Source organism: Macrobrachium nipponense, chromosome 19 (assembly GCF_015104395.2).
Source record: "Macrobrachium nipponense isolate FS-2020 chromosome 19, ASM1510439v2, whole genome shotgun sequence".
Lineage (NCBI taxonomy): Eukaryota > Metazoa > Arthropoda > Malacostraca > Decapoda > Palaemonidae > Macrobrachium > Macrobrachium nipponense.
This window is the reverse complement of record NC_061088.1, coordinates 20,386,709-20,439,833: the sequence shown is the minus strand read 5'-3', so window position 1 is coordinate 20,439,833 and position 53,125 is coordinate 20,386,709. Positions and strand designations below refer to the sequence as shown.

At 37.5% G+C, this 53,125-nt stretch overlaps 2 protein-coding genes across 3 annotated transcripts in view; one reads left to right on the top strand and one right to left on the bottom strand.

Annotated features, from left to right (window-relative positions):
- The window catches only part of LOC135214731 (MAP kinase-activated protein kinase 2-like), a 94,014-nt gene extending 90,514 nt beyond the window's left edge, over window positions 1-3,500 (bottom strand). Inside the window, exon 1 of the mRNA XM_064249072.1 lies at window positions 3,140-3,500. Within this exon, the coding sequence (XP_064105142.1) occupies window positions 3,140-3,343 (204 nt within the window). The 5' untranslated portion in view covers window positions 3,344-3,500. The remainder of the gene's footprint in view (window positions 1-3,139) is intronic.
- An 11,541-nt stretch (window positions 3,501-15,041) lies between these two features.
- Window positions 15,042-32,339, top strand: LOC135214719 (chitobiosyldiphosphodolichol beta-mannosyltransferase-like). 2 transcript variants are annotated; one of them, XM_064249052.1, is made up of 3 exons: window positions 15,042-15,211; window positions 20,770-20,877; window positions 30,785-32,339. In XM_064249052.1, the coding sequence occupies exon 3, from the start codon at window positions 30,809-30,811 to the stop codon at window positions 32,159-32,161; it is 1,353 nt and encodes a 450-aa protein (XP_064105122.1). In that variant the 5' UTR covers window positions 15,042-15,211; window positions 20,770-20,877; window positions 30,785-30,808; the 3' UTR covers window positions 32,162-32,339. The 2 variants fall into 2 exon arrangements, with proteins under 2 accessions (XP_064105122.1, XP_064105130.1); XM_064249060.1 differs by lacking the exon at window positions 15,042-15,211 and adding an exon at window positions 19,043-20,376.
- Window positions 32,340-53,125: the final 20,786 nt, after the last annotated feature.

The following is a 53,125-nucleotide window of genomic DNA, read 5'->3' as shown; positions in this document are numbered from 1 at the left end:
AAAAGATTGAAGTTTCGTCAACATAATGTGATATATGAAAACCCCATACGAACTAAGATAAGCATGTGACGCTCTTCGTAAAATATGTTCTCAAGGCAGTTTTGAAATCCAATACGGCGGCTATCGTGTGGCTGGCCGGTCTAATCACGGACTGTCCACCATCTTTCCTAGCCTTCCCAGCACTCATTTGAACAATGTTAGCGTATATATGTAACGTTTATTGATCTTACTCAAGATTGCAGTTGTAATCAGCACAATAAAACAACATTTTGTTGCCTATATTAGTGAAAGTATCGAACTTGTTATTCCCGGGGTCATGGTTTGAACTGAATTCATTTTTACCTTGTAATCGGTGGTTTTATCCTTACTGCCATCACAACTGAAACTCCACAGAGCTTATTTGATTGTAATTATACACATTTTGGTCTTAATTCACTCCACATTGCACTTGAACCACGTTGCTGTTCCTGGTTCCTAAGCGCTCACTCCACAAACACAGTTACGAGCAGCAGACGACGACACTGTTTATGATGTGCAAAGCTTTATTCCCTTAATTGTTTACTTTACTCATTATTTAGTTTAACTTTACTTTGTTATTTCAGAATGTTTATTTAATTCATGTCTATTATCCCTTTTTTGCAACCAAATTACCCCGAAAAATTACAGATATTTCTAAAGTAGATACAATCCAATGTTTCTAACCTTGTCGTACATCTGGCTGCCAAAAACCATCTCGGAGCAGACGACGATTAGTGATTATATATATGTATTTTTTTTGCTAGCACTTTTCATTGATTAAAGTCTATATTAGTATTTTGATTTTTATAATAACTGTATGCCAGAAATAAATGTAACCTATAATGTTTGCATGCTAAGAATGGCAAAATCATCGTTGCCCCATTAGTGGAGCTTCACACATACGCCGATGCATTATCATAAACTGTTTCCATGAATTCTAGTTGTCATTGTAATGCTGTAATGATAAAATTGCTGTAATGATAAAATTGCTTTAATAGTTATGTATATATACTTTCAATACATAGGCTAATTTCACCAATTTCCACGTTTTGTGTAAGTCTTATACCCAGTTTGGAGGGTGAACACATACCAATTGGCAACAGAGAGAGAGAGAAAGGAAGGTGAAGGAAGAAATACAGGGGTGGCAGTGGAGGTGGGGGGAGAGGGTAAGTGGAGCTTTTTACATGTGTTCATATCCATTTCTGGATAATGGAGTTTTTGTCTCTTGGTACAAAGACAAGTGTCGTTATTCTTTACGATTAGTGATTCACGGTACCCTTATAAATTACGGCACTGGGTGTAATACACTATAGCAAAATCGCGTTCTGATATGAGTGTTCGTTACAGGAATATTGCCAGAAAACGTGCTTGCACTGTCTCTGAAACCCATAGTAGGTATGCTGCTTAGTTGTCAATCAAGTTTTTTGTAATCAAGTATTTTCTACAAGCTAGCTATTATATAAATTTGCATTTTTCTCAATAATAACATATGCTCCTCAATGCTAATTTTCCTCTTTTCACGACTTTCTGGTCATTGCAAATTCGGCCTCATTAATTTCTTATGGTGCGAAAACAGACAGAGGCTCAGGGAGTGAAAGCGATTGCGTCACACTACGGCGGTAATCCGACAGTAAAACATCTTCATATATCCAAAAAGTAAATGATAAAGATATAGGGTAAAAAACCGCATGGTACAGGGGTGGACCATGTACGATCAATGTGTACAACCCCAAGAAAAGTACATTATAACGCGTCCTGACACCGGAGTAGAGGTCTTTAGCTCCGTTTCTCACCAACAACAAGTCGCGTCTGATGCCCATCTCTGATGTCAGGACGCGTTATAATGTATTTTTTGGGGGGTTGTACACATTGATTGTACATGGTCCACCCCTGTACCATGCGGTTTTTTACCCTATGCGCATGAAGATTAGTATAACAATTACAAGAATTGCTGATAACAATCTGCATGAATAACTGGTAAACTGTTCTGCAAGAAAGTTGAGTATATAGCAATTCATTTACAACAGGTATGAAAGTCAAGATGTCGTGATGTCATAATACAGGACTTAAAAGAAAGTTCTAATTCCGAAAAATAATTACTTAAATTTGAGTCAGAATCGAGTTAATTTTTTAATAATGAATATTTTCAAATTAATCATCATAAATATGTAAAATATTGATGTTTTACTATATATTTAAACAATTATCTAGTGCACGCTTCGTCGTTGTCTTCTACCAAAACAGTAGTTTCCTTAAAAACGTCATGGCCAGTGACCGTGTTCCGATTGTTGTGATGAAAGTGCCCCAGCGTCTATGGGTACAAGTGGTGTGCAGATTTATCACAGGAAATGGGAAGTTTGTTGACACAAGTGACTCCACAAACATCGGGATGGCGTCAATCTTCTAAAATATTTAAGCGTAAGTAAAAATTTCGATAGTGTTTTGGGGAAATTTGCACTGTGTTGGCCACCCTTTTAACTACCCTGTTTAAAGCTTTAAATTTGGCCTTAATTTCTAACTTTGGAGAAAATAGGCTACTTACTTTGAAAGGAGAGTAAAGGTCTTTAGCTCCATCTCTCACCAACAACAAGTCGTGACTGATGCCCATCTCCGGTGTGTTGGGCCAGTCCATGCGGTTGTTTACCCTAACTCTCTAACCAACATGTGAGCTACTCTTTACATTTCATGGGCTAACATCAGGTCATTCGACCATTACATAGAGCAGAACTATTCCAACTTGCTATGAAATTAATATAAATACTGATAACCCAGAAGTTATAAGCCAATACGAAACTCCTACATAGGTAGCTAGGTAACGCAACTTGTGGAAATGTTGATAGGCTACCTTAACAAAAGATTAAGCGGTGAGACTTTTGGGCTAAGTTTAGGTACCTACCTAACTACGACTCCCGTCGGTCACAATTTTAACCTGTTTGTGACCCTAAGCCTGATTGAGAAAGGTAGTCAGGGTTAAGTAGGGGCATGACCTGAGTACCTTGGCTATCGGGGGCTTCAGGGTATCTAGGTAGGTAGCCTATAAGATTGGCTGGGATACTTTGGGTTAAAGAAAAAAAATATAAGGTAAAAAAGGACAGGGTTTTACGGAGATTAGAAATCCCACCTTAAGAGCATATTTCCGTTCGTCTCTCTTGCTAAAACACTCTACGACCTTGCCGTTGATGCCCAGGCCAAGAACATTGGATGATATAACGTAGTCCTCGATGATTGGATTGGGTTTGGTGTTCAATACACAGACTGCCTCAGCTCTACCGTCGTCTACCATATCTCCCAGTCTGGTGGCTTCGTCTACCATCATGGGCTCCATTTTGAAGCGTTAATGAAGCCGTCTTAATTCACGATAAAACTAAATAGGACACGGGCATATCCTATAAGGAGGCGTAACCTTGAACGGAGAAGGGCCTTGGTCTCCTAGTCGCAACACAAATACAACAAGAACTGAGCGGTGCCGGAAGTCGGTACTCGAAGTGATTCCATTGTGTTAGAGCCGATTCGGTGGCGTTATCAGCCATTCTTTTGACTAATCCTTAAAATATTACAATTTGATCAACGTAATATCAATTATTTAATTCGATAAATATTTAAATAAAAACATTACTTTTATCATGATGTTTTTAATCGAGTTAATTATAATTCAAATGTAACATGGATATCTTTTGTGTATAGATAACAGTTCAATGATTTTATCCTTTTAACTCTGCTACTCACTGAACTAGCCAAGTCATATATTCTACGATCTGATGGAAGTCATAATCGTTAGTATTATCTCTATATATTTTTATTTTCTATGGTTAGTTTTGTTACCATGTTAATTCAAGTGTGAATGTAAATTGGCCTACTCAAAAATTGAGTATTTAATACAATAAGGAATGTGTACATTACTCCAATATGACAATAAATATGTTTGCAAACGAGATTTAGTGTACACTTTCAAATTATGTGGTAGAATATTTTAATTCTTCTATGAATGATAAATATTCATACAGAAGACTGCGCTGTCCCATTGGACATTTTAAAATTTTGCATGTGATCCTTATTTCAGTTCAAAAGAACCATTACGTAACAGTCAACAGAAAAATTAACCAACTAAAAATAACTAAGGTTCATGCAAATTGTGCGTTATAGGTTTCCAGGCTTTCTAATTAAGGTATAAAATGTGTATACCTTGCTTAAATTTTTTTTTTTTTTAACAAAAGGGCATTTTTTGGAAAGTTCGCCGTCCTCGACACGAGAATGATGTACGGTCTTCAGGTAGCGTTTCCTTATCAAGAATCTTGTGGTTAAAAGCCGGATATGAGAGGGAAGACTCAGGATATGGCACTAGATGACCAGTGACAATGATAACAGAGGAAAGCAGATCGACCGTTACGAAGATACTAACGAGATTTCTTTAGAAGCGTTAGCGTTTAGCCGTGTCCTCTACTACAACTACAGCAGTGCATAGATAAGGATTGTTGCTCCTCCTCGTACGTTGTTAATGATATTAACAGAAATCACATGGACAATGAATTTTAAATTTAACCCAGACCATGCATAGTGGTAATATGGAAATCTCTTCTCTTGTACACATATGAAGTTATATATATATATATATACGTATCATATTATATATATATATATATCATATATATATATATATATATATATATATATATAATATAGATATATATATATATATATTATATATATGTGTGTGTGTGTGTGTGTGTGTGTGTGTGTGTGTATATATATATATATATATATATATATATATATATATATATATATATATATATAAATTCTTCATGTTGTGTGTTTATTGTTACGTAATGAAAAAAAAGAATAAACAGGATGTCTACGAAAAGATTTCCCCTTTTCCTCGCTCTCTTGAGGATATGTGAAGGATATTGATAAGAGGTCCAGAACTCCTTCAACAGCTATGAAGAATGTTCTAGTTACCTTTGTCACGGTTACTTTGCTGTTGATGAGAACACATTATTTACCATGGAACTGGCTGCCTCTTAATGTTCTTTCTTAAAAAAACCTTGTTTCGATGACTTCTACCACTGTTGTCTTACAGGTCCTTAGCCTTTTTTTCGAGAGATATGGGCTATATTAAACGCACATCAACCGTGCATTTGATGTCTAGGCCCGTCCCTTACGACGCTCCTGATTGGCTGTTGGTAAGCCAGTCACAAGGCTGGAAACTCTCAGTCTCTCTCGAGAATTCACGTGGGCAGAATCTATGTTCCACCTCTCCTGAGGTATACGTTAGAAAGACGTATCCCTCAGGAGAGGAGGAACACACATCCTACCTATGTGAACTCTCTCGAGAGACTGAGAGTAGCCAGCCCTGTGACTGGCTTATCAACAGCCAATCAGGAGCGTCGTAGAGGACGGGCCCAGACATCAAATGCACGGGTAGTGTGAATTCTACTTTAGCTTATTGTGGTCCCGAATGTCTAAGCTCAAAGGACAGAGATAGGTAAAGCAACAGCAATTGCATTCGTCTCTCTCTCCTCACTTAATTTTTTTTATTTTCCCGTATCCCTAACATGTGTTTTTTTTTTTTTCGAGAATTAATGTACATCAAAGTTATCAAATCAAAGTTAAGGGTTACCAAAAAACAAAAGGTTAATTTCATTTTTCATTGGCTGTCTATTAATAAATAATACAGTTATATATATATATATATATATATATATATATATATATATAATACACACACACACACACACACACACACACATATATATATATATATATATATAATATATATATATATATATATATATATATATATTTATGTGTATATAGTTTTCTAGTTCATTCTCCTCAGGGCTTTTAAAGTCAGCTCTTGAAGACTTTCTCAGTGAAATATATATATATTCTGTTATTTCCTGCTCTTCCCTTAAAAACAATTCACATCTCATGTCTTCATTGTTCCTTTTACTTCTGCATTTAAACTCCAGCATGTTTAGTCTGGTCTTCATCTTTACTACCTTCCTTATACCCTTATTATCTGTGTTTGTTTGTATGATATTTTTACGTTGCATGGAACCAGTGGTTATTCAGCAACGGGACCAACAGCTTTACGTGACTTCCGAACCACGTCGGGAGTGAACTTCTATCACCAAAAATACACATCTCTCACACCTGAATGGAATGCCCGGGAATCGAACTCACGGCCACCGAGGTGGCACGCCAACACCATTCCAACCACGCCACTGAGGCGCTTCCTTAATATCTGTGCATTTCCTTCTTCCCTCCCTGGCCTCCTATAAAGCGAACTTTAGCATCTACTATATTATTTTATAAATTTCCTTCACAATCCTATCTTTAAATTCCTTTTCAAGCTTATGTTTTGAACAGTTTTAGTTCTACATTCAATTCTCATTTCTTACATGTAGCCATAACACTTTCTCCCCAGCTGTCTATATAGGGTTTCCTTTATTATGTCTTACACTTCCTCCTTCGCTAGCCTTTTCCTATCTGCTCTTATGTTGTGGAACAGTAATTGTTTTTAATGCTTCTAAGCAAGGCCTGTGAAAGTCTTATTCTTTTACTTGCTAGATATTTGCATACTTCCTACATCATATCAAACCCTCCCTTATATATATATAGATATATATATATATATATATATATATATATATATATATTATATATATATATAAGACGACTTCGGCGTGAATATATATATATATATATATATATATATATATATATATATATACACACACATATATATATATATATATATATATATTATATATATATATATATATATATCACGCCCGAAGTCGCTTTTTTACTTTATCTGTGCCGAATAATAAATACGACTTAGTGTTCATAAAAAGAAGTTTTTCCCTGGAGAAGTTGGTTGATAGTTTATCGTTAAGGATTCTCCAGAAAATTCTCTATTTTTCTATAAAACAATAGAACAGTAAAAGGACTGATATAAACGCCGATGAAATATCTGATATAATATAGTATCGCTAACATATTTATAACAAAGCTTTTAGGATAATCCTTTGCTATTTTCATTATAATTCCACGAGTCCTGAATTACATCTTTTCTTCCTTTTCTTATTGCTGTGTTTATAAACTTCTTTCTCGGAGTATCATTCGCTAGGCCTTTGTATTCTGTTAATTTTCTTTTTTATTTTACCATTTCTTAATCTACTGATCTCTTGTTTCTTACGACGAAACAGGCCTCTACCGAGTTGGGGGGTAGGGGTGCGGCGTCGGCACAAAATTTCTGGAAGTCCATATTTTCTGTGACTATCCTTTTCATTGAACTGTGCTTACTAATAATAAATAATAATTTTCTTTTTTGGCAAGTTTTTTAAAATAAATTTTGTTATTAAACATTAACATCATTCTATAGTAGTAGGAAATACAAGAGTGATAATAGGAATATGATATATACCTATATATACAATGACATTTATAGAAGAAGGGTACAATTTTGGGAAAAAAGACCGCCCCCCCCGGCTCGTAAAAAACTCTGGGTACGGGCCTGCGTAGGATTTGTTCTTGAAAGAGATGTGAAAATGGAATTAGACAAAGTTCAACGAGTTGGACAGCTAAGTATGAAAGGGGACGGATGAAGAGTACATAGTTAGAAGCAATGCAGATTGACACTAACGAATGCTGCATAGTACCATCTATAATACATGGGCCATGCAAGGTGTAGAAGATTTACACACTTGCATTACTCTGTTTACAACCCCAGAACACTGGAGAGTTTACCCTTTGGTGATGAGTTATATAAAAATGCCTTTTCCCTTTCCCCGTCCACCAGCCATTGCATCTGAAACTTCAACACGATTATAATCGGAACACTGGTCTCAGGTAGAATCTAAAAAAAAAACTTTTACTAGACGCATCTAGAATACATAACCTTTCGGGACTGGTCAAGGCCATCTGCTCGGTATTCTTTCGCAAGAGATATCAAACTTGGGTGTCCGATTTTTCTCAAATCTGTTTCCCATTTCGTATCACCTTACAAGCTTTGCGTTATGTGCCGTCGTTCACTTTTAAAGATAGAACATAGAATTCAGACCTCATTTGGTCACTCAGACAGGCACCTTTTTATTTATTATATTTCATAGTTTTCTTGAGTGACACTTATATTGTAGGCCGTAACTGTCTTTACAAATCTATCAGGAAGGAATATAGAAGTCAGGCCAAAGGCCAAGCGCTGGGACCTATGAGGTCATTCATCGCTGAAAGAGAAATTGACTGTAAGAGTGTTTGAAAGGTGTAACAGGAGGGTTGCGCTTTGAGACAATTGTTGGAGAGTGAAAAGTCAGATGGAAGGAAGAAAATATGCTCGGAGGTGCAGTAAAAGGAATGAAAGAGGTCGCAGATGGGGGCGAAGAGACGCTGTGAAGACCCTTAAGTAATGCATACAATGTACCAAGTGAGGTGCACTGACGGCGCTAACTCCCTATAAGATTCAGTTTCAGAACGGATTGCAAGCCATAACTTTATGCTAACGTAATTTATAAAGAAAAACTACTATATATATAATACAGATATTATAGCTTTGCCATCAGATGCTTCTCAAGACAAATATAGCTGGCTCAAAGTACTAAGTGTTCGAATATATAAAACTAAGCCCGATTCCAGTAAAATAGGAAACGCAAGCAAACTATTCTTTAAAGTAAAGCCGTTGGCAAAAGTTCAAAAACTCTTGATATAGGATTACTAGAATTAGAATTAGTCACTGCTGATATCAAGGGATTTTATTGAAAGACCTACACACATACGCACTTCTAAAGACATCTAAATGTTGCTCTTCAGGTATACAAATGTACACGTACATTTGCACGAACTACAAATGGACCATGCAGACCTCTCTCAGACCCCTCCCCTTTTATCCGGGCCTCGGTCCGTCGGGACTACAAATTTTCTTATGTAGTTAAATTTAACTGAATATAGAATTTATGCCAAACGCCAAACACTGGGACCAATGAGGTCATACAGCATTGGCACGGAAACTGGCAGTAAGTTTGAAAGGTGTAACAGGAGGAAAATATCTCAGTTGCACTGTGAATTGATTGTTAGGAGAGGGTGGAAAGTAAGGTGGAAGAAAGAGAATACAAAGGGAGGTACAGTAAAAGTTTGAAAGGTGTAACAGGAGGAAAATATCTCAGTTGCACTGTGAATTGATTGTTAGGAGAGGGTGGAAAGTAAGATGGAAGAAAGATAATACAAAACGAGGTACAGTAAAATGAACGAAACCGATGGCATACTGCAAAGAACCTCAAGTATTGCCTACAGTGCACCGCATGAGGTGCACTGACGGCACTAACCTCCCTTACACAGATATGTGGTTAAAACCTGTAAAAAAAAAATAGAGGTCGAGTAAACAGACACGCGAACCGCCACACGTGACCTGGTTATCGACTGTCAGGAGATCAATGAGACGCCAGGGTTAGAACTCAAACTCGTCTGCAGATGGATTGCCCCCAGAGTTCTGCAACACAGGGCGACCCAGATACGGCGCCGCTGGTGTCTCTCTCGATGAGTGAAACGTCCTTAGAAAAAAAAAAGGGCGAAGGAAAAAAAAAAAAACTTGCGCGTAGGAATGCAGCAGTATCCACTTCTGGGGAAGTGGCAGATCTTGGTGGTGATGTTGGATGATGGTGGTCGTGAAGGAAAATGGTGATGACTGAAGAAAATGACGGTTGACAGAGAGGAGAGAGAGAGAGAGAGAGAGAGAGCGAGAGAGAGAGAGAGAGAGAGAGAGAGAGAGAGAGTGTGTATTTGTACACACACACACACACACACACACATGTATATATATATATATATATATATATATATATATATATAAAGGTATAAGCCACGAAGAAAAGTGAAACACTGGAGTAGTGCAAGATCTTTCAAACGTCCTTTACTTAGCAGACTGACTGTCTGCTAAGTCAGTTTCGCTAAGTAAAGGACGTTGAGTCAAAAGATCTTGCAGCTACTCCAGTGTTTCACTTTCCTTCGTGGTTTATACCTTTATTTATGCATTTATCACGTTCGAAACTTTTGTGATTCAGTTACACACACACACACACACACACACACACACACACACACACATATATATATATATATATATATATATATATATATATATATATATATATATATATATAGAGAGAGAGAGAGAGAGAGAGAGAGAGAGAGAGAGAGAGAGAGAGAGAGAGAGAGCTTACAGCATGTGTTCTCTCAACGAAAACTATCCAGTTAGGAATGGCGTTCGTAAGTAGTAAAAGATATTCAAGGAAAATTATGCATTCCAAAAATAATCTTTATTGACCTTTTCAGTAACAAAAGATTTTTAGATGTTATTTCTTAGTTTCCATTTACAAAGGGATCCAAGTTCGCAGTTATGCAACAGAAAAGATTCGTTAATTTTGGGAGGAAATAATGAAACAAGAACAATAAAGCAACAAAATGATTGTTTCTCACAAAGTTTTTACTCACTCTTTGAATTTATCAACTCCTCTCAATTCTCTCTCTCTCTCTCTCTCTCTCTCTCTCTCTCTCTCTCTCTCTCTCCTATCCTGCTGGTTGGTCATAATTGTGATCTACTGCCGCTAGCACAAGGCCACTTCACATAATACGATTTTCCTCATTCAGTATCATCGAGAGAGAGAGAGAGAGAGAGAGAGAGAGAGAGAGAGAGAGAGAGAGAGAGAGAGAGAGAGAGAGAGAAACTCTGTAAAAGGATAAATAGTAAAAATAAATACAGAAGTGTAACCTTACATCCATTAGTTACAGCCATAAGACTTTATGATACTTTCTAACTCGGCCGTAGGGTTAATTACCGTACTTGGAAAAATATAAAAGTTACTGAAACATGCAACAGACCTTAAGAGTCTAGTGTCATCCTGGTCAGTAGCCGGAAGGGTGTCCATGAATGAATGGGAGGTGAGCAACAGGTCCCTGCTAAGCAGGTCTCTCGATCAGTGCAGGAAAGGAAAAAATTTCTGATTGTCAGGGTTTAAACTTACAACATGCCTTATTAGTCTGGTGTAAACGACACTGGGTCATAAGTGAGACTCAAAAGGTCAACAGTGATTATAATACTACTATGTCAAGACAGCCCAAGGCATCCAGTTCAAGATATCCACTTATTTATTTTTCGTGGCTCGCTTACTTTCGTAAACTTTCTACTTTTTACATTTTGCTGTAGTTTCATTGCCTCTGTTTTCTCTTCTTCTGTATTTGACTCATACAATCTTACTATAATAGGCGTTATGTCTGTTCGTCCGTCTGTCATTCAATCACGGCCAAACAGCTGGTCCATGAAACTTGGCAAGGTTATAGTAGGGCCCCCTAAGATGGTTTATAATGGGGTTTCATCCTACCTCCCCCGTTCTTCCGAGGGGTGGGGGTGAGAAGGATCGATCCCCTGAAACGGAGCTGGTTTTGCCCGTAGACTTAGTTACTGTACGAATTTATCATACATAATTTCGGTATACATATGACTTTGCTAGTAATAACAATAATATTAATGATAGGCTCGTTTATTTTGTAATTTGTTCTTTCACATTTTCTTGTATTTTACTGTATTTTGATTGCCTCTGACATGCATCATTATGGATAATAATAATAATAATGATGATGATGATAATAATTATAATAATCATCATCATCATCTGTAGTGTTCTATGATCCACTACGTCCGTGCAAGCATGAGAAGTTACCATCTCAATCGTATGTTGCATGTCTAATCAATAATTGCATGTGTTAAGCCATGCTGAAGGACGGACACGAATTGGGAGAGCGTCTTACATTTTGTAAAGAAGAGAGAGAGAGAGAGAGAGAGAGAGAGAGAGAGAGAGAGAGAGATTGTCATCTGACCACTGAATCAAGACTGGGGCGTCGCAGATATAACAATAACAAGTGCTATGGAAACTTCCAACAGAATTGGCCTTCCTATGTGAGTGTATAGTTAACCAACGTTGCACTCCTCAGTAACTCCTGAATGGAGAGTATCAATGAACAGAAGTAACTATATACTGTTTGTTCTCTCCAATAGCGCACTTAAGCAAAGCTGACTTTGGTGATTTTCATTAGCATTATTATTATTATTATTTTGGACTGAAGATGAACCCAGGGAAGGGTTCGAAAGCTTTGTAAAAGGTTTTTAAATTATACACGAACTAGCAACATTTTTTATTATCGTGGACCTCTTAGAACATTATTATTATTATTATTATTATTATTATTATTATTATTATTATTATTATTATTATTATTATTATTATTATTATTATTCAGTAGATGAAACCTATTCATATGAAACAAGCCCACAGAGGCCACTAACATGTAATTCAAGCTTGCAAAGAATATGCTGTTCATTAGGAAGAAGTAAGAGGAATAAGGTGAAATACAGAAAGAAGAGATCCCACTTATCAAAAAAAGAAAAACGTAAATTAATAAGTAAATAAAAATGTATAAAGATGCATGAAGAGTAGTATAAGGGTAGTAGGCCTAATGCATTGCATTTTCCCCTGAGCTTCTGAAGTTCCAACTGCAGGACATCCTCTGGGAAGCTGTTCCACAGTCCAGTGGTGTGAGGAATAAAGAACCTCTGGAACTGAGAAGTCCATTACTTGTATTTCTTGAACGTTGTTTATATCTCCATGTTCGAAGGGAAAGCGATCAAAAGGTGCGCTTAAAAAGTGTTTGAGTCAACGGACCAAATCGATTCAAGTTACAAACAAACAAACCTTCACACGAGTTAACTTACAAGTAAACAAACCAAATGTGTAGTACATCACTGAAAAAAAAAAACATTTAAAAACAGATAGATTTAGTGGCTTTGGAATTATTTATAAATGCTAATTTCGTTTTTATTTATATAAAAAAATTATAAATTCAAGTCTTGTACTCATATTTACAGGAACCACACGATTTCTACAAAGAAATATATAAGAATATATTATGAATCGGCTTTACCACCGAGCTGATAAAAACAGCAAAGCATACTGTACTTAATGTCCGACTCAATCTGCCATAAAAATTCAACAGATACACTTTATTACTGTCAGAAGTGTTCGCAGGTCCTAATGATCTAGGTTCATATGTATCTAAAACTTAAAAATTCTTGAGCCTAATACAGCTGGGCATATACAAAACACAATGGTAATTTAATCCCATGATATTGTTAAAATAAAATTTTCTACTTTTTTCCAGCAAATTTTTACTTTGTTCTAGAGTTAATACCATATTACCTATTTCAAGTACGCAAAGAAAAATAATTGCATAAATAAAGTAAAGAAAAAAAAAACAGCGTCAATTTAGAATACTGACCTTTTAAGAGTTCAAAAGGAAATCACAATTCCTAATGTTCTCTTTGAAACCTGCAATGTGGTGTAAGCTGTGTGCTGTAATGTCATGTTGTATGCACCTGAGAAGACTAGAGTAGATGCCCCTAGCGCGGGCCTCTGGGCTCGAGCTAGGCACAATTATGAACTATTTGTCCAATTGGCTGAAGATCTACCCCACCCAGTGCAGCTAAGAGGATATTTGCGTCGATTAATCACATCGTAATAACTATTCTTGGGATGAATAAAAATCATGGGCGAATGTTCTCCTAAAGCTTAAGATGCAGGAAAGCCGCTGACATCAACACGGAAGGAGCACAATGGAAGGAAAAGGGCTTCTGAAATTCTGCAGGTCTTCACAATCCCTTTACAACGCAACCGCCGAACACCCTTTCATGTAGCCTTAGTTTAAGAGAAACTGTCCATCTACCCATTTAACCCCCAGTTAAAGCCCGCGGCATCCTAAGGAATGCATTAGGCCTAGATAAACACTTGAGTGTCCCGTGCCAGTTCCCTCAGGTCCTCCCAACGTTCATCTCCTGCTTCCCTCTGCACTGATGTCAACGATGGGCCCCCTGTGTGTACCCCTCAAACACGGTGACACACCTTTAAACATACTCCACCCACTTCCATCTGGGCAGTGTCACTCATCAATCTACTGAATTCCAATTCGGTTACCTCTCTATGTAATGTCATTTCATGGAACTAGGTAACTTTTATCAGGTTTTATTTACTCCCCTACTATACCAGTTTATTTATGTGTATGTTCATATTTTATTATTACGTCCCTCTTCACTGGCCTCAGTTTTTACTTTATATTTGAGTCTTATATTTTGTGGAGGCTTACTTGGGAAATGAATGGCCACTTCTGTTTCTTCAATATGAATATTCAAATAATAGTGATGAAGGCAAGCAAGAAATAATCAATTCCCGTCTTTTGCAATCACCAAATCAACTGCGTTTGGTTTTTAAAAATTCGTTTCATAGTCATGTTTTTGAATAACAATGGGTAACAAAGAGTGTATGTTACATTAGATTATTTTAGTTTAACTCTTCCGCTAAAAAGGGAGAAAAGTCCTGCTATCTTTAAAAGCCTGTTTCAGCTATTCAAGATCGTTAGATTAAGTCAACTTTGTAATCCAGGTCGCTTTCAGATGCTCCTTATGATACATTCGAATCCTAATCAGATTAGGTGCAATTACATAAATTTCAAAGCTCTGGCTTCCAAAAATATTTGATCTGCAACATGCACGAATTATGATTAATTGCTTCTCTCACATACTGTCAGTTCCTTCCTATTGCATGCACGGACACCAAGGCCACATGAAAGCTTCGAACAGCTTGCTAGCAGTGGTCATGTCTGTGGTCTAATCATGCACTGGGGTATGACGGTATGCAAGAGAACCGAAACCCACTGTAATTAAAGACGCAACCATTGCTATACGTGCGTCAGCAGTATCACGTTTCCGAGCGTTCTATCAGCACAAACCCAGCAACACGACAGCGTTGTTCTTTATTGAACGATTTCATCCGTTTTAAGTAATCTTTAAATCTCAATCGAAGTCATTACGAAATAATATAAAAGTAACTTTGAGACCATGTAATATATTTTAAATTACTATATTTCAAAATGAAACTGAGAACAGTATGAGATAAGTTATATTTTTCAGTAAATGTTTCATACTGAACACTAGCTGTCATGCAACTGTCAACTCGGTGTAAACATTGCCTCTGAAATACGGTCAAATACCAAACTTCAGAATTGAAGGAGCAGAAGTCAGGACCTTTCAACTTCACTTCCAGGTCACAGGACTTACTTACGTCGCTAAATTTGGTTATGCTTGACCCTTTCTTTAGTAAGTATTCTTGCCTTCATATTATACCTAGGTAGTAAAGCTTCAGGGTTTTGTGAAATCTGGAACTTCGTGCAGAAGTCAGAATGGTGAATCTACGTGACATTTACCTACCTATGAGGCCTACGACTGAATGTATTGCTGTTGTAAAATGTCGTCTGGCTAACCCCACCTTCATTTGCGCACATTGTTGCTTTAGGTTATGGAATAGTTGGCTAGGTCTAAACCATGCCTGGATCGTAGTGTAGCGTAGGCCCACTTCTCATAGGTATTGTGGCAGTAGGCTAGGTCTCACATTACTTCAGTGCTGGAATTCTTAACCAAATCCCCAAGCCTCATAGGTATAACTATTCCTGGTTGTTTATCTCGTGTTTTACGCAGTTCTGACCATTTTTACCTATGCTGGTTAAATTCTCTTTTGCATGTATATTTTTCCCCCCTCCTCGTATAGCCAACAAGTAGGATGGAAACTAGGAGTTTTGGCTGGGGAAAAGCCAAAAGCGAATTAAATATACCTGTCAGAAAGGGTTGAAATGCTTAAATTACAACACAACTTAAAAAAGTACATAGGGTAAAAAACCGCATGGTACAGGGGTGGACCATGTACGATCAATGTGTACAACCCCAAGAAAAGTACATTATAACGCGTCCTGACACCGAAAAGTAAGATGTCTTTAGCTCCGTTTTCTCACCAACAACAAGTCGCGACTGATGCCCATTTCCGATGTCAGGACGCGTTATAATGTACTTTTTTGGGGTTTGTTCACGCTGATCGTACATGGTCCACCCCTGTACCATGCGGTTTTTTACCCTAACTAGTTCAAGTACCTTTGTCAATAGTAATAATCAAAACCTTATAAAGCATGAACAAGTAAAAGTGGGAGTTACAGTGACAAATTTTATCCTAACCTCCCTCAACCTAACCTAACTTAGGGCACTGGGTTCTTACCTATGTGAGGGTGGAGGCTACATCCATTTGACCCCTCCTCACCCCCCACACATGCTGACCTAGACCACCATAAATCATTAAAATGAAGTATACAGATATTCTTCTTAACCTTAATTTGTACATCAGGTCATAACTGGCAAGGGAGCAACAACCTGTCTCCCCTTTGCCATTACACTTAGCATAGCCTACTTATTGCCTTGAGGGTAAAGTAACATAACTTTAAGGAACACATTTCCTCTCGTCTATTCCTAGTCTCGGAAACTGAATCTTTCAAACAAAGTTTGTTTTATAAAGAGGCGTTTATCAGTAGAATGATCTCCAGTCAAGATTTCCTAGAACATTTCTTACCAACATGGCAGCTATTATTAAAATGAAGGAACTGTTGTGGAAACTGATGTTAGTCCGAACTCATCCTGGTACTTTAGTATGAGAATTTATTTAGTTTTCAGTGTGTTGTTGTGTGTGATAATGGTATGCAATTATTACATACCAGAAAAACAAAACCAAAAAAATTCCCATAAGCACCTAGTTCACAAATATTGTATGCACCACAAACACCTGTCATCTCTATGAATCCATAAACTGGGAATGGAACACTTCAAAATAATAACATTGGATTAATAAAAAGGCACAATCCTTTATGTTTGTGTGGTAAATACATAATTAATTATTTATTTACTCCTTGTAATTCATAATGATACATTCCAAAATGACCACGGTTTAACATATTCTAATATTACATTTGGTGTAGGCAAGGAATTATAGTAACACTGTACAGTCTAACCATAGGCTCTCCTATCCTAACTGCTCTCTGTTTTGAAATTATGATTGAAAGCCCTTTTGCAAATTTTCTTAACACAACCTTGGCTAGTGCTACTTTTAAGAAGTTTGACCTTTGTAATCAGACCTGGTAATCTATGAGTTGGGCGATTGCTTTAACACCCATAAGCTTCTTAGGCTAGCCACTTGTGTTGTAGGTTAGTTGATGTTGATAAAACTTTGGTAAATACAAACAATTCATCAGTTAATACTAAAACTGGTGAAGTATGGTGTTTATGATTGTTTTGGATGTGATTTTGACAAATTTGATTAGTACTTTCATCCAAACTGCATGGTTAACCTACTACACTACAATTTTACTCTGAAACTCATGATAATGGAGGCCTTAGTGAGAAACAAGGGCTTTTGGAAGGAGGAAAAACAGCCCTGTGGAGTAATCTATCTAAACCTAACCAGTCAGAGGAAGTCAAGTCCTATTTTACGTAACCATACCTTAAATAAACATGTGGTTTCTCACAAGGGGTTCCCCATCTGTGGTATAGGTTATAGTAGTGGGTTAACTAAGAATTTACAACAAAAATGGCAATAAATATCAACTTTGCTAAAATCACATAAAAACTGTCAGAAACAGTAATAAGTATTCACACACACACAACAAAAAAATAAATGTGTCAAGATTGGATTGGAAGCATCTAGCTGCTGCCACCTTATGTGCATACTAGGCTTATGACACAATAGTACCTACTAAATGACAAGAATGTCTTAGAACAAGTTGTACAATGCTGCACATAAGCAACTGTGTAGTGGTATCGGTAGTTGCACCAAATTATATGGATTGCTAGGTCACTGAATGCCGTATTCTTGACAATTTAGAATGGGTGATTTAATCTTAAAGTCTCATTAAAGTTACCAGGTCAAAAACCACAGATGAAGCCAACTAACCTGTCATAGAATCTTGTTAGCTTTTGTAGGCCAAGGGTTTTGATTGAGATGGTAAATGGGAAACAAAATCCAGTGAGGTCCCAAAGGAAACTTTTTAATGTCGGTTGTGTTGCCATCAAAAGTGTAGAATTTTTTTCAAGGACATTGCTGAAGTAGGAGCAAGGCAATTCAAGATGCCTTTATGAGGCCAAGCCCCAAGAAAGTAAAAAAGAAAGGGGAAGGTATAATGCTTGGGCTTAACCTTGAAGATTGATAGATCTGTTCCTTAACAAGAAAACCAGGATTGGGAAGAAGATGAAAAAAAAATAACATGGTAGTGGAAGGAAGGACAGTCGTTGAACTATTAAATCTGAGAATTACTGATTTCCTGGGTAAATAATGAAAAGACAGCATGGTACTTGTTACGATACTGCCTGATGTTAGGAGGAACTCTTTCCTTGATCTTAAAGGAATAGTGACCTAAATGTCACATATAGATAAGAGACAGAATGTTTCCTTGCAATAGAAAAAACAATGTTTCCTTGCAATAGGAAAAAAGAGGACTTAGTGACAAGATCACTGATCATATAAAGTGCCTTATATAGAGTACTTTCAAGACTGGAGCCAGCATATGAAGCACCTCAGATATGGGAATTTCTAAACAGTCAGGTAATACCATAAAGAGCTGTTGAAATGCTAGGTTATTTTACTTTAAAACCTCTTGAATTTTTGTAGTACGTAGTTGGAACTACACTTACAGCAAAGTGGAAAGACTTGTTTGCTGAAAATTTTATTCACCATTGTTGGAAGGGAGTTTTTTATTTCTTACTTTTGCTTTTCTTTAAATCTACAGTTAATTGAGGTGTACAGTATGTTGTTCAATAAATACCTGTATTTCTAATGGAAATACATAGCAGTGTTTTTAAACTGGGTTATATGTGCATGCTGTTTCATCTTGTTCATTAATACCAGTCCAAGGCTTTTAAAATATGAGTAGTAAATGATTAACAGTGTTGTCTAATGTATGGATGTGAAACAGGAATGCCATTATTGGTAAAAGAGAGAGAGAGAAAAAAGAATATGATTACATAAATGTAATCAGTAGTACTGATAAGATTAGTACTTTTGCTTGATAACATAATCACTGGTTATTTTACAGAGAAATTGCGTTGCAGGACACTTTAGAATAGAGTGGTTATAGATTTTTTTGCAAGAACAACTTTTGTCAAGAGAAGTGAATTTTTAAGTTTAAATCTCATATATAGAAAATTTAAATTTTTATTTGAACAAACTGATTTTTTATACAGTGTTAGAAGTGCAGTAGTGTGAGTGCACAAGTTAATTTATGCTTTGCATCCAAATATGTAGTAGGCTTTCAGTATTTGTTCTTTGATGGCCATATTGCAACACTGGTCTTTAATACAACAGAAAGGTTTCAGTTGAACTGAAAGCCTTATATTTCACTTTACAAGTGAATAGTGATGTGAGTACCCCAGCGTGAACAGTATACCAAATTATTACGTACTTCCCTTGCAAAATGGATGGTGATGACAACATTAGCTGAAATTAGCCAAGTACGAGTGAAATTTTTACCACCGCAGTTAAAGCTAACTTTTTTGTTTTGGTCTTGAGTTGTTTCCAAAACCATTTCCAAAACCAGTGACTAATTCAGTGGCTCAAATGAGTTGTGTTAATTTTTTGTGCAACTGAAACAATTCTTTCAACATAGGGGGGTTTAGTGCTATTAGGACTCCTCATGCGGTGGACCGTAGGCACTACTTAGGGCTCACTGTTGTAGCGTCCCTTTGGCCCATAGCTGCAACCTCCCTCACTCCTTTTACTGTACCTCTGTTCATATTCTCTTTCTTTCATCTGACTTTCCACCCGCTCCTAACAACTGTTTCTTGGTGCAACTGCAAGATTTTCCTCCTGTTACACCTTTCAGATCTTCTTACTATCAATTTTCCTTTCAGCAGCAGGAGGTTTGGAGAGTTTTGACCGACTATCATCAACATCTTTGCTTGTGATATGGAGGAGTTCAGGTTCATCAGTTTATTTTTTCTAAATGAAAAAAACAGTGTATTGTACTTTAGTCTCATTTCAATACCATAAAAGTTTTGGTAATATAGACTAACATTTATGAAGAAAGTGATAAAAGTTTTAGAAATTGATTTTTTACTGCGTAGGTTAATCTATCAGCAGAAAAATGATCTTGGTCAAGTTGATCTATTAGCAGAAGAATTTGGGCTCCTTACTGCAATAGGACAGGTCAACCTATCAGCAAAGCGAGAAAAAGTCATGCTTTGAATCACTGTACATTAATTATTTTGTGGATGCAAGTAGTCGTAGGTTCTTTTATGAATGAGACAGGAAAGGGTTCAGTTAGCAGATGTGCTGGACAGTGTTTTAAGGCAATAATTGTGGACATTATCCATAGCCTTTTTCTGGATTTAAGTAGCAGCAGTTGATGCCCCTTTCAGTTTTGTTTTGTGGACTATCTGAACCACTATTCTGGCTGGTGAGTCATCTAGCCTCTCCCACAGTTTGGGTATTGAGGCATTTTACTTGAGGATACACTTTTCTTTGCATAATATTCACTTATAGATTTTTATTTTCTTGTCTAATGTAGTTATCATTTTTAATCATAATTACTTTGACATATTGTTTTTAATTCCTTTTATTTACAAATAGGCATTATATGGAAGCATGCTAGGCAAGTTCATGACTTTTCGACTTTTCATAATAAAAGTATGTATATTATGAAGATAATAGACCATTAGTTATTTTGATATTCATCATCCTCATTTAATTGTAATAGAACACTGTATTGCTGTGCAGCAAGTGTATTGTCTTTTAACTGTACTATGTGAAAAAAATGGCAGTGCAGTGCATCAGTATTATTATTTTGCAGGTACAAGTTGCACCGGTACAAGCCAATGACTATGCCAGTGTAGCGGATACTTTCACTAGTATTTAATATGTGACCTGGAGGTTTATAAGATTGAGCATCTGACCCCAAGTAAGTGGAGCAGATTTGTTTCAATATTTTCGTTATTTCCTAGCCTCATTGTTTCCAAGAAACATAATCCTTTGCCTCTTCCCACCATCATCATTTTACTTTAAGAAGTATATCTTTAAAATCTCATCTGTTTCTTTTTAAATCAGCAGTGGCAACAGATGTCCTCAAAAACATTCTACTTGTATTTATTCATGTTAATATTTTTCAAGATTCCAAGACATGTAACTATAGCACTTCTATAAGTAATTTAATTCCTGAGACAGTTGACTTCATTTTCTCTTGAATGTGTGATTTTAGAATTGATGGAAAGTTAATTAAAGGCAACATTATCATGTTACAAGTCATTTTTGTACATGCAACTTCCCCGGCAGATATATACTTAGCTTATGTCTCTGACGTCCGACAGAAATTCGAATTTCGCGGCACACGCTGCAGGTAGGTCAGGTGATCTACCCCCCTGCCGCTGGGTGGCAGGAATAGGAACCATTCCCGTTTCTAGAACCAGATTTTCTCTGTCGCGGTAGTGTCAAACATATGTTGTTTGCTACCTCCTGACTTGATTTTCGTTTTTCATCGCCATCGATCTTCTGGGCTGTCTTTTGCAGGAAGTACTGGGTCTTTGGTTCGGCATACGCTTTTATTAACTTTTTAATGAATTTGGCTTCGAAAAGTTTTCGAAGAATATATGACGTGTAACTACCGAAATTTTCGGTAGACACTCACATAGTTTGCAAGAAAGGGAAATATTAATATTTATTCATTAATACGTGTAATAAGTGTTTAGAATTGATTGAGGAAAATATACTGACTTCCTACTTTAGGGAGTCAGTAAAGCATGTAACTAGATACGTTTCTTTTAAAAGTTTTTTGGAAACTCGTACTAACGAGCAATTAGAGTATTAACAGTACTAGTAGTGTTGCATCCTCATCACCTTCTTACTTCGCAGAAAACTTCAAATTCATAATTGCAATTTGAAGACAAGGATTGTGGCTCAAAATGCGAGCTATTGAAAGGTAAGAAGTGATTACTAGTGTTCCCCATTGCAGTGGAGGGTGCGTCCGATCGGCTCTGTCTCGCTCCCAGGCTAGACCTCTTTCAAGCTCCCAAGCCCAGGGAGAAGGAATGTCGAAAGCCGTAAGGAGGTTTCAGAGAATCCCCACCGTCAGGCGTCCCCTCGGCAGGTTTCTGTAGAGCGTCCCAGACTGCCAAGGATAGCCATTGAAAGGGCATCCTTAAAAAAGTGCGTCTCTTCATCTTACATCCGAAAAAACGAAGAATGTATATGTTTGATGATCTAGCGCGTTCTCTGAAAACTAAGAGAACACTGAGCAAGAGCCAGCCAGGAACTTAGGAAGCCGCGTTCCAGCAAGCCAGCGTGAGCCACGTTCCAACAGCCAGCAGCGAGCCGTGTTCCAGAAAACAGACTAGCGCGAGCCGCGTTCTAGCAACTGAGCGCGAGCCGCGTTCTAGCAAATTTTTCTTGGCGGAAGGCGCCTTCAAAGAGACGAAGCAAGCGCCAGCCTGGCGCAAATTGCGCCAGAAAAACAGACGGCTAGAGCAAGGAGCCTTATAGTACAGTGGCAATCAGAACGATCCTTCCATTGAACGTTTCCGGGCAAGAGGCTCTTTCTAAAAGGGGTCTAGTAGGCGCTCGGAAACTATCAGGGCACACGGGACCTCACCTTCCACGCAAGCGAACTGTTCCAGGGGCGAGTCTCCTTTCTAGCGTGCGGAACATTCCAGGCGCGCGGAAACTATCCAGGGCGCTAGGCGCAAGGAGCCAGGCGCCAGAATATTCCAAATCTTCTTATGAGAGAGGAGGTCAGTCCGCGAGGCTCCTGCTTTGAGTTTTTAACTTGAGCAACGCCGTTGCGTTTGTCAGAAGGATTCTGATACTAAGAGAAGCCTTTTTTTTTTTTTTTTTTTTTTTTTTTTTTTTTGTTTTTTTTTTTTTTTTTTTTTTTTTTTTTTTTTTTTTTTTTTTTCAGAAGACTCCTGTGTTTGGCAGTTCCTCTCAATGCGGACTCTCTCCTTCATTCATGCTCTTCCCTCGTTATGAAGAGGCAAGAGCTTTGGGAGTTTTTCTTATAAGAATCTCATCGACGTTTGGGTATGATGGCGGATAGGAAATATCTACTTCCTTCCGTAAACCCTACAGATGAACAGGAATTCTGTCTCTTCCGCGATTTATGAGGAAATCACGAAGATTTAAAAAAGAGTTCCTGGATTAACTTCCTTCCTTAAGGAGATATATACTACTCTTTCTATCATTCTATTAACGAAAAGAACGAAGACAGTAAAAATTTTTTCTTTTCTCTATCTGCCTCGGCAGGGAAAGAAGGTAGTAGAGTATCTGCTGTTTGAGAATACGATACGGCAAATCACACATACCGTAGTTACTTCTTTGCAGAGCAACTCAATTACCAGTATCCTTCCAGGAATTTCCTAGGAAGGACTACGCTTAAAGGGATTGTTAAGACAACACCTACTTAGCTTCTAGATTTATCGAAGTCTTGTTTTCGCTTAAAATATGCATGAATAAGACTTCCTGAAGTTCGATTATAATTTTATAAGATTCCATATTTAATGGAGTAGCTGGCAACTCTGGAAGAGTAAGGCCCAGACTGCTAACGGAGACTGCTATCGCGCCTTAGAGACCAACGCAGTGGTAAGACAGCGTTAAAGTTACAGCTTCTGTTGTGTCTCTCCTATTTTCCTAGTGCCATGTCTACTCCTCCTCCTAAACGCAAACGCTTATCATACGAACAGAAATATTCAGAAAAGTGGGAAAATGATCCCAAATTTAAACGTTGGTTGTCAAAAAGTAGTTAAAGGCCCTTTGTTTTACCATTGTAAATGGTGTATTCCGATGGGTGGGAAAGCTGGGAAGTCGGAGATAGAAAACATGCTGCAGGGGCCAAGCATAAAAAGATTGCCGAAAGTATTCAGCAGTCAGTTAGTGTAGTTGATATGCCAAGTGTTAGTGGAGAAAACATAAGTAATAAAGTGAAGGAAGCTGAAATCCGATTTGCTGCTGTGCTTAGTGAACTTAATCTTCCATTTTCGGTTGCTGATAAACTTCTACCAGCTATGAAAGTAATATGTGCGGACCCAGAGGTAGTAAAGAAACTCAAATGTAACAGAACAAAATGTACAGCTGTTGTGAAAAATGTCATCGGTCGAACGAGGAGGGAAGAGTTGATGAACTTTTAAGAGAAAAATCGTTTCTCCCTAATGGTAGATGAATCTACTGACAGAGGCTGTACGAAACATCTTGCCTTGTTGTTAGAGTGCCACCTCAAAAAGGGCATTAAAAAGATGCCTTTTTAACACTCGTTCCAGTAGAAAGCGCTACTGCAGACAGTCTTCATGCATGTATAAAATCTGTTTTTGATGATGAAAATATTCCCTACAAACAGAACTTAATAGGATTTGCCGCTGATGGGGCCAGTGTTATGATGGGAGTTCATCATTCACTCTCAACTTTACTACAGAAGGACATACCTAACTTGTTTATAATGAAGTGTGTATGCCATTCCTTTCATCTTTGCGCTTCCTACGCATGCAGATTATTGCCAAGATGGATTGAAGATATGACCCGTGATATTTACAATTATTTTTGTCAACCAAAAGCAGACTGCTGTCTTTAAAGAATTTCAAGAATTTGCTAATGTCAAACCTCACAACGCTTTTGCACCCCTGCCAAACTAGGTGGTTATCATTGCATAGTGCTGTAAAGCGGTTACTTGAACAACTTCCAGCTCTGAAACTATTTTTCACTCAAGCAGCCTTGGAAGATAGGCTTGTGGCGGCTGAATCTATTCTTCAGAAACTCAATGATCCATTCAGCAAGTTATATTTAGAATTTCTGGATTATGTGTTACCCATCTTTAATGACCTGAACAAAGAAATGCAATCTGAAAATCCAAAGATTTATGTTTTGCATAACAGAGTCTCTGCAGTCCTAAGAACCATACTTGAATGTTATTTAAAACCAAGCTACCTACAGTCTACAGCTCTGTCAACTGTCCGAATAAAAGATCCTGGTAATTTTCTGCCATTGAGTGAAATGTATTTTGGAGGTCGAGTGGCTGCATCACTCCAGAGCATAGGCAGTGACATCAATACCCAGCAGCTGGATTTTTTTCGACTAAGATGCCTTGATTTTTTATATAGAAGTGTGCTAACAGATTTTGAAAAGGTTTGATCTGAAAAGCCAAATTCTCTCAAATCTCAAGGCCTTAGATCCAGAAAGTATTTTAATGAAAACTGTATCTTCTGTTGCTCCTTTAGCATCACATTTCCCAAATTTAGTTCCTGAAAACCAACTCAATGAATTAGATAGGGAGTGGAGCTGCTTAGGAACACAGACTTAAAACGTCCTGCCGGGAATGGATGCTTTTAAGTTTTGGGAGAAGGTTAACACATTGAAGAAAGGTGACGAAACACCTTTGTTTCCACTTGTTGGAAATTTCATGAAAAACCTACTATGCTTGCCTCATTCAAGTGCAAGCGTAGAGAGAGTTTTTTCACAAGTGAACTTGATGAAGACCAAAACAAGAAATTCACTGAGCACCGAGACATTAAATGGCATGCTACATGCTAAGAGAACATTTGAAACCTCGTCTTCTGAAAGCATGACAATAACACGTGCCCAACTGAGACTGATGACCGAAGATATATACAAAAAAGAACAACAATAAGGTAAGTAACTAGCATTTAGCTCTATACGTTATATATATATATATATATATATATATATATATATATATATATATATATATATATATATATATATATATATATATATATATATATATATCACACACACACATAGTATATATATCCGTGGTCCATTCTGCACTATTACTTTCTGTTCTTTGTTATATATATATATATATATATATATATATATATATATATATATATATATATATATATATATATATATATATATATATATATATATATATATATATATAAACATAACAGGGAAATTTTGTGTCAAACAGGGAAATTTAATCAGGCAATTTAGGGAAATTTTACAGCTAGACCTGGCAGCACTGACGCAGTAACATGTAGGTGTCGGTCATGAGTGGTGGTTACATGTCTCTCTCCTGCGGGATGGAATAACTAACCGTGTCTCTCCCCTACAATCTCGGATTGAGGGGATAGTTAAGCAAACATAAATAAAATATTGTCTGCCTTTTGCTAAGAAGCTTTCAATAAGAAAGATATTACAACATTTCAATGCTGTTTACCGTAGGTAACATTATTAAAGGATTCTAACGCAGCGGAAACTCTATATTATATGATGCTCGCATGCTTACGAAAGCATGGCTTATTAGAGTACATGCTTAGTGAGAAGATGAATGTAGTAGAAGAGAATTCATTTTTAGACTAACGGTATGGTCAAGTCTTTATGCACATACCGAGGTTAACTACAGAATTCTCCAGTATCCTTACAAAGGTTTCCTAGATTAATGCTGTTTACCACAATGTGACAGTATAATAAAGATTCTAATACGGCAGAGCACGATATAATATAATTCTCTCATCCTTTCGAGAAACGCACACAACCTTTTTAGAATCGGATATTGCTCAAGAGAAGATGGTGAGTCGGATGGGAAACATTCTCTTTAGTGGCAGAAGTTGTTTCCCTGAATGGACTATACTACGTATATAAAAGTTTTTTTCCTACTAAGAATGGAATTAACACGTGAAGGATGTCGGGTACCATAAGGGCACAGATGTTTCTGGCACATAACCTTAAAAGAACTAGAAGGAAGCGCCAGCCTGGCGCAAAGCGTCAGAAGCGCCAGCCTGGCGCAATGCGCCAGAAGCACCATCCAAGATATTTTCTCGTTTTAGCGAGTTATTAACCTAAGAGTCCAGTTAGTGGTTGGTTTGGTGTTTGCTTCTCACCTCGGTGTCGCGGGTTCGTTTCTCGGTCCATTCCATTGAGGAGTGCGAGATGTTGGATTTCTGGTGATAGAAGTTCACTCTCGACGTGGTTCGGGAAGTCACGTAAACACCATACAAACAAACAAACAAACCAGTAGCCTCTCGGAGGCTCGGTAACGGCAAGATTCGTTCCTGATTTCGTTACCCCATTTAATCGGAAAGGGGTCGACTTATTAAATGGCCACATGATGAAATGATTTATTCTAATATCAGCCAATAGTATGCATCGAGAATCTCTTTTTTTGTCGCCCCTGTTCGCGTTAACAAAAGAGAACCTATTTGGGAACAGACACGGAACGTAACGATCCTTAAAGGTTCGATGCAAGATTTTGCATGTCCGTGAGAACCTTCTCGATCGAAGCTAATAACTGTTAACGTATGTCTAACATTTATTGAAAAGAGTTTTGAGAACCTGCGGGAAGTCTTCTTCATAGATCTCTTCGCAAGGTAGAAGACGAACAGGCTTCCTATAGACTGCTTCCTTTTCCTCGAACCAAGAGAGGTAGCAAGATACGACATCTTTTAATTTAAAGAAGGGGAATAAACTTTAGTCTTTTTTCCCCTAGTTATAAATTCTTAACAGATATTAAGATAAATGGGCGTCAAAGGAAGAGAGGATGAATGCCTCATTTTGGCCTTAGAGAAGTTGGATTCACAGAAGTCACGTTCTTCTCACAGCATGTTTTTCGTAGGCTTTTCCAAGAGTATCTGGATATTCTATCAGAATCTATTATAAATAGACCTGAAAAACCTCTCCACTCTGAGTCTTTCCGCGTGCAGACTGACCGAAGTGGACATGAATGAGAGGATTTTTCAAGGTAAATGACATAGTCCCATGGGCTAAGACTAGAATTTGCTGCAGATCGTGCTAGATGGAATGAGGAAACTGTCCTCTTCCGATACCTCTGTGAACCACATAGCGAGGTTCTTTCTTCACTTTCAGAGGGAAGAATCACCTAGGTATATATCTGCTATCAAAGAACGCAGTAAAAGGCTATACTCTGTCTCTACAAAGGGGAAATTAGAGATAACAGAAGATTAAGATCTTCGGATCTTATACGATACCGCAATACGACAAAGAGTAGGATACAGGTACTTTTCGAATGGATCTTTTTTGTGGCCACCAGATTCCGTGTTCCGACAAAATGGAACTGCTCCTCATCAAACTTCTTTGAGAAAGTTTATGAAGGAATTCTTTGTTTCTCTTAGCCCTAAACGACCAAGAAGACAAGTGAATTTTTTGTGCATTGGAATCTCGCATCATTATTCAATGGAGACTCGGCAATGGGTTCTTGCCAGCATAGTAGTCTGGCAAAAGAACTAAAACCCTCTATTCCTGACGCAACGCTTTCAGATAGAAGTTTCGTTGCCCAGGCAGGGTACTTACTTTTCATCTACAGAAGAAGAGATGGTTTAAAAACGTTTGCCTACAGTCTTCGGGGTGTGATGAGGGCTCGAAATGCTTCCCAGAAGGTATTCAGAAGGATACAATAAGAGCTAGAAATCAGGGTTCCGCCCAATTTCAGCTCGGAGTCTCCTTCGACTTCCAGACTCCTTCCTTCCTTCGGGCAAGATAGGGAAGAATTTCTGCAACGAGGAACCTCATCAACATGTAAGAAGGGATCTCGTTAGCAAAGGAAGTATTCACGAAGGATTCCTCCTCGGAGGAAGACTCTTCTCTCTCGTATTGTTAGATATCCTGTCATCTACTGGATGTAGCTGACTACATCACCTCCCCTTGCCAGGGGCCAAAAGATCAAAGGGGAAGAATTTCTTCCACCTTCTCCAGTCTCCTGAATAGGACTATGTGGTTGTTCAGGACTCTCGGACAATGTAGCGCCATCCAGGCGCCAAATGCCAATACAGGCGAAAAACTGCCAGAGGCGGACAGTTCCAAGGAACTCTGTCATGGTCGGATACTGAGAAGGAGCGGGCCTCCAACCTGGCGCAAATGCGCCAGAGGCGAACAAATCGGACAGATATAAGTGTCCGATGTGGACATCGCCAGACAGCCACTAGAGACTCTTCCAAGCTCGAAGCTCCAGCAAGTGTGGAGGAGCCAAGCCAGGCGCGAGGCGCCAGCCAGGCTCTAGGAGCCAGCCAGGCTCTAGAAGCCAGCCAGGCGCCATCCAGGTGCCAGGCTCCTTCAAGGCTAGGCTCCAGTCAGGATTGAGGATCCATCCAGGCGCAAGGCTCCTTCCATAAAGAGAACCTAAGCTCTGTCATGTAAGAGGGCTAGTCCCCATTGATAGATAACGGTAAGGCTCTGCCATGTAAGTGGGTCAGCCCCCATTGGCACGATCCGAGAAGGCTCTGTCGTTGTAAGCGGGCTAGCCCCCATTTGATTGATGATTCGAGAAGGCTCTGTCGTGTAAGCGGGGCTAGCCCCCATTGACATGATTTTCGAGAAGGCTCTGTCCCGTGTAAAGCGGGTTTGGCTACCCCCATTTGACAGTCCCAAGAAGGGTTTTTTGTCCAGTCCAAGGTCCCTACCGCGCTGAAACTCTTGAGGCAATGCAGACTCATAGAGATCGTAATCAGAAGTCTTCTGCCAAGCTCCAGGCGCAAGGCGCCAGCCAGACACAAGGCTCCTCCAGCCAGGCGCGAGGCGCTAGCCAGGAGGAGGAGCCAATCAGGCGCCAGCCAGGCGCAAGGCACCATCCAGGCGCGAGGCTCCACCAGGCTCTAGGCGCCCATTCAGGCGCAAGGCTCCAGCCAGGCGCGAGGCGCTAGCAGGCGCTAGGCGCCTGCCAGGCACGAAGCGCTAGCCAGGCTCCAGGCTTCACCCAGAAGAGATCTATATCAAAGAATGCCCTGGCCTTCTTTATTTGAGACAATGTGATCTCCTAAGCACTTGACAAGTGCATTGATGATTCCTTCAAACTGCTGAGAATTAAAAGCGCATGAAGTGCGAGCTTTTGCTGAATTCTTGTTCTTTCCTTAACAATATTGTCATAAGGACATATTAGCTGTCACATACGGGAGATGCAAACTCTGTGTTGGACTTACCCATATCCGAAGGATGTCAGATAGCCTACGAGGAGATCCTTCTCTCTTGGTTGATACGTGTCTGCGGATACATTGCTGGGATAGGGAGCCGATACTGATCCTTAACTAGTGTGTTAAATTTTATTTAACGTCGTGTTTTTTCTTTGGGTTGTTTGAAAGGAGTTTGGGGATAACTCTTTTCAACTTAAGCACTAACCCTCATGTTAGGATCAGGTGATCGGGATCGGTGTTGTGCTCCTTAATTATGCCACTAGGCATAGGCATATTGTCATGTAAGAGGCTCTGTCGAATAAATGGATAAGACCCATCGACAGACCCACAAGAACTCTTAGCCATAGGTCACATCCTCGCTGAGGCTCTTGAGGCGAAGCAGATTCCTAGGCATTAGCCATGGAATCCTTCCGCCTGAACAAGTAGGAACCAAGGTTTTATTTTTTTTTATTACCTACAACGTATGTTGTTTACCTGTCATTCAGTAAATAGTTGTCTCTTACCCACCACCAAGGGTGTCAATCAGCTAAGTATATATCTGCCGGGGAGTTGCATGTACAAAAATGATATTGTTAGAATACAATAAAGTTTTTGTACATACTTACCCGGCAGATATATACGATGAATGGCCCACCCAGCCTCCCCTCAGGAGACAGGTGGAAGAGAAAATCTGGTTCTAGAACGGGAATGGTTCCTATTCCTGCCACCCAGCGGCAGGGGGATAGATCACCTGACCTACCTGCAGCGTGTGCCGCGAAATTCGAATTTCTGTCGGACGTCAGAGACATAAGCTAAGTATATATCTGCCGGTAAGTATGTACAAAACTTTATTGTATTCTAACAATATCATTTTACTTCACAGTTCTTACCATAGTATTCTCTTTTACTGATTTTCGTCTGATCATTGATGTAAGTTACCTCTGAGTTCTCTTAACATTACAGGTGTGCAAATTAATTTCCTCAACTATGGATGACGAAGCTACTGAGGAGCGAGAGCATGTCACTGTCGTTGTATTAGGAGACCTTGGTCGTTCGCCTCGAATGAACTATCATGCACTTTCACTCTCACAAGAAGGATTTGAAGTAAACCTCATAGGCTTTTCTGGGACAAAACCTCAAATAGAAATCTTGAGTGATGAACATATCACATTAACGTACATGAGACCTGCTCCTGAGTTCCTGTCAGTGTTTCCAAAACTTTTAGCCTATATATTGAAGGTGCTATGGCAAGCTGTTGTGCTTTTCTTTACCCTTGCTACATGCCCCTGTAGTGAAAAGCTCTTACTGCAGAACCCCCCCGGGGTTCCTGCGATGCCTGTTTGCTGGTTGTACTGCTTCATCACACGGACAAAATTTTATGTTGACTGGCATAATTATGGATACACTATTTTAGCCCTCTCAGTAAGACCCAATCATCCCTTAGTGTCAGTATATAGGTGGACTGAAAGGGTGTTTGGCAAGCTTGCTCATGGTGGTTTGTGCGTTACAAAGGCCATGAAAGTAGACCTCGAACAAAACTGGGGAATAAAAAAAGTCACCGTCCTATATGACCGTCCAGCTGCTAGATTCTCCCCTTTGACAATTGAGGAGAAACATGAATACCTGATGAAACTTTCAGGTACATACAATTGTTTTTCTAGCTCCTCTCCTGACAAGAATGTGTTTACTGAAAGGTATGCAGATGGCAGAGTTGCAGAGTGTGAGGATCGCCCAGCTTTGCTGATATCCTCTACCAGTTGGACAGAAGATGAGGATTTTTCTATCCTGTTCCATGCCTTAGAAGATTATGAAAGAGTACGCACAGAATTTCCTGAACACTATCCACCTCTTATAGTTGCTGTGACAGGAAAAGGACCCATGAAAGCTTATTATACATCCCTCATTGCTGAACAACACTGGGTGCATGTAGAAGTTATTACCCCTTGGATGTCAGCTGAAGATTATCCTAAGCTTCTTGCATCTGCTGACCTTGGTGTGTGCCTCCATTATTCTTCATCTGGCCTTGATTTACCCATGAAAGTGGTAGATATGTTTGGGTGTGGCATCCCCGTTGTAGCAATAGAGTATCAAGCCCTTCCTGAGTTAGTACATCACAATGAGAATGGTTTAATATTCAAAACAAAAGAGGAACTGGCAAACTTATTGCAAGACTGGTTCCGAGGTTTCCCCAAGGAAACTGAAATAAAGGAGACGTACTATGACTTCTATAAAAGTCTTGAAGAGTTCCGTAAATTAAAGTGGCATCCCTGTTGGACATGCAACGCTTTGCCATTATTTAAAGATGAAATTATTGATAAGAAAAGTTTGACAATACAGTAATATATCTTCATATATTTTTGAGATGGTATATATTTTTATGCAAGATGTAATGCTCACTTTGATGTATATTTTTGCCATATTTTAGTACTGTATTGGGAATTGAGAGTTTGAGAAAATCAGTACACTGACTGTAGTCTATTGGTCTATTATTTTTTTTATAATAAAATTTTGTCATGCATAGTATTGTTTCTTTTGCTAAAATTTTACAGTACTGGTATAAGAAGTTGAGACAGCTAGGTGGAATGAGGCTAAAGGAGATTAAGAGTAAAAGGCAAAATTTGTGCAGTCAGGAGACAAAGGGAAACTACTGAAAACCTTTGCTATCATTGCAGTCAATCCTACACAGTACACTGCATTTTACATATCCATCTTCTTTAAAACTGTCAAAAGTTCATTTTAATGATAATTTTGGTGATCTGGGGTTATGCAGTATAGTATCATTATCTTTGCCAATCAGAGGATTGCTGCTTATAGTGTGCCTGGCATGCCCCACCCTAAGTATTTTATGTAGTATTAAATATTCTTTATCCCTACAGCCACAGCTACCTTTGTTTTGTCTTTTGGCCTGATCTGTATCTACCTAGCTCTCCAATTTCTTCAACTCAGTCTTGTCCCACTTTCCACCTCTCAGATATCCTAATAATAATAATGATGATAATAATTTTACAGGCTTGTGAGAGACCATAAAAACTGATGTGTACATTCCTCCCCTAACCCATAGTATAATGAATTATTACTTTTCTGGCATCAATGCAATAAATATCACTAAAACCAAATGACTAACAGAAAACATGTTGTTTCACCAAAATCCTCAAGATTTCTGAAATAATTGCTCCTCACTCAGACAACAGGAGCAAATGACAGAGAAAAATATTCATTGTGCCTGAACTAATTTCATGTTTAACTTATGCCATGACGTTATTTTATGAACATCCTTTCCACAAATTTTACAAAACTCCCTTTTATACAAAGACCGACTAAATGCTGTATTAGTTGTATAAGCACTACAAGAGTCTTATGAATACCAGCCAATCTTTCAGCATTGTAGCATTGAACTTCCCTTGTACATTGTGAAATTTGGCTATCAACAGTCAGAAAAGAGAAGTAAGGGTAAATATAAATATCTATATGTAGGTAAAGGTAGAAAAAGAGTTCATATAAGGAAAATGATATTTTGAATAAATGAATGAAGGGCTCTATAAAGCATTATTGCTCATGTTGCATACAACTTGATTGCATAAACAAGATTTGCAGTTGCCATTGGCTATCCAATCCTCATTTAAGTTGAACCATCTCCCTCAACATCAAGATAAATCAGGATTACTAAAGCAACATCTTTGCCGTTGTCATTACAGCCAGAATAATTGGAAATGTACAAAGATTGTCTTTATAATTCTCTTCACAGCCAAAATGGTAAAATAGAATTTGCATTTTTACATACAGAAAAACTTTCAAATTTCTTATTAGTAAGGGAGAGATTTAAGAAAAAAACACAGACAGAACATTGTACATTTATATATAAGGAAAGTTTTGCGTAGATACATATTATATACCTCTTGTATATTTGCAGTTGTTATTTTTGTAACTGATTTGGGTCTGTTGAAGAATAGTGAGATCAATAATGATATGCTGTAATGCAATAGTTTTTCTCCTTTGGTATTCAAATATAATTTTTCTTTGTGTTTTTATTTTATTTCATTTGCTCTTTGTTCCTTGCTTTCATTCATTCCCTGTGGTCTCTTCCCACTTGGTATCCAAATTAAAAATTTTGTTTTCTAATTTTTGCCCTTCAGTTAAGAATAAATACTTCTATAAGGCATTGGGTAGCAATTTCACTAGGTAAACTGGTTAAAGTATTTTGCAACAATAATGATAATACACTTTTGCCTTTAATTTTTGTAATTATTACTGAGCCTCGTTTTTTAATTATTCTCATTCTTACATTTTTCTGTAATAACTATTCGTTTATTGTTACATAAGGAGTTGTTAATGCAGCTGTAGAGGAGGTCTGGTACAATATCTTATTCATTTTTGTCTTCCCACCAATTGTTGACAGTAAATTATGTTTAGGTATACTGAGAGACTGAGATGAGTAAAATATTGTAAATACAGCTCAGACACTAAGGAAGAAAAAGCTTGTGTAGGACCCAAGTTCATTATTATGTAGAGTAGTGTAGTTTAATCAAATTATTAAGTTCCATTTCTAGATTTATAAGACTGATTCAAAGGGTTTATTCTTAAAAGATGGGGGTAAACTTGAGCAAAATCAAGTAAAAGAAGTTGGACAGTCAGGCGAGTCCAAGACTATAGACCAAAAAGAATGTATGAACAGTGAAAGGCATAAAGCAGAGCAGCTGAAGACTTTTGCTGAAAAGAACCTTTAGCACCAGCTGTTGGCCACCTCACAAAAAACCTTGTCTGCATAAAGTTTGTTACCCATCCTATCATCCACAGCTCAGATAATTAGTGAGTGTCTTTCTGTCAACTTGTAGGGCCCTTTTTTGTCTTTTTGCAGGAATACTGTTAACTAAGGACCCTTGCAGGTTTCAAAAGACTGCCCAGTTAGCAATGCCCTATCTGAGGGCTGTGGAGCAAAGCAATATCTAATGAAGACTGGAGGAAATTCCCAGTACATAAGCCAACCCAAGCCTCCTCTGTATGGCACTTGGGCCTTATCCTCTCTAGATAAGTTGCCTTTAAAATATAAGGAATCTCTCATGCATAGCATAAATATGACATGATACATGAATGAATAAGGTAAAACTCCCTCACATTTTATGTAAGGTGGTGACTTGATTAGCAAATGAGGGATCTGGTTTTTCCTCCTAATGAGGATGATTGTGGTAAAGGCTCCTCCTCATGTCCATGGAAGATAGTCTTTCACTCTTGAGGTGCTGGTAAAAGTTTTCTGAACAATCTACTGTGACAATGTGTATCATCGAAATCAGTACGTATTAGTTTTTTTCTTTGTACGAAAGTCAACAAAATCTGGGCTGGCACTGCAGTTTGTTTTCCTGTCTTTACAGAATCTTCAGGTATACTAGATCAGTCTGTATTCCGGGTACTTTTTTTCATGTACAGTATAGCAATACAAAAAGTGCTGAGGTTGTTCTTAACAAGGAAATTTATTTATATGGAAACAATGGTTTGTAGAGTAAGCAATAGACAACCCTTGATTTTCATAATGCAACCTTTGCAGAATCCCTTCCTGACCAAGCCTTTGATATCCAGGCAATCACCATAGAGTTCATGGAACTGTATAATGGCACTGACTACTGTTGTTACTGAGTATCCTAACAAGGTAAGAAAATACCATAGAGAATGGTATATTTTATGGATTGTCCACTATCTTGAAACTGTCTTGATTCCGGTAAGGTTATGAAGCTCTACAGTGCATTTACAGCACTGGTGAATTCTCCTGGAAAATGCTTGAGGCGCCATTTGTGGGAGAGTAGTCTCTAAGACAGTCGACTACTTTTCCTTGGTTACAGGGTCATATCTCTTGTACATTTCATGAATGTGTCTACTATCTTGAAGCTGTCTTGATTCTGGTAAGGTTAAGAAGCTCTGCAGCTTATTAACAACACTGGTGAATACTCATGGAAAATGCATGAGGCACCGTTTGTGGGAGGGTAGGCTCTAAGACAGTCCACTACTTCGCCTTGGTTAAAGGATCATATCTCTTGTACATGTCAAGTAAACCATGATATTACTCACAGTTTAGATGTTTCTGCAGCAGACTTCAGGCTTGCTTGCTTTATTTTTTTTAGGTGGCTACAGACCATGATTTCAGAAATGTTATGCATAATACATAATTAACCTCTGAATCTTTCTTAAAAAGGGAAGAGAGTTAGATACTGACCAATATTATAATATACAGCCAACATTTAACTTTGTAGAGTCCTGACTTTTTCAGTTCAAGTCCAGCTTTGTTTGTTGGTATTTGGTCATGACACACTTCTTTGTTAATTATGCATAAACAAGTCTGTTGTCAAAGGTTTTTAATAAGATACTAACCTGTTATCTTTATGATCTTTTAAGGTGGTTGGGCTAGAGTTATAGTTGAATGATGGATACAAGAGCAGATATTTGGAATGCACAGCAGATGGCGATGAATTCTTTTTCTTCAGAGATACTTAACACCAACAATTTTCAAATGAATTGGTTGGCCTGTGCAAGACAATTACTGTACTTTAAATCACAGTCAATGGATTGTTGTAGTAGAGTACATGTACGCAGATATCCAAATGATTTCACTTTATGAATGACTTTCTAATGACTTTAAAATAGTCATCCATATTATAAATACAGTATCATGAAACGAACAAGGATACCATTTACCTGATTTAATAAGCTTCTACAGAAGATTGTGCCTAAACATGAAAAGGAAACTAGAATTAAAATGATTAATGTAAAGATTTAATATAAAAAAATTATTAGTGCAACAAAGAGAGTAGCATGTATAACAGTCACCCTAAGTATGAAAAAATATTCCATAACACTGTACTGTGGAAAGCCACAATCTATAGAAAAAAAGATAATGTGTATCCATATGTGACAGCGACAGTCTATGGCAAATAAATTACCATTCAAACAAGTCTATGATGACTTATACTGCATAGAGTGGCAAAGATACTTAATATTTATAAAAATCGAAAGCATGGGATACTAAGTATATTCCAAGCTATTAAAAGATAGAAAACAACACTGGAATGAGCCTTAAGAAGTAGCTAACTGCACTTCAAGAGTTGTTCGAAAGTTTTTGATAAAAAGTATTTAATGGTAACGAGAGTCTTGGCCATTTGATCATGGTCTTTGGGATACATATGCATGCTTAGGTTTAGGTAAAGTTTGATTTGAAAGAACACAGTTCTTGTTTTCCTTGATAGTGTACCCTGTAGGGAGGCAGTGCCGTCAGTGCACCTCACGTCGTGCAATGTCTGCATTACCTAAGATTTTTTGCAGCGTCCCTTCGGGCCTAGCTGCAACCCTTTCCATTCCTTTTACTCTATCTCCAGTCATATTCACTTTCCTTTATCTTACTTTCCACCCTCTCCTAACAATTGTTTCATAGTGCAACAATTGTTTCATAGTTACACCTTTAAAACCCTTTTACTCTCAACTTCCTTTTCAGTGGTGCACCTTTGAAACCCTTTTACTCTCAATTTCCCTTTCAGAGCTGAATGTCCTCATAGGTCCTAACTTTAAATTCCATGTCATCCCTAGATGGTGTCATTGCTACTGTATACTATGTAACTATTAGAAAGAAAAGATCGGCCTGCTTGGGGCAGTAAAATATATGCTAGAATCAAAAGCCCAGCATGTTTCAAAGAAATATTATGCATTTTATATTAAATTCAGAATTACAGATAAAAATTTCTTGTAAAGTAGTTTGAATTCATTTATTACACAGGTGAAAAAGACCAATGTATCACAGTTCTACTGCTGTCTCATAGGGATTAGCCAAAGGATTTGATATTAAATGAGGTGAAAACTGGAGCCAAGGCAGGTTATCGCAGTCTGACATATAAGTGGGGACCAATCAAAGAGAATGGATGAAAAGTTGAAGACAGAAAGCAAAGCAACAGGGTAGGCCAACGAACCTTTAGTACTATCTACAATTATAGTGCAAGGCACACTTAAGCATTGCAAGGAAGATACATGTCTGGAATAAGGGTAAAAGAGTTTATGAGTGAAGAATCTAGAAAGTCATTGATGTAAAGGACACAAATTAGGAGAGAAACCCACTCTTTTGGAGACCACAGTGGTTTGAGCAGCAACATTGTTTAGGACAAAATTTTTGAAAGTCAGGAAAGATTAAAGAACACTGGAGTAAAATGCTATTTATATGAAAAATAATAATAAGTAAAACATTAAAAATATGAACATATATTTGTTAGGGTTGCCCACAGAATTAAGTATATCTACGTATTAATGAATCCCTGAGTGGAAAGAGAAAGAGGTAATTACTTGTTAAAAGGAGGGATGGGTCAATAACAATATGAGAAGAAGAGGCAATGCTGAGTGGAACTTTTGAGCGAGGTCATGAATAAGAGATATGTTTGTATGTATGGTGTTTTTACGTTGCTTGGAACCAGTGTTATTCAGCAACGGGACCAACGGCTTTACGTGACTTCCGAACCACGTCGAGAGTGAAATAAGAGTTGAAGGAGACCTGAATATGCTCATGAATGAATTCACAGTTTTCGAAGTGAAATCAATAATTAAGAAATTTTTGAAGTGGAACCAATAGTGCACAAACTAAGGGGTGGAAGACATCAGGTTATATAATAGTCTATACGCAGGAATGATTTTGGCTGAAACTGAAAAGACAACTCATATACACACATACTACCTAGACTGTTTTGCGAAATATGGAATGAGGCGGAAACAAACCCTGGTGATACGGTATTGGTAATCACAACAAAGCTACACAAAAAAAGGCGATCTTACTGAATTTGGCAGCTACAGAGGCCGCAGAAAGGAAATTGACAAAATGCCCAAAAATGAACAAGATACTAGACTGTTTTGCGAAATATGGAATGAGGAGGAAACAAAGCCTGATGATACGGTAATGGTAATCACAACAAAGCTACACAAAAAGAGTTTATCTTACTGAATATGGCAGCTACAGAGGCCGGAGTAAAGAAATTGATAAAATGCCCAAAAAGTTAACAATCTGGCTTTTGAAAAGGCATGAGTTCCACAGATCCAGTATTTATTTTAATGGTATATGTCCATACATATTATTATGTATGAAATTTAAACATTTCTTTTTGATGGCTTTTGTATATAACGTTACACTAACAAGAATAGATCAGTTTATCAGTCGCTATCAAATGATAATGAAAAGGTTAAAATGTTTAATTGATAAGGCAGCCAAACTAACAATAAATAAATCCCATTATTGTATGGTCAGGTATTTATCAGTCACGCTCCACTGGCTATCTATTAAAACAAGAGCTGAATGTGAAAAATATACGATCCGGACGCATTTCACGAAAAAAAAGCAGACCCCCTCCCCCCCTAGAATGAATGAACATATTTCTGAAGCCAAAATGCACCAAAGGTATACTGGAAAGAGGTCTTTTGAAACCGTGGCACAAGCAGTTACTTAACGTTCTTTGCAGCGTCCCTTCGGCCCCCTAGCTGCAATAATCCTTTTCATTCCTTTTACTGTACCTCCGTTCAAATTCTCTTTCTTCCATCTTACTTTCCACCCACTCCTAACAAATGTTTCATAGTGCAACTGAGAGGTTTTCCTCCTGTTATACCTTGCAAACCTTCTTAATGACAATTTCCTTCTCAGCGCTGAATGACCTCATAGGTCCCAACGCTTGGCCTTTGGCCTAAATTCTATATTCCTTCCTGATAGCTTTGTAAAGGGAGTTACGGCCTACAGTATAAATGTCACTCAAGAAAACTATGAAATATAACATTTAAATGAAAAGGTGTCTGTCTGAGTGACCAAATGAGGACTAGCTAAAAAAAAGAAGAAGAAAAAATAAAAGACTCGCGTTCTGATAGCTTCTGAAATCACTCTGAAGAAGGTTCCAACCCCACATATGAATGAGAATGACTTCCTCCGTTTCCTTTTGGACTTCAAAGGCTTTCGAAGGAAAGCGTTTCCAAAAATATTGGTAAATAGAGAAGTTAAAGAGGTCATTAGGACTATTAATAATGAAGCATCAAAGACTGGCGGATAGGTAATGACCAGATGGTAGGTTATTGCGTAAGTACGTTGTTGTGGTTACTCTATCACAATGATGGCGTGACCTTATTAATGTAGCCCGTAGGCGCTCGCGTACCCTAATAAATGTTAGGTTTTCAGTGATTTTATTATAAGAATTTGCCCCGTGCTTAAAGAACATCGCTTTAGATTACTCTCTCTCTCTCTCTCTCTCATGTACGGCGTCAATAACCTCGTCGTTGCGACGCCAGTAAGAATTAACAAATCAATCAATGTCTCTCATGTCTAGGCCTGCATATATATATTTTATATATATATATATATAATATATATTATATATATATATATATATCTATATCCACACACCCACAACACACACATATATATATATATATATATATATTATATATATATATATATATATATATATATATGTGTGTGTGTGTGTGTGTGTGTGTGTGTGTGTGTGGTGTGTGAGAGAGAGAGAGAGAGAGAGAGAGAGAGAGAGAGAGAGTTGCAATTGTAATAGCGGTACAAGTGAGCTACTTACCCTCAACTTTTGTAAGTAGGAGATTTAGCAATCTGAAGCAACAGATGCACGGAATGTTTACACAACACTTCCACGCGTCATCCAGCGTCACTGACCTGCAATGATGTGACGCCAGGTAAACACAAACGAACAATCTCGAGAACTCCGTTATCTCTTTTACTAAACATAACATAGAACAGTTTTAAAAGCTGAGATTCTTTGGGTTACACCACACAGTCCCCGTAATGCCGCCCAGTGAACCTCATGCGGTGCACTGTAGGCATTATTTCATTATCTTTGAAGCGTCCCTTCGGCCCCTAGTTGCAACCCCTTTCGTTCCTATCACTGTACTTCTTTTCATGATCTTTTTCTGTCTTCTTACTTTTACAACTTTTGTACAATTTTTTAATATAGCCACCGAGAGGTTTTCTTCCTGTTACATTTTTTTAATCCGTTTTACTCTGTTTCAGCACTGAATGACCTCATATGTCCTAGCGCTTGGCCTTTGGTTAAATTCTATATTCTATTCTATTCTACAGCATATAGCGTGATCGCAAGGTTCACCGTGATTTTAGTGAAGACGTGCTTTCCTTTCTATTAATGTTATGAACTTGGAAAAAAATAATAAAGATTTTCTTATCAATCATAACATCTTCAATCCGAAAAGTATCTCTCTATCAATCACTTTGCATTTCAATCTTCGAAACTGAGAAGAACTGAAAGACAGGTATAGTAGATTCACATCAACCGTGCATTTGATGTCCAGGCCGGTCCCTTACGACGTTCCTGATTGGCTGTTGATAAGCCAATCACAGGGCTGGAAACTCTGTCTCTCTCGAGACTTCACGTAAGCAGGATGTATGTTCCACCTATCTTGAAGGATACTTTTGAAAGACGCATCCCTCAGGAGAGGTGGAACATACATCATGCCTATGTGAACTCTCTCCAGGAGAGGTGGAACATACATCATGCCTATGTGAACTCTCTCGAGAGACTGAGAGTTTCCAGCCCTGTGATTGGCTTATCAATAGCCAATCAGGAGCGTCGTAAGGGACTGGCCTAGACATCAGATGCACGGTTGATGTGAATCTACTAGAGTACGTTCAGTGTACCGATGCTGTAATTGATAAGAAAAAAAAGGCGAATTATTTATTTTCAAGTTAATTAACTTTAGTGATTTTTAGAATTGTTACGTCCATAGAAGTTACGGAGGTACGAAAACCAGGCGTTATCTTTGTGTTATTACCTATTTCTGAACAGTTCAATAGATACTGATGGCGCCTCAGTGGCGTAATCGGTATGGTCTTGGCCTGCCATCTCGGTGGCGGCCGCGAGTTCGATTCTCGGGCATTCCACTGAGGGGTTAGAGAAGTGTATTTCTGGTGATAGAAGTTCACTCTCGACGTGGTTCGGAAGTCACGTAAAGCCGTTGGTCCCGTTGCTGAATAACCACTGGTTCCAAGCAACGTAAAAACACCATACAAACAATCAATAGATACTGATATCAAATCTGTGAACGGGGTTTATATATACATAACAACACCTTTCAACAGTTTCTAATTGATTTACCTTTCATTCCTTTTACTGTAGCTCCGTTTATATTTTCTTTTTTCCATCTGACATTCCACCCTGTCCTCATAACCGTTTCGTAGTGCAGCTGCTTTGGGGTTTCCCTCCCCTTACACCTTTCAAACCTTTCTACTCTCATTGTCCCTTTCAGTGGTGAATGATCTCATAGGTCCCAGCGCTTGGCCTTAGCTTAAATGTCACGTTCCATTCCATTTCGATTTGAGTCAATAGCCTTATACAGAAGAGGTTGCATGTACTCTCTGGCATATTAGATTTGCTCTTCTTTCAAAATTACTTTCCAGGTTTTGAATATATAAGTAAGGAAAATAAAAAAAAAAAAAATTAGACATACTACTACTTTACCCTTCTTATGTACGCTGCGTCATTCACCTTTATATAATGGGTCTATATAATATTTTACAAGCGTATGAAAGTGTTCGGTGATACTGAAAAGGTTCTGTACCTTAACGAACCAATAGTAGGATATATATATATATATATATATATATATATATATATATATATATATCTATATATATATAATATATATATATATATATATACTTATATATATAGTATTGGAATCAAATCCTTTGCTGTACTAAAGGTTTATTTCCTAAGTCATTCTTTTGTACCTTTAAGTTTCTATGGTTCTTTAATCATTCTCATAATCGTTCTCTCTCTCTCTCTCTCTCTCTCTCTCTCTCTCTCTCTCTCTCTCTCTCTCCTATAAAATTACTCCATATGTGATAGAACTTCATTATTCACATACTATTTCCTTCATCATTATTATTTTCTCTCCGCTTAATCCTTTTTCATATTATTCACGCAAAGAGGAAGAAGAAAAGCGTTTGATTATCTCTCTCTCTCTCTCTCTCTCTCTCTCTCTCTCTCTCTCTCTCTCTCTCTCTCTCTCTCTCTCTTCTTTTCTATTAGACCAAATGTAATAGCACTTCATTATGTACACATTTCCTTTATCAATATCATCATCCTTTTCTCTCTACCTCTCTTCTTGTTAATCACTTAAAAAAGAAGATTATTATCTTACGCCATAATGCTGTCTCTCTCTCTCTCTCTCTCTCTCTCTCTCTCTCTCTCTCTCTCTCTCTCTCTCTCTCTCTCCATTTTTCCTCCTCCCGGTGTATAAGGGATTCGGCGAAGCACATCTCAATTTTCCGATATCATTGACAACAATGGAGCGCACCTCGGAGATGGCCGTAATCACGTTAATCTTCATTCTGGTCGGAGTTACACGCCATGAATTTTATATTAATTTCGCAGCTTGACTCCCCAGAAACATTTCCGCTGCGTCGAGGAATGGGCGCTTTATTCCCTGAAAGAAGGAGCTTTGACGGAGGAGGAGGAGGAGGAGGAGGAGGAGGAGGAAAAGAAGTCCTCCAGGAGGAAGGAAGGAAGGAAGGAAGGAGGTGACGCAACGTTCGAAAGACGTATAGCATGAGAGAGAGAGAGAGAGAGAGAGAGAGAGAGAGAGAGAGAGAGAGAGAGGGGACGGATAAGAATAACGGCCGTCTCTATACGTTCTTCTTCAGTATGTCTTGTGTTACGAGGACGATGGAAAAACTTACATATGTTATTTTTGTCTTTGGTCCAGTTTTCTATACCTGTTCTCTATATAGATTTAGAGAGTGATAAAGAAAACGGGGGAAAAGAGTGAAGCTCTCTATACAGAAGGATAATGATAACAGCAAAGAGAGTAAAGCTTTCCGTGTGGTGTTTAAGATAAGACAAAAAAAAAATCACGATCTTTGGTTTTAATTAGAATTTTGCCTCTGGAAGGGCCAGCTTATCATACACTCGTGTATAAACTATACGTAAACGGCTAAAGGAGATTTTGTTAATTCCAGGGTTGGTGGTTTAAATAAAAAAAAAAACTAAAAATAAAACAATCACTGATTTATTTTATTTTTTATTTTATTTATTTTTATTTTATTTTATTTATTTTTTTTTTTTTGATTTTTTTTTTTTTTTGATTTGTTACATGTTTTTTCAATCCTTTTTTTCCCTCAAAATGTATTTTATGACAGAATTACTATTGATTCATCTTTTAGGTTTCAAGTTCTGGCCTAAAGTATGTACTTGCAATTTTTTTATATCCAAATAAATAGATGCTCAAGTTTTTATCAACCTCCAACCCATTTTTTTCCATTTGTTTGCTTTCAAAAAAAAAAAAAAAAATAAATAAAATAAAAAAATAAAAAACATGATTTTTAAAATGAAAAAAATCAATGATTTAATCAATTGATTAAATCAGTTTGATTTAAACATTGCCAACCCTGGCTGATTCCCATAATGGGTAAATTTCCCTCATTAGTCGGTCAGTTCGTTCCCTGAAACATAAGACACACTGAAAGGAAATGTGATAAAACCTGTAAAATATGAGCCCAAGAATTTTCTGTCCGGTGGTTTTTGTTTGCATGGTGTTTTTACGTTCCATGATCGAACTCGTGGCTACCGAGGTGGCACACATACACCATACCGACCACGACGCCACCGAGGCGCTTTCTGTCCGGTGGTGGTCTCAGCCACGGCCCATGAAACTCAACTATGCTTCGGTGGTGGCCCACGTTGAAGATAAGCGCTGTCAGAAGTACGATTTTGGCTAACTTTAAACTTGAATAAAATAAAAACTACTGAGGTCAGAGGGTTGCAATTGGGTATGTTTGATGATTGGAGGGTGGATGATCACCATACTAATTTGCAGCTCTCTAGCCTCAGTAGTTTTTAAGATCTGAGGGCGGACGGATAGACGAAGCCGGCACAACAGTTTTCTTTTACAGGAATAAAGGAGGAACAAACAGTAGTGAATAATAACGTTCATTTTGCTTTCAGTGTCATACTGTTTAAAACAGAGTGAAGCTTTCTTTTCCGTGTTTTACTACACTTGTGATATGTGGCACACCAATCGATAATATCTTTACTTCCAATAATCTTTTCTTTTTTGATCTAGGAGGTCCACAATAATTAAAAATGTTGCGAGTTCGTATATGATTTAAAAACCATTTACAAAGCTTTTGAACCCTTCCCTGGGAAAGGTTCGAAAGCTTTGTAAATGGTTTTTAAATTATACACGAACTCGCAACATTTTTTATTATTCTGGACCTCTTAGAACATTACATATACTCTCGTGATAGAGACTTTTTCCCAGCAATCTTTTCTTTATTGTCATAATTTCTGAAAGGGATAAGGCTCAGAAAACAGGTAAACTGAGACGAAAGGAAATGGGAAAAAATAGTGCCAAATAAAAAAAAATTTGTTTTGATAATAGGTTAAAAATACGGGTTATTCTTTTTATTAAAGTTTTAAATATCATACTTTCTAAAAAAAAATAAAGGAAAAGGAGAACTAAAAACGCAAAAGGTGAAGTCTTAATGTTAAAGAATGCAAATGAATAAACACTGACAAGGTGAGAAATACGAGAGGAGCAGAAGTGAATAAAAAATATAGAATAAAAGACCGCATGCATCACAGAATTTAGGCCAAAGCCCAAGCACTGGGACCTATGACGTCATTCAGCGCTGGAACGTAAATTGACAGTAAAAGGTCTGAAAGACGTAAGAGAAGGAAACCTTCGCAGATGCCCTATATTATTGTTAGGAGAGGGTGGAAAGTAAGATGGAAGAAAGAGAATATGAAAGGAGGTGCAGTAAAAGGAGCGAAAGGGGTTGCAGCTAGGGGCCGAAGCCACACTGCACAGAACCTTTAGTAATGCCTACAGTGCACCCCATGAGGTGCACTGACGGCACTACCTCCCTACGGTGATGTGGAAAGAATAGAGGGTCCACTTAGGTCCTATTTGTTGACAGTATAACTTAATATACATAGTTTAATACAGAATTTAAGTATGAATATAGCTAGGAACAGAACTTACAAGAAAATCAAAAGTATTTATAATTTCATATAGTTGATTTACAAAATGTACCCTTGTATAATTGACACATTAAAATCAAATATATACAAATATCCAGAGATCAGGTCCCATATCCCCAGCATGTGGTTCTCATACTCCTCAAGGGGCATGGATACCCCCTGTTAAGAACCCTTGATCTAGAGGGTTGAAGAGATGGTAAATTAAGAAATTGTAGAATGGGCGCAAGTTACAGAGCGAATGGCGCAATTTGTAGGGCGGCTCGTTACATTGCTGATGAGCCTAGTGTGCATGAAGCGGCTAATGCTGTTATACTGCACAGGCGTTTCATCCATGATTCAGAGGCTAAAGTATGAATATAGAAGTGACTACTGCGTTGATTTTTTCTGGAGCCAGCTCTATAAAGAGAAAAGGTTTAATGTTGAACAGAATAAGAATTGAGACAGAAGAACGTTGTTTATATTGGTATTTATGTTATCTGTAATATCTGTGACTTAAAGTATGCTTTCTAGAAACACACGTAAATAAAAAAAAAAGGAATGAGTAGCGTTGTCTATATGGTCTTAGTTAAGTCTTATTCTGACGCAGGAGAGCCGTTTCAACAGCCCTATTAAAATGCCATGATACACTATTGTTCAATGTGATTATCTGAATTAGCAAGATGTTTGTTTGTTGTTTGTAGGGTGTTTTGACGTTGCATGGAACCAGCGGTTATTCAGCAACTGGACCAACGGCTTTACGTGACTTCCGAACCACGTCGAGAGTGAACTTCTATCACCAGAAATACACATCTCTGACCCCTCAATGGAATGCCCGAGAATTGAACTCGCGGCCACCGAGGTGGCAGGCCAAGACCAAACCGACCACGCCACTGAGGTGCTTAGCGGGATGCTTATCAATTAATTTATTATTGTTTCTGTTAGGTCAGTACACAATCCTATGGACAGGCAATTTAGATGTCATATGTGGATGAAGAGTCAGGGGTCCCCTTGTGATGTTACTATAAGCTTGGGAAGGAGCACCTCACATCAATCTTTTTTGGGACCGTTCCCGAAGAGAGGTTCATCAAGACTGCGAGTAGTTGCTTGTTGGGAAGCATTTGCATTCCCCTTGAAAGCTGAGGTATTTGAAAAAAAATAATAATAACAATAATACTGGTTTTTAAGGAACGTCATTTCTAAAGCAGCGGAGAGGAAATGATGCAATAGGAATGAAAAGCTCGACGGTATCTTTCGTTTTCTTTACTATATCTATTACGAAGAAGACAGAAGCGCTGGTCTATATTTTGCCTTATCTGTCCGTTATCTTCTGTCCTGCTTTCCCAATGGGAGTAGGACTCGAATTATACAGATAAAATGAGTAAGATAAGAAACTGGCTAAAACCCACACACTTTAAAAACACAGATATAAAACAGGAAAGTAAGTGAGACAGAATAAAGGAACAAGAATCGAGTTATGGATACGATCTATATTTTCCATGTTATGACCATGTTTGAAAAATAAGGAACTTAGCTTTTAATCACTGTTTTTTTAATCACATACATTCTCAAATAATGAATAGGATTAAATCAAAAGAAATTAAAGCCATGAACATAAATGGCAAAAAAAGAAAATTCATGGAATGGAATGGAATATAAAATTTATGCCAAAGATCAAGCACTGGGACATATGAGGTCATTCAGCCAAGAAAGGGAACTGAAAGTAAAAGCCAAAGGTCAAGCATTGGGACCTATGAGGTCATTCAACTCGGAAAGGGAAACAGAGTAAAAATGTTTGAAAGGCGTAAGAGAGGAAAACCTCAAAGCAGTTGCACTATGAGACAATCGTTAGAAGAGGGTGGAAAGTAAGATGGAAGAAAGAGAATATGAACGGAGTTACGGTAAAAAGGTATGAAAGGGCTTGAAGCTAGAAGCCGTAGGGACGTTGCAAAGAACCTTGAGTAATGCCTACAGTGCACCGCGAGAGGGACTATATATCTTCCAAGACGATTCGAGCTCGTCCTTGAAAGCGAATGGAAATGTTTTTTTATTTTGTGTTTAACCTTATCCGGTTTTGGGTGTTCGAATTCTGGCCGAAATATAATATATTCCCCGAATCTGCACAAAAAATTCCGCTAAAATATTAAACATTAAATATATGATTTTTATGAGTCTATAGTAAAAATGATATATTTAAAGTTTAATCAATCACTAAATATGTTTCAATTTTAAACAATATACAGGGTGTCCATAAAGTTCCAGCACCATTACAAGTATTTATTGCTCAGAAACCATATAACATACAGTAATGTAGTTTTTTGTCGAATGAAGTGCTCTGAATGTAAACTTGAGGAAATGTAGAACATCCTACACAAACTGCATTACTTTGTGTTACATGGTTTCTGAGCAATAAATACTTGTAATGACCCTGGGACTTTATGGACACCCTGTATTTTTCTCAATAACAAATAAGAGTCATCACATAAGATTCTTCCACTTTAAGTCTAAAGCTCAAGTTATCTACTTAGTGTACCAATGCAGCCATGGGCTGGAATATTGAAGATTCCAGGGAGGCGTGACTGGGTACGGATGATAACCCTTATCAAATAATGCCCACCCAATTAAAAAAAAATGGGCACGCATTATACGAAAGCAAAATTTAAATACTGAAACACGAAAAATACGAAATTGAGGGCCTGCGTGTATACATCCATTAGCACACCTTGTGTTAAAAATAGCAAAATTGCAAAAAAAAAAAAAAAATGTGCATACACTGGGAAATGAAATATTTCGATTAAGATAAAATATATAAGCGTTTGAACGAGTTGGCGTGTATATATATATATATATATATATATATATATATATATATATATATATATATATATATATATATATATATATATATCCGTGTATGTGTGTGTACACAATATATACATATAAATACATATATATACATGCAACAACACTTTGCATTTAATGCATAGAAAAACCACGGAGACGGCAAAATATTTATAGGGAGGGACACAATTATTGTATTTGAAAGACACAATAGGACTAAATATGCTTACAGGTACGGAAAGAAAATAATCGTGCATTAAAAAAAATGCAAACTTCAAGAATAAAATATAATAGAAATTAAAGTTAGGATTAGATAATATCGATCGATTAAAAGTATCCCAGCAACTGACCCCTGATCTTACAAATATATTCAATATGTTATCAGTGAATGATTTACGGGTACAACGTTAATATCTTCATAGAGTGAATAGTCGCCCCCTTGTGTATAAAAATATATAAGCAAAAATCATCGCCAAAGTATTGGAGATCATAGTACATGCATACATACTACATACATAAACACATGTTTGCACTAATCTTTTGTAGTTCAGACAAAATAGCAGCTCCAAAGAAGCAAAGAGCTGTTGGAAAGAAGGTCTAAAACAGGATAAACAAAAGTCAAGACCGAAAGATGATAGGAAACCCTCCCTTCTCGACAGTACATAGTCTGAATATATTAAAAATAAAATTGTTTTCACATTGAAAGTTGGGAACGGAGCATGTGAATAATAATCGAGCAACAAAATGCAAAGATAATACGTAAGTCACAAAGAGGAATTATTATAGTCAGTCTTAGATTATTCTTACTTGGGAAAAACGGGAGATTGGTATGTCCTTTGATCTCTAACACCCCCAGGCTCCTCTCTCCCCTCCCCCGCCCCCTCTCTCGTCTCTTGCCTTTTTTTTACCATGAACAGGGGAGGGGTGATCGTTTACGGAGAGAGAGAGAGAGAGAGAGAGAGAGAGAGAGAGAGAGAGAGAGAGAGAGAGATAAGCCCCGGGTCCCTCCTCGTCATGCACCATTGAGTCTTGCCAATGGATGATCACGTTGTCTTTTTTTTTCCTCCTTTTTTATTTTTTTCCCCTCCTTTTTTTTATATATATTACTCGCAACGAGATGGCCTAACTATACTCTGTTTTTTTTCATCTGTCCATCCGCCTGTGGTGTTTTTGTATGGTAACACTGCGTCCGGGCTTTAGATAGTTACATTCAACTTACATTCAACGATTAGAACAATATCCTATTTCGAATATTAACGGTGTAATTCGCATACAGTAAATTATTAAAACACTTTTCAGTTGCAAATGTACACCCAGATATTCTTTTATTTACCTAAAACTTACACATAGCGTAACTATCTAGAGCCCGGGACGCAGTGTTACCATACAAAAACACCACAGGCGGCTGGACAGATGAAAAAAAAACAGAGTATAGAATGACCGATTTACTCTCTTAGGCCAAAATAACATTAACAAATGAATGCGCATTTGACAATTCGTCAAACGCGGACCAACTCTCGCGGACTGGCAAATATTTGGTCGCTGGATGGCAGTCGCTTTGCAGCTGATATGACGGATGCGCCGGATTGTTTACCAACAACGAATTCGTGATATGGCAACGTCAGGGAGAGGGAGGAAGGAAAGGGGGGGAGGGAGGGGAGGGACGGGGATGGTTGGAGGGTGGTGGGGAGGGAAGGAGGGTCTCGTGAGGTTAGGTCAGTTACCCTTCAAAAACGTACTGTATATGAGATCGCTTTCCTCCGGAACGAGAAAACTTTGAGATTGTAGGAAGGAGAGAGAGAGAGAGAGAGAGAGAGAGAGAGAGAGAGAATTGTCAGTTTTTTTTCTCTCTCTCTCTCTTCCTTTTGTGCCACAGTGTGTCCGTCACACGTACCCAGTCTTTTTGGTTTTCTGTAAAAGAAAACTACAAAATGACATCCCTCTAGCAGTTTTTATTTCATTTAAGGTTATAGTTAGCCATGATCGTGAGTCCGGCAACGCTATAGGACAGGCCGCAAACGGGCCGTGGCTGAAAGTTTCACAAAGGCAAGCGGCTATACAGAATCATACCAAGACCACTGAAAGACAGATCCATTTTCGGTGGCCTTCATTATACGCTGTACAGAAAACTCGATTGACGCCGAAGAAACTTCGGCGCATTTTTTGCTCGTTTTTAAGAAAATAACTCCTTGAATAACAAAATGGTATTTGCAGAACAAACGATACACTTTATTTCGAGTCATTGATAATTTTCCGTTTTATCTGTTCAATTCAAATATTTTCACTTACTCGGGGAGTAAGCCTACAAAACTTGCTGGGGATGTGTTTGTTTGTTAGGAAAGCTCTATGGAAAAGTCCAAAAAGGTCTGAAAAAAGGTATTTCGCGTTCAATTAATGATACAGGAATTTTATGATAGGATATTTACGATTTATCTGTTACAATGAAAATGTAAAAGAAAATAACATGCATGTTAAACACTACAGAAAAATTATTTCTAATATAAAATATAGCGTATTTATTTCAATTTTCGTTGGTGAAACAACGCTCTATTTGACCATACATTTTTACAGGCGCCCCAAGTAAGGTGGAGGTCGGATCACGCCTTGTTTCATGACATTTTCTTCAATTCTACACTGAGTGATGGTTGATGAAGAGTACATCCACATTGTCCAACATTGTTTTTCCTAGGAAGGTTTATTTAATTTCTAGGTCCCCGGATGAATTAAAGATATCCCCTCTTTAAATAACTAGTATTTTGCTTAATTCTTAGATGTATCAATCTCTTGATGATTGGCTTATTTCAGTTTATAGCTTCCAAATAGCATGGTAATTTAAATATATACACATACATACACATAAATATATACACATATACTATACATTATATATATTATATACATAAATATATATATATATATATATATATATATATATATATATATATATCTATATATATAAATATCTATATATATATATATATAAAATACATGCATATATGTTCATATTTATATACATAAGCATATATATTCATGGGACTCACTAATTTCAACTATGCCCAACTAGCACATCGGGGATCGATCTCGCTGGAGTAAATTGACTTTGGGAGTTCCTTAAAAATCCATTTGGTATATATATATATATATATATATAATATATATATATATATATATAAAAGAAGAATTGATCGTCATCTTCTCCGCTGTCCTCTTCATTATTATTATATATATATTATATATATATATATATATATATATATATATATTTATAATATACATGGATATATATATATATATATAATATAATATAATAATAATAATAATAATAATAATAATAATAATAATAATAATAATAATAATAATAATAATAATAATAATGAAGAGGACAGCGAGAAGACTGACGATTATTTCTTCTTTTTATTGACACCTACGTTTCGGGAATCCTTTCCCATCTTCAGGGCTATAAATAGAATTAATTTTTACAATATTAAAAGTATGGCCTAAAATAACCTAATAATTATAAGAAATATAGATTGTCATTAAGCTAAAGGAAAAATAAAAACTACAAAGTGACTTTAAGCTAAACTGACAACAGCGCTAAGCACTTTGTACCCCTATGTCCATTTCAAATTTGTGTTTAACAACCCTTCAACAATAGGCAGACTTTTTAAATTCAAAGACACCCTTCCGGAGTTGATGCGTTCTTTCGTTGTGTATGAGTATACTTGTCCAAAATGTAATTTTGGAAATTACGTCGGATCTACCCGACGCTTACTGAAAGTCCGCATCGATTCCCATAGAGGTGTCAGTCATCGCACTGGCTGCATTTTAAAATCAAAAGAATTTCCGGCCATAAGGAACCATGCAAATTCATGCAAAACTGACGTTATGTACAATAATTTCAAAATACTCTGTCAAACTGCTGATTGTCTTTCGTTCCTTCTTTTAGAATCTCTTTACATCAAGAAACTGTCTCCTACCTTAAACAACCAAACTACCTCCACACCGTTACATATTGCTTAACTGCCTATTGCTCACCTTCTCTCTCTCTCTGTGTCTCCCCCTTGTTTTTGATTCCTCCAACATCGCCTTTTGACTATGCTATTTTCCATCAGTTAACAACCAAACCTCTTAACAGTAAGTCTGGTAGAATGGTGTCTTTGTTAATTTTTTCAATTTTTATTTTTCGTTTTGCTTTTGGATGTGTTATTTTACTAAGTTATTTAGTGTTTTAATTTCCGTTTAGCTTAAAGTCACTTTGTAGTTTTTATTTTTCTTTTAGCTTAATGACAAACTATATTTCTTATAATTATTAGTTATTTAGCATACTTTTTTAATATTGTAAAAATTAATTCTATTTATAGCCCTGAAGATGGGAAAGGATTCCCGAAACGTAGGTGTCAATAAAAAGAAGAAATGATCGTCAGTCTTCTCGCTGTCCTCTTCATTATTAAACTTAAGCTCTCCAGGAGCG

Bases quoted from the DNA above. Each gene is read 5' to 3' on its own strand.
- LOC135214719 (XM_064249052.1), top strand. From the start codon at position 30,809: ATGGATGACGAAGCTACTGAGGAGCGAGAGCATGTCACTGTCGTTGTA.